The sequence below is a fragment of the Oncorhynchus masou genome, chromosome 17 (genome assembly GCF_036934945.1).
Source record: "Oncorhynchus masou masou isolate Uvic2021 chromosome 17, UVic_Omas_1.1, whole genome shotgun sequence".
In the NCBI taxonomy this organism is placed as follows: domain Eukaryota; kingdom Metazoa; phylum Chordata; class Actinopteri; order Salmoniformes; family Salmonidae; genus Oncorhynchus; species Oncorhynchus masou.
The window spans coordinates 34,674,821-34,746,909 of record NC_088228.1 but is presented as its reverse complement, the minus strand read 5'-3'; the positions used below and the strand labels follow the sequence as shown (position 1 = coordinate 34,746,909).

At 42.6% G+C, this 72,089-nt stretch overlaps 1 protein-coding gene and 1 pseudogene across 1 annotated transcript; one reads left to right on the top strand and one right to left on the bottom strand.

Moving 5' to 3' along the window:
* Positions 1-8,350: 8,350 nt before the first annotated feature.
* Positions 8,351-12,758, bottom strand: LOC135558922 (splicing factor 3A subunit 2-like; annotated as a pseudogene).
* Positions 12,759-29,835: 17,077 nt separating this feature from the next.
* LOC135558921 (fizzy-related protein homolog) lies at positions 29,836-64,988 on the top strand. The gene is made up of 13 exons (XM_064993149.1): positions 29,836-29,974; positions 34,076-34,146; positions 46,206-46,334; positions 46,454-46,517; positions 46,617-46,747; positions 46,909-46,991; positions 47,150-47,333; positions 51,836-51,901; positions 53,727-53,829; positions 54,073-54,257; positions 54,595-54,828; positions 61,954-62,151; positions 62,341-64,988. Exons 2-13 carry the CDS (start codon positions 34,078-34,080, stop codon positions 62,380-62,382), a joined length of 1,488 nt encoding a protein of 495 aa, XP_064849221.1. The 5' UTR covers positions 29,836-29,974; positions 34,076-34,077; the 3' UTR covers positions 62,383-64,988.
* The last annotated feature ends 7,101 nt before the right edge of the window (positions 64,989-72,089 follow it).

The following is a 72,089-nucleotide window of genomic DNA, read 5'->3' as shown; positions in this document are numbered from 1 at the left end:
GGAACAGACCATGCCTTCTCAACAGGAACCTCCAATCTTGCAGCAGCAAGTCCCCAAGATAATGCCCAGAGAACCCAGTGTCCCTGGCAGAAGCAGTGAGCCCACCTCTCTCTCTTCTCTGTCTCTCTCTGCCCTTCATATCTCTCTCTCTCTATCTCTCGTTCTCTGTCTCTCTCTCGCTCTCTCTGTCTGTCTCCCACAATAACATGACAAAGTCACCTGATTTATCAGTGGTGGAAAGAGTACCCAATTGTCATACATGAGTAAAAGTAAAGATACCTTTATAGAAAGTTACTCAAGTAAAAGTGAAAGTTATGCCGTACAATACTACTTGAGTAAAAGTCTAAAAGTATTTGGTTCTAAATATACACCGCCTGCCCTAAGGAGAAGGATGCAGTGAACATCAGCCAATTCCGCCCAATCTCCTTACTGAATGTTGAGGGTAAAATCTTCATTGCCCAGAGGATGGCCAAGTACCTGCAAAGGAATGCATACGTCGATACATCTGTACAGAAGGCAGGAATATCAGGGTTCTCTGGCTGCTTGGAACATTCCAGCATGATCTGGCACCAGATCAAAATGGCCAAGGTGGAGAAAAGGGACCTCCGTGTAGTCTTCCTCGACCTCGCCAATGCATTTGGCCTGATGTACCATTTCTCCGTTGGCATTCATAATGGCAATGGAGGTTATCATCAGATCCTCAAAATGGGTTGCTGGTGGACAGCGAGTCGACTCTGGTTTCCGCCTCCCTCCACTCAGAGCTTACATGGACGATATTACAACATTGACCACCACTGTCCCATGCACCAGGAGACTGCTCAGAAAACTCGAGGAGAACATCAGCTGGGCCCGTATGAAGATTAAACCATCCAAGTCACGCAGCATCTCGATTGTGAAGGGAGTACTCTCTGACCTGAAGTTCTTCATACCGAGATGACCAAATCCCAACAGTGTCTGAGCAGCCGGTAAAAAGCCTTGGAAGGTGGTATGATGCAAGCCTGAAGGACAAAGACCAGGTGCAACAGCTGCGTAAAGACATCAGTCCATCGACAACACCCAGCTACCTGGAAAGTTAAAGGCCCGGTGTCTGCAATTTGGTTTCCTACCCCAGGTGTTGTGGCCCCTAGCAGTGTATGAGGTTCCAATCTCAACAGTGGAGAAGTTTGAAAGAGGAGTCACAGGCTACTTAAAGAAGTGGCTCGGAGTTCCACGATGCCTTACCACCATAGGCCTCTATGGAGATGGTGTCCTCAAGCTGCCCCTCACCAGTCAAACAGAGGAATTCAAGTGTGCAAAAACCAGGCCCCAGATGACACTGAATGAATCTCGAGATCCAGTGGTGAGCAACAACGCGCCGACCTTGGCAACTGGGCGCAAATGGAGGCCAGGAAAAGCAGTCCAGGAGGCAACAGCAGCCCTCAGACATGCTGACATTGTGGGTCATGTTCAGAAAGGGAGAGGAGGCCTTGGGCTAACTAGCCATGCTGCTTGGAGTAAGGCCACTGCACCAGAGCGGCGGAAGATGGTAGTGCAAGAAGTACGCCATCAGGAGGAGGCTGCAAGGTGTGCCAAGGCAGTCTCTCTTGCCAAACAGGGACAGTGGACTAGATAGGACAGTGTGGAGAAGAGGAAGATCAGCTGGAAGGATCTGTGGGCCATGGAAGCGAGGCGGTTGAGCTTTTCCATCAGAGCAACATATGACGTCCTTCCAACACCAGTTAATCTTCACCAATGGTATGGTGAAGACCCGGACTGTGTCCTCTGTTCCATACCAGCCAACCTCAGGCACATTCTCACAGGGTGTAAAACGAGCCTCACCCAAGGACGCTACACTTGGCGTCACAACCAAGTCCTTAAAAACCTTGCGTCCACCCTGGAGGACAAGCGAGCTGCCACCAACTCCCTACCACCCTCAGCAGCATCACACCCCTTACGGACGACCTTTGTCCGCGAAGGGGCTAAACCACCGAAGAGCGGCTCTACACCATTAGAGCGAGACCAGCTGCGCTTGGCCCGAGACTGGAAAATGCTAGCTGACATTGGCCGGAAACTTGTGTTTCCTCCGGAGATCGCAACCACCACCCTAAGACCTGCCATGGTGCTCTGGTCCCGTTCGCTCAAGAAGGTCTTCATCATTGAGCTCACAGTACCCTGGGAGGATTCAGTAGATGAAGCTTATGAGCGAAAACATCTGAGCTATGCCGATCTAGCTGCCGAAGCACGGCATCATGGCTGGAACACAGAAGTCCGACCAGTGGAGGTGGGCTGCAGAGGTTTTGTGCCAACATCTACAACCAGACTGCTTAGAGACCTGGGAATTAAGGGCCAGAGCCAGCATTCGGCAATCAAAGCTGTATCGGAGACGGCAGAAGGCAGCAGTCAGTGGCTCTGGATGAAGAGGAAAGACCCCAGCTGGGCCCAGAAGTGAGAGGGCCAGGAGGTATGCGGTTAACAATGCTTGCCTCAGGGAGGAGGACGCCCCTGCCATGCATAGTCCCATGGGATGTTGGCTATCAACAACAAGGCAACTCCTATGACTAATTGGGAATGGGACGCAAGCGTAGGATTGATCACCCTGTCGCTGGGCGCCTTTGGGGAGGGTGTATAGTGTGAAAGGCCGAAACACCGTAGGAACCAAAGGTACACTACTGGTGATGCGCTCCACCAGGCTCACTGTTCATGAACTCTTGGAAGTGCTTGCACAAAGGATAGTAACATCTCATCCTGTGTTCCTGGAATCAAAGTACCTAAAGTATAAATCATTTAAAATTCCTTATATTAAGCAAAGCAGACAGCACCATTTTCTTGTTTTTAAAATGTATGGATAGACAGGGGCACACTCCAACACTTTAGAAACAATGCATTTGTGTTTAGTGATTCCTCCAGATCAGAGGCAGTAGGGATGATATGTTCGTGAATTGGACAATTTTCCTATCGTGCTTAGCATTTAAAATGTAATGAGTACTTTTGGGTGTCAAGGTAAATGTAGGGAGTAAAAAGTACATTATTTTCTTTCGGAATGTAGTGAAGTAAAAGTAAATAATGTAAATATTAGTCGGCCTCCTGAGTGGTGCTGCGGTCTTAGGCACTGCATAGCAGTTCTTGAGGCGTCACTACAGACCCAGGTTCGATCCAGGGCTGTGTCGCAGACGCATGAGGCAGCGCACAATTGGCCCAGCGTCGTCCAGGTTAGGGGAGGGTTTGGCCTAACGGGATCTCCATGTCCCATCACGATCTAGCAACACCTGTGGCAGGCCGGGCGCATGAACGCTGAAATGGTTGCCAGTTGTACGGTTTTTCCTCAGACACATTGGTGTGACTGGCTTCCTGATTAAGCGAGCATTGTGTCAAGAAGCAGTGTGGCTTGGAAGGGTCATGTTTCGGAGGACGCATGGCTCTCGACTTTCGCCTCTGCCAAGCCCGTACGGGAGTTGCAGCGATGGGACAAGACTGTAACTACCAATTGGATGTCATGAAATTTGGGATAAAAAAGGGGTAAAATATATATATAGTAGTACCAGTCAAAGGTTTGGGCACACCTACTCATTCTTAAGTTTTTACTATTTTATACATTGTAGAAAACTATGAAATAACAACAATAGAATCATGGAGTAACCAAAAAAGTGTTAAACAAATCAAAATATAATTTTGATTTTAGATTCTTCAAAGTAGCTACCCGTTGCCTTGATGATAGCTTTGCACACTCTTGGCATTCTTTCAACCAGCTTTGTGAGTAATGCTTTTCCAAAAGTCTTGAAGGAGTTCCCACATATGCTGAGCACTTGATGGCTGCTTTCCTTTCGCTCTGCGGTCCAACTCATCCCAAACCATCTCAATTGGGTTGATGTTGGGTGATTGTGGAGGCCAGGTCATCTGATGCAGCGCTCCATCACTCTCCTTCTTGGTCAAATAGCCCTTACACAGCTTGGAGGTGTGTTGGGTCAATGTCCTGTTCAAAAAACAGATGATAGTCCCACTAAGCGCAAACCAAATGGGACTAAGCGCAAACCAAATCGCTGTAGAATGCTGTGGTAACCATGATAGATAAGTGTTCCTTGAATTCTAAATAAATCCCAGACAGTGTCATCAGCAAAGCACCCCCACACCATCATACCTCCTCCTCCATGCTTCACGGTGGGAACCACACATGCAGAGATCATCTGTTTGCACCGACTGTGCGTCACAAAGACACGGCGGTTGGAACAAAAAAAAGTACAGATTTCCACTGGTCTAATGTCTATTACTTGTGTTTCTTGGCCCATGCACGTCTTTTTGTAGTGGTTTCTTTGCAGCATTTTGACCATGAAGGCCTGATGCACGCAGTCTCCTCTGAAAAGCTGATGTTGAGATGTATATGGTACTTGAACTCTGTGAAGCGTGTATTTGGGCTGCAATCTGAGGTGCAGTTAACTCTAATGAACTTATCCTCTGCACCAGAGGTAACTCTGGGTCTTCCTTTCCTGTGGCGGTCCTCATGAGAGCCAGTTTCATCATAGCACTTGATGGTTTTTGCGATTGCACTTCAAGAAACTTTAAAATTCTTGACATTTTCCGGATTAACTGACCGTCGTCTTAAAGTAATGATAGATGTTTGTTTCTCTATGCTTATTTGAGCTGTTCTTGCCATAATATGGACTTGGTCTTTTACCAAATCTTCTGTATACCTACCCTTCCTTGTCACAACACAACTGATTGGCTCAAACGCATTAAGGAAAGAAATTCCACAAAAAAAAACGTGTTCATTAAAATGCATTCCAGGTGACTACCTCATGAAGTTGGTTGACATATTAACACTTTTTTGGTTACTACATGATTCCATATGTGCTATTTCTTCACTATTATTCTACAATGTAGAAAATACTAAAAATAAATTAAAACCCTTGAATGAGTAGGTGTGTCCAAATCTTTGACTGGTACTGTATATATAAATAGTAAAGTAAAGTAGAAATACTCCAAAAAACTACTTAAGCAGTACTTCAAAGTACTTTACGCACTTTACTTTACGACACTGCGATTTATGCTGTTATAACCCGTGTCTTTCCCTCTGTCTCTGCATTCGTCAGTGTCTCTGTGTTAGGCTATATCCCCCCAGAACCTGAGCCAGATAGAGACAACCTGGGAAGGGGTCACACTTAACCGCTGTCTGCTCATAGCTATCACAATCCTGCTGCTCAGCTCCGGCTTTCAGAAACTACATGGCATGTACACTAGTGTGGACCACAGTCCACTACACTTACTATACACAATTATGTTGAGTTGTTAAAGCACAATTAATATTAATTTAAGGGGGTAAACTTTAACTCAAACCAGTCAGTGACAATGACACATACAGACACACATTTTTGTTGTAGGTTTCCATCCATAATGTGAGCGCCCTGTCATCCTATAGAAACCATTAAAGGTTGACGGCCTGTGGAGGAAGAAGAGTATGCTGATGTGCTGACTGTGAGGCACTCTGCATTGAGACACGAAGTCCAATCACAGGAGGTAGTGGCACAGAAACAAAATACTCACCTGTCTCTCCGGGCTCAGAATCCTCATTCCCAACATGGTATGAATTACAGGAGATTTGCTACAAAGTGCCACTCCTAAGGGCTGCAGTGTGTGCTGGTTTTCATTTGCACTTTGCAAATCAGCCACTGCTGCACTGACGGTTAGCTGGAGCATCCAATCAAATGGCTGGCTTCTCAAGGACGTTTAGGTGACACCGGGTGTGTATGGAATCATACTTCTATAATATTTAGTAGGTATGAGTATATGTGAACATTTATTAGGTAGTATACACATTCAGTTAATGCATACATATTCAGTGACATTTAGTGAAATAATGTGTATGTGACTTCGAAATTCCTCAAAAACATTTGTATTATACCCCTGAATCAGAGGAGGCTGGTGGGCGGAGCTATGGGAGGAGGGGTTCAATGTAATGGCTGTAATTAAATAAATGGAACGGTATCAAACATAGTGTAACCATGTTTGACTCGGTTCTATTTATTGATTCCAGCCATTACAATGTGCCCGCACTCATATGGCTCCTCTCACCAGCCTCCTCTGCCCTGAATGCATTGAGGGCTGAGACCTCTGTGTCTCGTCGATGAGTGATTGTATGCTGAAGTTTGCAAACAAACTATATAATATACGGAACACAAAAATAAATGCAACATGTAACGTGTTTGTCCCATGTTTCATGAGTTGAAGTAAAAGATCCCAGAAATGTTCTATATGCACAACAAGCTTATTTCTCTAAAACTTTGTGCACAAATGTGTTTAAGATCCCTGTTAGTGAGCCTTTCTCCTTTGCCAAGATAATCTATCCACCTGACAGATGTAGCATATCAAAAAGCTGATTAAACAGCATGACCACCTTGCACTGGAGACAATAAAAGGCCACTCTAAAATGTGTAGTTTTGTCACACAACACAATGCCACATATGTCTACAGGTTCTGGGGGGCCGTGCAATTGGCATGTGATTGGCATGCATTTCTTTACCATAAGCCACCTCCAATGTCATTTTGGAGAATTTGGCAGTACGTCTACCTTGCCTCACAACCGCAGACCACGTGTAACCATGCCAGCCCAGGACCTCCACATCCGCTTCTGCACCTGCGGGATCGTCTGAGACCAGCCACCTGGACAGCTGATGAAACTGTGTAGTTTGCGCAACCGAAGAATTTCTTCAGAAACCGTCTCAAGGAAGCTCATCTGCGTGCTCGTCGTCCTTACCAGGGTCTTGACCTGACCGCAGTTTGACATTGTAACTGACTTCAGTGGGCAAATGCTCACCAAATGCTCACCTTTGATGGCCGCTGGCATGCTGGAGAAGTGTGCTCTTCACGGATTAATCCAAGTTTCAACTGTACCGGGCAGATGGCAGACAGCGTGTATGGCGAACATTTTGTAGGCGAGCGTTTTGCTGACGTGAACATTGTGAACAGTGTGCCATGGTGGCGGTGGGGTTATGGTATGGGCAGACTGGATTGACCAGCGTGTTCCAGTTCCCGCCAATAATCAACAGCTTTGAAGAGCCATTGAAGAGGGAGTGGGACAACATTCCACAGGCCACAATCAACAGCCTGATCAACTCTATGCGGTGGTCACAACAGATATGGACTGGTTTTCTGATCCACGCTCCTACCTTTTTTTTAAAGGTATCTGTGACCAACATATTTAAATCTGTATTCTCAGTCAAGTGTAATCCATAGATTAGGGCCTAATCTGACTGAAATTAAATTGACTGATTTCCTTATATGAACTGTAACTCAGTAAAATCTTGGAAAATGTAGCATTTTTATGTAAGGTAGTAATGACCATTTCCTGTTTCCTGCAGCCTGAGACCTCTTTGTATGAGGTGTTGTTCTGGTGGTTACCTGACTTTAATGACGAAGATGATGATGGGGAAACCAAACAAGGTCAATTGAAGTAGGGGGTCAGAGAGAGGTCCCTGAAGGGCCTGAGAAGCAGGGGAACACCAGAGAGAATACTTTCCAAAGGCAGAGAAGGGGAGGAAAAGAGGGGGAGGGAAGAAGAAACGAAGCTGAAGAAAAAGGGAAAACAGGTCAAGCTGAGAGGGGAGCAAAAATAAGTGGAGGAAAATGGAGGAAGTTAAACCCATGATACAAAACGTTAAGAAATGGAAAAACCAGCAAATCAAAGGGGGGGAATTAAGTAAAGGAATACAACAGTAGTTCTACATAATAGTAAAATAAGGTAACGTGGATGGGCATCATTGTGAACACATTATGGGTTCTCTGCATAAATGAATGTTCCAACTATAATTGCTGCTGGCTCCTTGGCAGCCATTGCAAGTGCCAGTCAGAAGAAAAGCATGACTGATTTCCCAGTCTGCCATGTCTTTGTTGCTTAGAATATTGTTCAGTGATGCCGTTTTGAAAATGTTGGTTTGTATTATAAAGTTGAGCAAGACGTCTCATTTGAGTAATTGTCTGGGTGCTATTGTAAACCAACATGTCCTCTATGCTTATTGTCATTTTTCAATCTAGTGTTATTTGGACCCTTGATTGTTGTTACTGTTGTTCCATTGACAGTATTATTATTTTAATTGTTAATGTTGTAAATCTCCAGAGTAAGCTTTGGCAATATGCACATTGTTACATCATGCCAATAAAGCAAATGTAATTGATTTATTGGGGACTCTTTGTAGGGACTATGGGAATGTTTCAGATTGCCTATCATTGCTCGGCAACTGTTAGAAAAAAAATTAAAATGCATTAATCTGAAATCCTTTTTTTGCTACCCTAATTGTCAATAAAGCTTTCCCTGTTATGTATCATATCTTTGCCTCTAAACACATTTTATTTTCAGCCAAGCACACAGAGAAAGATCATGATACACTTTTCCACATGTTTTATTATAAAAAAGAACCTTAAAATATGTTGTTTCATACACAGGACTCAACATTTACAATACAGCAGGATCCTATTAATATTGGTGCCATCACAAAGTACCTAAAACAATGGATATCTTCCTATAGCCACACTAGCATAACACTTAAAGCTTGCACATTATATTGCCTCATTCTAAAAATGATATGATAGTGTGGATATTAGACGAGCATGATAAATACAATGCCTTGGCAACTGTGTACAAAACCTGAATATAGCCCATTTTGCATCTGTAGAATACATGTAGGTATTCAAAGTTTCTTTCAGAGTTTAGAAAAAGTACATCGCACAATGAAACAGTACACTTGACATAGTCCTAAAATGGGGCACTGTTATAGCAACCAAATGATAGGCAAACAATCTAACAGAATGATGATGTGCTGGTTGGAGATCAGTTGTTTTGATGGGGCATTCCTTCATGGCTGTCAGAGGGGAGTGGGGGTCTCATCAAGGGTGGCATACCCATTCCGGGGCCACTGTGCTGCATTTGATGGTGGTGGTGCATCTGGGGAGGGCCGGGGCGCCAGGGGGTAAAGGGGGCATATTCATCCCCCCTGGAAGTGGAGGGGGCATGGGCTCACTGGGGGGTCGAGGCCCCATCCCACTCATCAGGGGAGGTGGGCGCTTTATACCCATGGGGGGTACGGGTCCGCTGGGTGGGGCGAGGGCTTTCTCCATCTTGAAGTGGAACTGTAGGAAGAACTGGAGAGGGATGGTACATGTAGTTGGATTCCATTAATACCTAAATATACTCCAAAAACCAAGTCAGATAAGACCAACCATGGGACTGTCAACACCAAATGTACTTTACCTGTTTTGTATCTTTGTTCCAGTGGGTCCAGAAGCGACTCTCGCCCTTATCAATCTCTCTGCTTGGCACCTGCATAAATATAGAAGATACCAAAAGGTATGAGTTGTCATTCATAGGAAAACTGAACAAAGCAAAGACAAATGAGAGTGATTGGGGATTTTCTTAGGTTCAAATGAAGACACACACACACCTTGAAAGCGATCGTCTCGTAGGGCTCTGCAGCCAGTAGAAGGTACTGCCAACGACGGTCTGGGGGCTCGATGCGCTGCTCGTATGCAGACATGAATCGATGCCTGGGTCCTATGCCCTCTGCTATCTCTGGGTAATCAATCTGATAAGGTAGGAAGAGAAAGTAGCCAGTGTCTCAGAAAATGCAGCCCAAAGTGCCAACAGTAACGTTTGGTGGAGGAGGTGGAGGAGGAATAATGGTTTCGGCTAGACCATACAACATTTTGTTGTATTAAATCATGATATAGTCTTTAAATTGTGCATTTAGGCTGTGACATACTTAGAATGAAATACAAATTAAACAGTGCCTTTGAATTCATTTTTAGAATTCATGCAAACGACACCATTCTGTTGGAGGCCACGGACCCTTCTTTGGACACTGTTAACAAACCTCCAAACGAACTTCAACATCATACAACACTCCTTCCATGGCCTCCAACTCCTCTTAAATGCTAGTAACACGAAATGCATGCTTTTTAACCGATTGCTGACCTCACCCGACCAGCATCACTACTCTGCATGGTTCTGACATAGAATGTGGACAACTATAAATACCTAGGTGTCTGGCTAGACTGTAAACTCTCCTTCCAGACTCACATTAAGCATCTCCAATCCAAAGTTAAATCTAGAACTGGTTTCCTATTTTGAAAACAAAGCCTCCTTCACTCATGCTGCCAAACATACCCTTGTAAAACTGACTATCCTACCGATCCTTGACTTCGGCAATGTCATTTACAAAATAGCTTCCGATACTCTTCTTAACAAATTGGATGCAGTCTATCACAGTGCCATCCGTTTTGTCACCAAAGCCCCATATACTACCCACCACTGAAACCTGTATTCTCTTGCTGGCTGGTCCTCGCTACATATTTGTCGCCAAACCCACCGGCTCCAGGTCATCTATAAGTCTTTGCTAGGTAAAGATCCGCCTTATCTCAGCTCACTGGTCACCATAGCAACACCCACCCGTGGATATTTCACTGGTCATCCCCAAAGTCAACACTTCCTTTGGCCGCCTTTCCTTCCAGTTCTCTGCTGCCAATGACTGGAATGAATTGCAAAAATCACTTAAGTTGGAGACATATCTCCCTCACTAACTTTAAGTGTCAGCTGTCAGAGCAGCTTACCGATCTCTGCAGCTGTACACAGCCCATCTGTAAATAGCCCATCCAACCAACTACCTACTTCATCCCTATATTTGTTTTTGTTTTCTGCTCTTTTGCAGACCAGTATTTCTACCTGCACATCCTCATCTGCACATATCACTCCAGTGTAAATTGCAAAATTGTAATTACTTCACCATTGGCCTATTTATTGCCTTACCTCCTTACTTAATTTGCACAAACTGTATACATATTTTTTTATTGTGTTATTGACTGTACGATTGTTTATCCCATGTGTAACTGTGTTGTTTTTGTTGCACTGCTTTGCTTTATCTTGGCCAGGCCGCAGTTGTAAATGAGAACTTGTTCTCAACTGGCCTACCTGGTTAAATAAAGGTGAAATTAAAATGTAAAAAAAGAAGAATTTGAGTTAATTTTTAGAAACACGAGTTTGACCAGTCTGTGGCTTCAGGCTTTTGGGATAAATGTATTTTAGATTCCACAATGATTCTTTAGTTGTGCACTCCCTCTTGGACCTCATCTTTGTAAGTCACCTTGATTTAGCACCTGTGTGTTTAATCAGTTTCTTTATGAAAATATTTAACAAACTCCATGACATTAGCAAGGGGCTATTTGCAGCACACAAGTAGACTACAAATGCATGCTGGGGCAGGCATGCCCTGAGCTTGTGATGTGAGTGCTACTGGAGCGAAATTGCGGCAAGCGAGAATGCCAACGCTCCAGCCTTTGGGAATCTCACTCCACTCTCTAGTCAAATTGGGCACTCTCCACTCCTTGCCAGCTCAGCTCACATACTCTGATTCAGACTCACCTGGAAAAGTAAAGACTGTTGCCCGCTCTCTGGATCTCTCTGTTTTGTTACTGTTGAGAAGGGAAATAATATCAATACATTACATTAGATTGTTCTAGAGTCATCAAATCCTTTGAGAGCCTGATGATGACTAACAAAACACATATTAACCTACCTTTGTACCCCGGTCGACCAATTTTCACAAATTTCTTGACCTCAACCTTCACCTTTTCGGGGGCTGGCTGTGCGGGAGCTTCTTTTGCTTCTTTGGCTGCTCTTCTCGCTCTGCATTCAACAAAATAGAGAAGTGAGCACAACCAAATATACACAGTACTAAAATGACACAAAAGTATTAGTAATCCATATGTACTTACAAATTTGTTTGATGCTTCTTTCCCTGTGTATGGGCCAGGTAGCTGCCCTGTAAAGAGAAAACAACAATGGTTAAAATCTGTAATTCCAATGACAATTGATCATCATATAAAGAGTTATGTTAAAATGAGCACTTCCTTACCTCATTGTTGTGGAGTGTCAGACACAGTTTACACTCATAAGAGCCCAGATGGTTCTTCATGAAATAGGGGTCCTTGTTGATGTCAATGGTCTCCAGGGCCAGCTGGCGGAGCCGCTCTCGCCGGTCCCGGTTGCTCTCCGAGGAGGACGCAACCCCACCACTCCCAGTCTTGCCCCCAGCTCTGTGTTGGAAATCCATTTTGCAGGGCAATGGATTCACTCACAGTCAAAACACTCAACTCCACCTCCTGGACAACTGGTCAAATACTCAAGGTAGACGTCTTCACTCTGGAGAAACATATTGGGGGGAAAAAGTTTAACATAATTTAAAAAGGTACGTTTTTTCACTTGTGCATTTGGGGAGCATCCTTGGAAAATGAAATGATGACTTGAAATTGTACCAAATTAAATAACATTTGTTCAGCTTAGCTAACTAGTAACATTCGCAGACCATGCAATTAGGGTGCAACTAGCCAACTAACTAAAGCTACTATTCAAACGTAGTTTGTTACATACATTTCTACACCAAAAGCAAGAGGCCTAACAATGCACGTAATTACACTATTATAAGACAACTACTATAGGCTATAGTATAGCTATCTTATACACTGGGTTTTGGTGCAGAGGGTGGATTAGCTAGCTATGCTAATATTAGCTTGTGTTAGCTTTGTTGAGGTAACCGGCAAAGCAGCTACGACTTTAACGAACAAAACGGGACTTCTTTTCATATCTGTTGCTGTGGTAAATGTAGGTGAATCTAATAAAGTTAATGGAATATCTTTAATATCTCATTTACCACAGAATTACTCGTTTTTAAACTCACCAATTCCTCAACGTTTGCGTCACGCCGTTCACAACGTAAACACTAATGCGCATAGGCAAACTTCCGTTTCGTACATGTGTATAACTTTATTGACAAAACTACACAACACATAGTTCAAACAATGTATGTATATATATATATATATTTTACGAGATAGTTCAGCAGAAACGTGAATATTTGAAGTTAAGCCTCTAAAATGCAAGACGTCCGTTTGTCTATAATGTATAGCCTACAATGTTCAAATGCGTATTTTGTATTTATTTATTTAACTAGGCAAGTCAGTTAACAGTTAACAGGAGCAGTGGGTTAACTGCCTTTAAAAAATATATATATATATATATATATATATATATATATATATATATATATATATATATATATATATATATTTGTTTTATTACCCATGTAGAAAAAGTCTGTATACATACAATAAGTACATAAATAGACAATAATAACATATGCTAGGGGGTACAACAAATTACAGATTAAACAAAGACCTTAAAAGAAACACACATATTGATTGTTTTAACAGCTTTCTTATTAGAAGAATGGTCCTAATGTACTGCTCAAATTCCTTATAGAAAACACGGAAGAGTGTTTTTTTATTAGTGAATTTACATTTATGAATGTGAAATTTGGCATTAGCAAAATTAGATTTATGAGGTATAATTGTTTTCCTTTATCGTTATTATGGTAAAGGAAACCGAGCAGCACATTCTCCCATAACAAACAAAAGTCATCAAGAAAATTAACAATTATAAAACTGTGAATATCTTTCCATAATTGTTTTACATGTAGACAATGCCAAAATAAATGTGAAACTGTTTCTGGATGCTCAACACAAAAAGTACAATCAACATTAGTGTATTTTTGGAGTCTCTTCAGGCAATGATTCGCAGGGTAATACTTATGGATCATTCTTAAAGAGACCTCTTTGGCCTTGTTAACAAGCAAGTATTTGTGTGGTAATAACCAGACTTTTTCCCAACATATATTAGTGACCAATGTATTCCAGTAACTTGTGACATAAGGATTGGATACAATCTCCCTCTGAAATAAAGCATGTATACATCTGTTGTTCTGAGGGAGCAAGGAGAAACATATTTTCCCTATTGGAGAGTCAACTGGATTTAAGCGAAGGTAGGTCAAGAAGGTGAGGTCTGGCTACACCTCTAAATAACATGAGAGTTCCAGAAGGAATTACAGTTAACTGCCTTGTTCAGGGGCAGAATAACAGATTTGTCCTTGTCAGCCCGGGGATTCGATCTTGCAATCTTTTGGTTAGTCCAACTCTCCAACCACTAGGCTACCCTGCCGCCTATCTTTTTCTTTCTTTGTTTTTTTATTTGTTGCTTCACACGAACATTGTACATAATAATAGACATATATCACAAATAACAAAAGCCCAAAGAAAAGTAAATAAGAAATAAACCAGACAGACACAAAAAAAAGTATATTACACTATATAGTTACATTCTGACAAAATACTGTAGACATTTCTTTGATCATTTTCTATTTATACCTTTCAGGGATGTTATATAATATTCTAAATCAATTAGAAAAATATTGAAACTTTCTTTTAAACCCTTGAACGTAATTTAATGGATGAAACATTTTCCCTATAAAATTAACAAGTTAATGTAGTCACTTTGGCATTCACTGTGCGTGTATGTAAACATTCAAAATAATACAACATTTGGTAATGCTTACATGTTTACCCATCTTACCTATCTTATCACTAATATATATTTTCATGTTATATTAACGATCACATATTTGTTCAAATGCTTATCATTCCTACCCAATTGTCAGCGATTGGGTGCAGAGATGTAGCAGAGTCAGGCGCAGGACACAGGTTTGAGCAACACAACAGAGTTTACTCAAAAAAGTTAAGCAAAAATTCCAAATAGGAACATACATACACACTAGCACATACAACAACCACTTAAGACACCAACAATCACGTACAGAACAGAAATGTATGCCAGAGGGTTAAATAAGAAACATGATATGGGAATTGAAACCAGGTGTGTGTAATACAGACAAAACAAAACGAAACTGAAACGTGGATCGGTGGTGACTAGAAAGCCGGTGACGTCGACCGCTGAACACCACCCGAACAAGGAGAAGGGCCGTCTTCGGCAGAAGTCGTGACAGAACCACCCCCCCACCCCCACCCCCCACCCCCCCGGCACCAGCCTCGGGGACGACCCGGAGGACGGGATGCATGGCGATCCGGGTGGACACTGTGAAACTCCTGTAGCAGTCAAGGATCTAGGATGTCCTCCACCGGTACCCAGCATCTCTCCTCCGGGCCGAACCCCTCCCACTCCACAAGGTACTTAGGCCCCTCGCCCGACGCCTTGAGTCCATGATGGCTCGTACGGTATACGCCGGCACCCCCTCGATGTCCAGAGGGGGCAGAGGAACCTCCCGCACCTCGGACTGCTGGAGCGGACCAGCCACCACCGGCCCGAGGAGAGACACATGGAATGAGGGGTTAATGTGATAATCAGGGGGAAGTTGTAACCTATAGCAAACCTCGTTCAGTCTCCTCAGGACTTTAAATGGCCCCACAAACCACGGACCCAGCTTCCGGCAGGGCAGGTGAAGGGGCAGGTTTCGGGTCGAGAGCCAGACCCGGCGCATACACCGGGGCCTCACTGCGGTGGCGGTCGGCACTCGCCTTTTGCCTCCTGACGGTCCATTGTAGCCGCACATGGGCAGCGTTCCATGTCTCCTCTGAGTGCCGAAACCATTCATCCACCGCAGGAGCTTCAATCTGGCTCTGATGCCATGGTGCCAGGACCGGCTGATAACCCAGCACACACTGAAACGGTGATAAGTTGGTAGAGGAGTGGCGGAGGGAGGTTGGTAGAGGAGTGGCGGAGGGAGTCTTGGGCCATCTCCACCCAGGGGATTTAAACCACCCACTCCCCCGGCAGGTCCTGGCAATAGGACCGCAGAAACCTACCCACATCCTGGTTGACTCTTTCCACCTGCCCGTTACTCTCGGGGTGGAAACCTGAGGTAAGGCTGACCGAGACCCCCAGGCATTCCATAAACTCGCTCCAGACTCTAGACGTGAATTGGGGACCCCGATCAGAAACTATATCCTCAGGTACCCCGTAGTGCCGGAGTACGTGGGTGAACAGGACTTCCACAGTTTGTAGAGCCGTAGGGAGACCGGGAGACGGCAGGACAGAAAACCAATCTACAACGACCAGGATCGTGGTGTTACCCCGCGACGGGGAAGATCCGTCACGAAATCCACCGATAGGTGTGACCACGGTTGTTGTGGAACGGGAAGGGGTTGTAATTTCCCTCTGGCCAGATGTCTAGGTGCCTTGCACTGTGCGCATACCGAACAGGAGGAAACATAAACCCTCACGTCCTTAGCTAAAGTGGGCCACCAGTACTTCCCAGCAAGGCTGGTCATTCGATGCCAGGATGACCAGAGCAGGGTCACATGTGAGCCCAACAGATCAAACGATCGCGGACATCGAACGGAACGTACAGACGCCCAGCTGGACACTCAGTGGGAGTGTGCCCTGCACGTGACGCCTGCTCGATGTCCGCGTCCTCCTCCCATACCAAAGGTGCCACCAGGCGAGAAGCTGGAATTGTGGGAGTGGGATCCGTGGACCGCTCCTCTGTATCTTACAGCCGGGACAGTGCGTCTTCCTTAACGATCTGGGAAACTGGTTTGTAGGAAAGGGTGAAAACAAAACGGGTGAAAAACATGGCCCACCTTGCCTGGCGAGGGTTCAGTCTCCTTGCTGCTCGAATGTACTCCAGAATGCGGTGGTCAGTCCAAATGAGAAAAGGGTGTCTAGCCCCCCCCCCCCCAGCCAATGTCTCCATGCTTTCAGAGCCTTGACAACAGCCAACAACTCCCGGTCCCCCACATCATAGTTTCGCTCCGCCGGGCTGAGCTTCTTCGAAAAGAATGCACAGGGGCGGAGCTTTAGTGGCGTACCCGAGCGGTGAGACAGCACAGCCCCTATCCCTGCCTCAGACGCGTCCACCTCAACTATGAACGCTAAGGAGGGATCAGGATGAGCCAGCACGGTAGCCGAGGTAAACAGAGCCTTCAGGTGACCAAAAGCCCTGTCCGCCCCAGCTGATCACTGCAGTCGCACTGGTCCCCCCGTCAACAGTGAGGTAATGGGACCCGCTACCTGACCAAAGCCCCGGATAAATCTCTGGTAGTAGTTGGCAGACCCTAAAAACCGCGGCTGAAATGCGGTCAATCTCCATCTCTTCCCCTGACGCTGAAAAGCGATACCCTAGGAAGGAGATTTCTTGATGTACAGGTCATGTTCCAACAGTCGACCAAGCACCCTGCATGCCAGGGACACATGCTCGGCGCGTGTAGCGGAGTATATTAGAATGTCATCTATATACACCCCTACACCCTGCCTGTGCAGGTCCCTGAAAATCTCATCTACAAAGGATTGGAGGACTGATGGATCATTCATTAACCCGTACGGCATGACGAGGTACTCATAATGCCCAGAAGTGGTGCAAAATGTTGTCTTCCACTTCCACATACGCACCAGCTGTAAGCTCTCCTGAGGTCCAATTTTGTGAAGAAGCTCGCCCCATGTAATGACTCGGTCATACTGGCTATGAGCAGTAGCGATAAACTGTATTTTACCGTGATCTTATTTAAACCTCGATAATAAATTCACGGGCGCAAACCTCCATCCTTCTTCTTCACAAAAAAGAAACTTCGAGGAGACAGGTGAGATGGAAGGCTGAATGTATCTCTGTCCCAGAGATTCGGTGACATATGTCTCCATAGCCACCGTCTCCTCCTGTGACAGAGGATACACGTGACTCCTGGGAAGTGCAACTTCTACCAAGAGATCTATCGCACAATCCCCCTGTTGATGGGGTGTTAATTGAGTCGCCTTCTTTTTACAGAAGGCAAGTGCCAAATCGGCATATCCGGGGGAAATGTGCATGGTGGAAACCTGGTTTGGACTTTCCACTGTAGTGGTACCTAAGGAAACACCTACACACCTCCCTGAACACTGACAGGACCATCCCTTGAGAGCCCTCTGTTGCCACGAAAGAATAGGATCATGAAAGGCCAACCAGGGAAGGCCCAACACAACAGGAAACGCAGGAGAGTCGATCAGGAAGAGACTAATTCTCTCCTCGTGACCCCCCTGCATTCTCATATCAATGGGCGCTGTGACCTCCCCAATTAGCCCTGACCCCAAAGGACGACTATCTAAGGCATGTACAGGAAAGGCAACATCAACAGGGATCCCTATAATCTATGTGCCAAGGTGCGGTCAATAAAGTTCCCAGCTGCGCCTGAATCTACTAGCGCCTTATGCTGGGAATGCGGGGAAAACTCAGGAAATTTTATAGGTAACCACATGTGTGCAAATAACTTAATCTAGAGGAAATTTAGGAAATTCTTAAAAGTCTTCTAAGAAAATATTCATCCAGTCAGATTATAGTTGGTGGGGATTTTAATATGGTTAATTAAAATATGGTTAATTAAAATGAGAAAATAGATTACCCCTTAGGCCAAACATTGGTGTGAACAGATTGGTGAATTTCTGGATTGAAGTGACATATGGAGAGTTAAAAACCCTGGAGATTAACGTACACATGGAGTAATATAGATCGTTCACTACAATCAATAATTGACTTGTGGGTGATAACCTCATGCCTTGATCCCAACACTGTAAAGGTAAAAATACTGCCTTCCGTCCTGACGGATCATAAAGTCATATGACTGTGCAGTAATAATGGTCAGAACCGGGAAAAAAGAACTTGAGAAAAAGGAAGCCGTGAAAGTATGCTGGTAAGACTTGACAAGACAAGATGAACTGGCAACAGAAAAACAGAGAACACAGGTATAAATACACCGGGGATAATGGGAAGATGGGAAGATGGGAAGATGGGCGACACCTTGCGGGGGGTGGAGGCATGCACTAAGACATGTGAAAAAAGATCAGGGTGTGACAGAAATAGAGGTTGAGGATAGAGGAAGGACAGTAATAAAAACAAAAAAAATATACCAATTTTAAAATAGACTGTGTCCATAAAATGTATATAGTATGTATAAGCCGTAAGTAGAGGCCTGTTGTTGTTGTTCACTAGTTTACTCCAATTAGGAGAGGGTTAGAAAATAATAAAGGAAAATGTATTATAAAAAGATATGCATATATATATATATATATATATATATATATATATATATATATATACTGTATGTTTTGTTCTGTAAAGTTCATATTTATATCCCAAAATCGTATTTTACATTGCCGTGTCATGTTCAGTAGTTCCACAACATGCAGTGATATTGCAGAGAGCTACATGAATTCACAGAAATACTCATTGTAAATGTTGGTGAAAATTCAAGTGTTATGCATGGAACTTTAGACACACTTCTCCTTAATTTAATGCAACCACTGTGTCAGATTTCAAAAACACTTTACAGAAAAAGCATAATCTGAGAACGGTTCTCAGAGCCCAAACCAGCCAGAGAAATATCCGCCATGTTGGGTAGTCAACATTAGTCATAAATAGCATTATAAATATTCACTTACCTTTGATGATCTTCATCAGAATGCACTCCCAGGAATCGCAGTTCCACAATAAATGCTTGTTTTGTTCGATAATGTCCATAATTTATGTCCATTTATGTCCAAATAGCTTCTTTTGTTAGGGTGTTTGGTAAACAAATCCAAAAGTAGGACGAAAAGTTCAAAAAGTTGCGTTACAAGTCGAAGATACTTGTCAAACTAAGTATAGAAGCAATCTTTAGGATGTTTTTATCATAAATGTTCAATTTTTATTTTTTTACCTTTATTTTACTAGGCAAGTCAGTTAAGAACAAATTCTTATTTTCAATGACGGCCTAGGAACAGTGGGTTAACTGCCTGTTCAGGGGCAGATCGACAGATTTTGTACCTTGTCAGCTCGGGGATTTGAACTTGCAACCTTTCGGTTACTATGCTCTAACCACTAGGCTACACAATTATCCAACTGGATAATTCCATTGTCTGTAGAAAAGCAATGGAACGAGAGATACCTCTCGTGAAATGTGTGTGACTGAGAACGAGGCTGCTGGCAGACACCATAGTCAAACAGCTCTCATCCGGCCCCCCTTTACAGGAGCAGCCTGAAACAATGTTCTAAAGACAGTTGACATCTAGTGGAAGGCTTAGGAAGTGATAAATAACCCATATCACACTGTGTATTCGATAGGGGTAACTACAAACATCAGATTTCCCACTTCCTGTTTGGATTTTTCTCAGGTTTTTGCCTGCCATATGAGTTCTGTTATACTCACAGACATCATTCAAACAGTTTTAGAAGCATCAGAGTGTTTTCTATCCAATGCTAATAATAATATGCATATATTAGCTTCTGGGACTGAGTAGAAGGCAGTTTACTACTATTCATCCAAAAGTGAAAATGCTGTCCCCTATCCCAAAGAAGTTATTAATTGGGTATTGATTAGGTTTTGAATGTGACTTGTAAACTGAAGGATCTTTAAAACTGACTGGTTGATTTGAGTAAGTTTTAGTATGTTAATAACTACTGTATATGAGTGAAGCAATTAATTTAATCTGAATTGGTTTTGATTGTTGTTATGCTGACATGTGTACTAAAGATGTTGACACTATTCTCAGCATGCCCTGGTGAGTGGAAAGGGTGAACTCTGATCCTGAGAATGAAACTGATCTTAATCTATTTGACCTATACCTGTTACCAAATTACATTTTTTATGGTACATGATAAATACTCAGGAACTATAGCAGGTTTATGCTAATGGACATAGATGCCATAGGCATTGCCTTATAAATAGTGGGATCATGATGCTTGTCCTGGGTCATGTTCACTAGGCACTAAACAGAATACATTTTACGCAGAGTATAACGACACAGGGCGAGACACAGATGCAGACACCGGAGGCAGATGGTTCGAGTCTCTGATATTTATTGAAAAACAAGGGGCAGGCAAGAGGCAGGTCGAGGACATGCAGAAATTCATAAACCAGGTCAGAGTCCAGAAGGTACATGGCGGCAGGCAGGCTTGAGGGCAGGCTGAATGGTCAGGCAGGCGGGTACAGTGTCAGGGCAGGCAAAGGATCAGAACCAGGAGGACTAGAAAAACAGGAGCATGGAAAAACACACTGCTTGGCTTGGCTTGCCTTAATAACAAGACAAACTGGCAATAGACAGATAGGACACTGGTATAAATACACAGGGAATAACGGGAACAAATGGGAGACACCTGGTGGGGGGTGGAGACAAGCACAAGATAGTTGAAACAGATCAGGGTGTGACACCGACAGTCAATAACTGGATTTGTCCAACAAAATATGCAAATTTGTGTTCCTACAGTTGGTGCTATAGGGATGGAAATAGTTATATTGATCAATGGGAGTATGCTGATCAATGGGAGTATGCTCAGTATCAACATTATGAAAAATGTACTCTGACTTGATATTGATATTTTTAATGTCTTTTGAAACTTTGTAATTTTTCTTTTAAATTGAGAGAAATCTGAAAATGGGGGAATGTGAGAGAAATTACATATTTACCAGATGTTTTATATTAATAGTTAACAATTAATAATTAACAAATAGTAAGACATTACTGTTCTACTAATGCTGTGTTTTTATGGTCTCCATACTAGCTCCCTGCAGCTAATCTGGGCGTATGGTCAAGGACATGGGTTTTACTAGAGATAGTTTAGGAGTAGAACAATCCCTCATTGTTTCTAATCATTCTTCTATTTGGGAAACTAAGCCGGGTTGGGGGTTAAAACAACACCAGGTGCACAAGATGAACCCAAAAAATGGCGTATGATGCCCCCCGACCTGCATGGGAGGGGTGCAACCAGCCATGACAAAACATTTTAGTGTCAGCTACAGTGGGGCAAAAAAGTATTTAGTCAGCCACCAATTGTGCATGTTCTCCCACTGTAAGAGGACTGTAATTTTCATCATAGGTACATTTCAACTATGACAGACAAAATGAGAAAAAAAATCCAGAAAATCACATTGTAGGATTTTTAATGAATTTATTTGCAAATTATGGTGGAAAATAAGTATTTGGTCACCTACAAACAAGCAAGATTTCTGTCTCTCACATACCTGTAACTTCTTCTTTAAGAGGCTCCTCTGTCCTCCACTCATTACCTGTATTAATGGCACCTGTTTGAACTTGTTATCAGTATAAAAGACACCTGGCCACAACCTCAAACAGTCACACTCCAAATGCCACTATGGGTAAGACCAAAGAGCTGGCAAAGGACACCAGAACAATATTGTAGACCTGCACCAGGCTGGGAAGACTGAATCTGCAATAGGTAAGCAGCTTGGTTTGAAGAAATCAACTGTGGGAGCAATTATTAGGAAATGGAAGACATGGAAGACATACAAGACCACTGATAATCATCTTCAATCTGGGGCTTCACGCAAGATCTCACCCCATGGGGTCAAAATGATCACAAGAACAGTGAGTAAAAATCCCAGAACCACACGGGGGGACCTAGTGAATGACCTGCAGAGAGCTGGGACCAAAGTAACAAAGCCTACCATCAGTAACACACTACGCCCCATGGACTCAAATCCTGCAGTGCCAGACGTGTCCCCCTGCTTAAGCCAGTACATGTCCAGGCCCGTCTGAAGTTTGCTCGAGAGCATTTGGATGATCCAGAAGAAGATTGGGAGAATGTCATATGGTGAGATGAAACCAAGATATAACTTTTTGGTAAAAACTCAACTCGTCGTGTTTGGAGGACAAAGAATTCTGAGTTGCATCCAAAGAACACCATACCTACTGTGAAGCATGGGGGTGGAAACATCATGCTTTGGGGCTGTTTTCTGCAAAGGGACACATGGAATCATGTAGTAATTGAAAAGGTGTTAAACAAATCAAAATACATTTTTGATTTTAGATTCTTCAAAGTAGCCACCCTTTGCTTTGAGGACAGGTTTGCAAACTCATGGCATTTACTCAAACAGCTTCATTAGGAATGCTTTTCCAACAGTCTTGAAGGAGTTCCCACATATGCTGAGCACTTGTTGACTGCTTTTCCTTCACTCTGCGGTCCAATTCATACCAAACCATCTCAATTAGGTTGAGGTCGGATGATTGAGGAGGCCAGGTCATCTGATGCAGCACTCTATCACTCTCCTTCTTGGTCAAATAGCCCTTACACAGAATGGAAGTGTGTTCTGGGTCATTGTCCTGTAGAAAAACAAATGATAGTCCCACTAAGAGCAAAACAGATGGGTTGGCGTATCACTGCAGAAAGCTGTGGTAGCCACACTGGTTAAGTGTGCCTTGAATTCTAAATAAATCACAGACAGTGTCACCAGCAAAGCACCCACACACCATCACACCTTCTCCTCCATGCTTCACTGTGGGAACCACACATGCGGAGATCCGTTCACCTACTCTGCGTCTCACAAACACATGGCGGTTGGAACCATAAATCACAAATTTTGACTGATCAGATTTCGACCAATCTAATGTCCATTGCTTGTGTTTCTTATCCCAAGCAAGTCTCTTCTTATTATTGGTGTCCTTTAGTAGTGGTTTCTTTGCAGCATTTCGACCATGAAGGCCTGATTCACACAGTCTCCTCTGAACAGTTGATGTTGAGATGTGTCTGAACTTGAACTCTGTGAAGCATTTATTTGGGCTGCAATCTGAGGTGAAATTAACTTTAATTAGCAGAGGTAGCTCTGCGTCTTCCTTTCCTGTGGTGGTCCTCATGAGAGCCAGTTTCATCATAGCTCTTGATGGTTTTTGCAACTGCACTTGAAGAAACTTTCAAAGTTCTTGAAATTTTCCGACTTGACTGACCCTCATATCTTAAAGTAATGATGGACTGTCGTTTCTCTTTGCTTATTTGAGCTGTTCTTGCCATACTATGGACATGGTCTTTTACCAATTATGGCAATTATATATTCTGTATACCACCCCTACCTTGTCACAACACAACTGATTGGCTCAAACGTATTAAAAAGGAAATTAATTCCACAAATGAACTTTTTGTTGAATAATATGTACATATAGGAGGTATTAAAGTGACTATGCATAGATAATAACAGAGAGTAGCACCAGTGTAAAAGGGGGGGGGGAATCAAATAGTTTGGGTAGCCATTTGATTAGATGTTCAGGAGTCTTATGGCTTGGGGTGGAAGCTGTTAAGAAGCCTCTTGGACCTAGACTTGGCACTTCAGTACCGCTTTCCGTGTGGGAGAAGACAGAACAGTCTATGACTAGGGTGGCTTGAGTCTTTAACAATTCTTATGGCCTTCCTCTGACACATCCTGGTATAGAGGTCTTGAATGGTAGGAAGCTTGGCCCCAGTGATGTACTGGGGCGTAAGCACTTACCCTTTGTAGTGCCTTGCGGTCAGAGGCCGGGCAGTTGCCAAACCAGGCAGTGAAGCAACCTGTCAAGATGCTCTCGATGGTGCAGCTGTAGAACCTTTTGAGGATCTGAGGACCCATGTCAAATTTTTCAGTCTCCTGATGGGGAATAGGTTTTGTTGTGCCCTCTTTACGAACACTGGTCACTTTAAAAATATTTAAATCACCAGACTCAAGCTTTTGGAGCTGTAGCCCCAAATGATTTTCTTTCAGCCCTGAGTCTTTTGACCTGCTGGGATGGTGTAAAACAAGCTACTGTAAGCTACACTGAATTACACACTGCAACGAATACTCCAGACATGAGCCCTGGCCTGCCCTGCCTTTTTAGTGCTGCCTAAAATCAGCATTTCTGTGTACGGTGGAGCAAAATACAGATAGATCCTTAACTTCTCTAGGATTGGGGGCAGCATTCGGAATTTTGGATGAAAAGTGTGCCCACATTTAACTGCCTGCTACTCATGCCGAGAAGCTAAAATATGTATATTATTAGTAAATTTGGATGGAAAACACACTGAAGTTTAGAAAACAGTGTGAATCATGTCTGTGACTATAACATAACTTATTTGGCAGGCGAAACCCTAAGGACAAACCATTCAGATTTTTTTTGTTTGTTGAGGTCACTCTCTTTTCAATGGTTTTCATTGGGAATCCAGATTTCGAAAGGACCTTCTTGCAGTTCCTATCGCTTCCACTGGATGTCAACAGTCTTTAGAAATTGGTTGAGGTTTTTCCTTTGAGAAATGAAAAAGTAGCCATGTTCAAAACATATAAGTCAAAATATATAGGTCATCAATGAACAACAAATGAACAATGGGAAAAGAATTGTGTCTCTAGTCAGCTTTGGATGTTTGGTAAGAAAAGGCAGTTTGCCTTGAGCAAAGGGTGCATCGATTGTACAATAGGCCTACAGCCAGAGAGAAAGTCAATCTGTCAGACAGGGCAGGAGCTCTTCATCAGGGTCCCTCTCTTTCTCTGACATTCTCAGTTCCTCCATAGCCACTCCTCCATAGGTAGCTGATTCATGCTACATGTGAGCTACATGCGAGAACTAATTTTCCATTTTCACAACCAGTTCAGGTAGCACAGAAGAAACATGCTGTACACCCGAACAAAGGTCAACTAATCCAACTGGCATTTGAGGGGGATCTCATAAGAAGATTTCGGGAGAATGGAACGATAGATTACTCAGGAAGTTTCACAGAGCATGAAGGAAGCTGCAACTCATTTGGAAAGTTAAGATTGAAACAATCTAGCTGGTTGTTTTTTAAAATCAAAATCTTGCTTTAGTGTGTCCATTGTGCTGATAGAGCGCTGCGAGATTTCGTGCCACTCAACCTGTCACTTCTTGGTCTAAAGCATTTTTTGAACTCGTATGTTTACTGTGGTGATATAAGCAGAATTCAATATAATTCCAATGCAAGAACCCAAATGATGCCCCTGGGTATGAATACATTTCGGTATGCTACATTCTATTATGGTTTTCTTGATAAGCCTATAGTTTTTTTATTACTGTAAATGGAACAGTATGTATTGGAAAAGTGTTTATGGTATACTGGCATTGCGAAATTGATTATGTGGGTCGAATTTGATTGACAGAAATGTATTGTGCCATACAGGGTTGGAAGAGTAACGAATTACATGTAAGTGATTGCAAAAACTGTAATCAGTTACATTACCAGCAAACAATATTATAATCAGATTAGATACTTTTGAAACATGTGATTATTACTTTGAGGATTACTTTTAAATTCAGAAAGGATGCTTGTGAAAAAACATATTTGACACTTCTCTGTTTTCTCAATCACATTCAAACAGCTTTGAAAAATAGAGCAAGTTTAAATTTGTTCAACGTGAGCGAGTCTGACATTAAGTCAGAGACCACAATGATGACATACCAAATGTGTTTGATGGATCTAGGGAAAAGTGCAGGAATAGGCTTTTGCTACGGTCCAAACTATGTCTTCCAATGGTGCGACTGCTGGTGGCATCCAAAGATTATCCAACTTGAATAAACGCTTGGAGGTAAGGATGACAGCAGTGGTGTAGTCAATGGCGATCATTATTGATATCTACTTAGCGCATTGATAGGAAAAGGGTTAGGCTTAGCTACAATTAATAGAAGGTTAGGATAAATAACTTGGCAGGTTAGAAGAATTAAAGATAATTCATTTAAGATTAGGAAAGGGGTTGGGTTTAGGTTTAGGTAGAATGGGCAGCAGGTTAGGAAAATGAGGCTAGGAAAAGTGTTGGGGTTAGGCTTAACTAAAAGCAAAACTGTCTTGAGTGGCAACAAATCTGCCCAATTAGCTGATTCCCTTTCAATTCAATTCAATTCAATTCAAGGGGCTTTATTGGCATGGGAAACATGTGTTAACATTGCCAAAGCAAGTAAGGTAAACAATAAAAATTAACAGTAGACATCACACATACAGAAGTTTCAAAACAATAAAGACATTACAAATGTCATATTATATATATATATATATATATATATATATATATATATATATATATATATATATATATATATATATATATATACAGTGTTTTTACAATGTACAAATGGTAAAGGACACAAGATAAAATAAATAAGCATAGGTTGTATTTACAATGGTGTTTGTTCTTCACTGGTTGCCCTTTTCTCGTGGCAACAGGTCACAAATCTTGCTGCTCTGATGGCACACTGTGGAATTTCACCCAGTAGATATGGGAGTTTTTCAAAATTGGATTTGTTTTCGAATTCTTTGTGGATCTGTGTAATCTGAGGGAAATATGTCTCTCTAATATGGTCATACATTGGGCAGGAGGTTAGGACGTGCAGCTCAGTTTCCACCTCATTTTGTGGGCAGTGAGCACATAGCCTGTCTTCTCTTGAGAGCCATGTCTGCCTACGGCGGCCTTTCTCAATAGCAAGGCTATGCTCGCTGAGTCTGTACATAGTCAAAGCTTTCCTTAATTTTGGTTCAGTCACAGTGGTCAGGTATTCTGCCGCTGTGTACTCTCTGTGTAGGGCCAAATAGCATTCTAGTTTGCTCTGGTTTTTTGTTAATTCTTTCCAATGTGTCAAGTAATTATCTTTTGTTTTCTCATGATTTGGTTGGGTCTAATTGTGCTGCTGTCATGGGGCTCTGTAGGGTGTGTTTGTGAACAGAGCCCCAGGACCAGCTTGCTTAGGGGACTCTTCTCCAGGTTCATCTCTCTGTAGGTGATGGCTTTGTTGTGGAAGGTTTGGGAATCGCTTCCTTTTAGGTGGTTATAGAATTTAATAGCTCTTTTCTGGATTTTGATAATTAGTGGGTATCGGCCTAATTCTGCTCTGCATGCATTATTTGGTGTTCTACGTTGTACACGGAGGATATTTTTGCAGAATTCTGCGTGCAGAGTCTCAATTTGGTGTTTGTCCCATTTTGTAAAGTCTTGGTTGGTGAGCGGACCCCAGACCTCACAACCATAAAGGGCAATGGGCTCTATGACTGATTCAAATATTTTTAGCCAAATCCTAATTGGTATGTTGAAATTTATGTTCCTTTTGATGGCATAGAATGCCCTTCTTGCCTTGTCTCTCAGATTGTTCACAGCTTTGTGGAAGTTACCTGTGGCGCTGATGTTTAGGCCAAGGTATGTATAGTTTTTTGTGTGCTCTAGGGCAACAGTGTCGAGATGGAATTTGTATTTGTGGTCCTGGTGACTGGACCTTTTTTGGAACACCATTATTTTGGTCTTACTGAGATTTACTGTCAGGGCCCAAGTCTGACAGAATCTGTGCATAAGATCTAGGTGCTGCTGTAGGCCCTCCTTGGTTGGTGACAGAAGCACCAGATCATCAGCAAACAGCAGACATTTGACTTCAGATTCTAGTAGGGTGAGGCCGGGTGCTGCAGACTTTTCTAGTGCCCGCGCCAGTTCGTTGATATATATGTTGAAGAGGGTGGGGCTTAAGCTGCATCCCTGTCTAACCCCACGACCCTGTGTGAAGAAATTTGTGTGTTTCTTGCCAATTTTAACCGCACACTTGTTGTTTGTGTACATGGATTTTATGATGTCGTATGTTTTACCCCCAACACCACTTTCCATCAGTTTGTATAGCAGACCCTCATGCCAAATTGAGTCGAAGGCTTTTTTGAAATCAACAGAGCATGAGAAGACTTTGCCTTTGTTTTGGTTTGTTTGGTTGTCAATTAGGGTGTGCAGGGTGAATACATGGTTTGTTGTACGGTAATTTGGTAAAAAACCAATTTGACATTTGCTCAGTACATTGTTTTCATTGAGGAAGTGTACGAGTCTGCTGTTAATGATAATGCAGAGGATTTTCCCAAGGTTACTGTTGACGCATATTCCACGGTAGTTATTGGGGTCAAATTTGTCTCCATTTTTGTGGATTGGGGTGATCAGTCCTTGGTTCCAAATATTGGGGAAGATGCCAGAGCTAAGGATGATGTTAAAGAGTTTTAGTATAGCCAATTGGAATTTGTTGTCTGTATATTTGATCATTTCATTGAGGATACCATCAACACCACAGGCCTTTTTGGGTTGGAGGGTTTTTATTTTGTCCTGTAACTCATTCAATGTAATTGGAGAATCCAGTGGGTTCTGGTAGTCTTTAATAGTTGATTCTAAGATCTGTATTTGATCATGTATATGTTTTTGCTCTTTATTCTTTGTTATAGAGCCAAAAAGATTGGAGAAGTGGTTTACCCATACATCTCCATTTTGGATAGATAATTCTTTGTGTTGTTGTTTGTTTAGTGTTTTCCAATTTTCCCAGAAGTGGTTAGAGTCTATGGATTCTTCAATTACATTGAGCTGATTTCTGACATGCTGTTCCTTCTTTTTCCGTAGTGTATTTCTGTATTGTTTTAGTGATTCACCATAGTGAAGGCGTAGACTCAGGTTTTCCGGGTCTCTATGTTTTTGGTTGGACAGGTTTCTCAATTTCTTTCTTAGATTTTTGCATTCTTCATCAAACCATTTGTCATTGTTGTTCATTTTCTTCGGTTTTCTATTTGAGATTTTTAAATTTGATAGGGAAGCTGTAGAGGTCAAATATACTGTTAAGATTTTCTACTGCCAAGTTTACACCTTCACTATTACAGTGGAATGTTTTACCCAGGAAATTGTCTAAAAGGGATTGAATTTGTTGTTGCCTAATTGTTTTTTGGTAGGTTTCCAAACTGCATTCCTTCCATCTATAGCATTTCTTAATGTTACTCAGTTCCTTTGGCTTTGATGCCTCATGATTGAGTATTGCTCTGTTTAGGTAGACTGTGATTTTGCTGTGGTCTGATAGGGGTGTCAGTGGGCTGACTGTGAACGCTCTGAGAGACTCTGGGTTGAGGTCAGTGATAAAGTAGTCTACAGTACTACTGCCAAGAGATGAGCTATAGGTGTACCTACCATAGGAGTCCCCTCGAAGCCTACCATTGACTATGTACATACCCAGCGTGCGACAGAGCTGCAGGAGTTGTGACCCGTTTTTGTTGGTTATGTTGTCATAGTTGTGCCTAGTTGTGCATAGTTGTGCCTTTCTTTACACCTACTTATGTTGATCCTCCCACTTCTGTTGACACACCCACTTTCAGACACACCCAATTATGTATGCAGTTTACCCATGACTCGTCAGAATCACTTCTGCATGTCTGTTCCCTTGACAACGCAAAATGTGTGATTCGAAAAAAGTGACGTCACCGCGTTTTTCCCATGTACCTTTGCGAATCCCGGTCAAGTGTTTGTTGGTGAAAACATTCCTCTCTTTCTGGGCTGGAGAATAAAGAATATGTATTTTTTCTCCACATAAATCTCGCCAGACAAACAATAATCTCCGATTCAGTGCATAACTGAGAGTCTTTCACGCTGCACGGTAGGTCCATTTGAAAAAATGTTGTGTGAGAAACAAGTTCGAACGTTTGGAGATTGATAGGTTGCTAACGTTAGCGCGGTACTAACGTTACTGGTCAGCGAATGGAACAGTTGTGATTTATGATTGCATGGCTTTATTGTGGTAATTGTAGTTAGCTTTCTACAATCAGTGGCTTTAGTGTCGTCGAATAATTGTATTTTTGGACGGTGTTTGAAAGTGGCTTTCATATTGGTTCAAGTCGAGAACTAGAATATGGCGAGCTAGTTCAATCATTCTTGAACTAGAGATCTAACATTTAGTTTTCTGCCAATTAAAATTGTAACATAGACCATCGGGCTTAGTTTAGAGAGAACAACATCAGTAAGCTATGCCAACAGTTTTCTGATTATGTACGACAGAAGGAGTTGCATATAGCTCTATGATGAAACTGGCTCTCGTGAGGACCACCACAGGAAAGGAAGACCTAAAGTTACCCCTGCTGCAGAGGATAAATTAATTTACAGCCAGCAAGATTAGTGCGCCAGCTATTCAAGTCTCCACACAAAACAACCCGAATAGCTAGGTACAATTTACAGAAAACCAAACAGTGCTTTGGAACTAAAGTATTGAATTATTCTACATCATTAAGGCAAAGCCCAGTATCACATAGGAGATGTGGAATATGCAGCTGACAAGTGCACTATATATACAAAAGTATGTGGACACGCCTTCAAATTAGAGTATTTGGCTATTTCTCCCTCACCTGTTGCTGACAGGTGTATACAATCGAGCACACCGTCATGCAATCGCCATGGACAAACATTGGCAGAAGAATGGCCTTACTGAATATATTTGACTTTCAACGTGGCACCTTTCCAACAAGTCCGTTTGTCAAATTTCTGCCCTGCTAGAGCTGTTCCGTTCAACTGTACGTGCTGTTGTGAAGTGGAAAGGTCTAGGAGCAACAACGGACAGCCGTGAAGTGGTAGGCCACACAAGCTCACAGAACAGGACTGCCCAGGGCTGTAGCGTTTAAAAATCATCTGTCCTTGGTTTCAACACTCACTACCGAGTTCCAAAACTGCCTCTGGAAGAAGAACTGTTTGTTGGGAGCTTCATGATGTGGGTTTCCATGGTAGAACATCTGCACACTAGCCTAAGATCACCATGCGCAATGCCAAGTGTCGGCTGGAGTGGTGATGTATGGCCCTATGAAATCCGTTTAATTTTTTTCCAAAGTCCATTTTTCTCCGTACATTTTTCAAAATTCTGTGTTTTACGGTTTACTCTAATTTCATCATCAGAAAGTCTACACTCCTGCAAAATTGTAATTATTCGCCTACCTCCTCATGCCTTTTGCACACAATGTATATACTCTTCTTTTGTGTTTTTTTTGTGTATTATTGACTTGTTAATTGTTTACTCCATGTGTAACTCTGTGCTGTCTGTTCACACTGCTATGCTTTATCTTGGCCAGGTCGCAGTTGCAAATGAGAACTTAACTAGCCTACCTGGTTAAATAAAAACATTTAAAAAATATTAATGTGAATGAATAAAAGGTCAACAATTTAATCAGATATAACAGTACATTTGTAATGCAACACATCACACAATTGAAAAAAAATCAAGGCAAGTGCTTCAAAACTGAGTTCTACTAAGTGTTTCATTATAAATGAAAAAAAGTAATGCAAGAATCTAGGCAACAATGCAGCAACCTTCTCCTGTTTCCAGCTGGAGAATGTTTGTGACTGCCTGGGATGATGACTTTTGTGCCAACAAAAACTCTGTACAGGTGAACATGCTCTGCATGGTACTTCACTGCCTCAAACCAGCTATTCCATCTGGAGCTCTCTGCTTCAGGAGCCTTGGCCAACACAAACTCCTTCATAATGAGGAAGCTCACCCTTCTTCTCTTTCTGGCAGGCTTCTTGAAGAAGACAGCTCTCATCCATGTCACAAGTGATGCAACTTCAGAGAACTATTTGTAGTGCTGCCAAGTCTCACCCACCAGATTGATGACATGGCAGAGACAGGTAACATGGACACTGTTGGGCATCACTCCTTTCAGAACCTCCTTGTATGCCTTCAGGCAGTAGGAGGCATTATCTGTGACCACTGCCCAGCCATCGTTCAGGTTCAGATCGTTGCTGTGGAGGGAGGCTAGTATAGCTTGGGAAAACGTTGAGTAGTTGCATCTTTCCATGAAAATGTCATCCACCAGAAAGTACTGGTTTTCAACACCTGGAATGAAGGATAAGGAAAAACTAGAATTATGTTTGAACCTAAAATAATAATGTGACAACAACCTTTCTCTCAACGTGATCAAGACAAAGGAGAGGATTGTGGACCACAGGAAAAGGAGGACCGAGCACGCCCCCATTATCATCGACAGGGCTGTAGTGGAGCAGGTTGAGAGCTTCAAGTTTCTTGGCGCCCACATCACTAACAGACTAACATGGTCCAAGCACACCAAGACAGTCGTGAAGAGGGCGCAACAAAACCTTTTCCCCCTCAAGAGACTAAAAAGATTTGGTATGGTTCCTAAGATCCTCAAAAGGTTTTACAGCTGCACCATGGAGGCCACTGGTTGCATCACTGCCTGGTATGGCAACTGCTCGGCCTCCAACCGCATGTCACTACAGAGTTTAAGCTTCCTGCCATCCATGACCTCTATACCAGATGGTGTCAGCAGAAGGCCCTCAATTGTCAGACTCCAGCCACCCTTGGCGTGGAATGTCCTCTCTGCTACTGTACGGCAAGCGGTACCGGAGTTTCAAGTCTAGGTCCCAGAGGCTTCTTAACAGCTTTTACCCCCAAGCCATAAGACTCCTGAACAGCTAGTCAAATTGCTACCCAGACAACCCTCTTCTACGCTGCTGCTACTCTGTTATTATCTATGCACAGCCACTTTAATTACTCTGTGTATATATGTGTGTGGTATGTATGTATGTATGTATATGTATTAATGTATATATATGTGTGTATATGTGTGTGTGTGTGTGTGTGTGTATGTGTGTGTATCTATGTATGTGTGTATATATGTATGTGTGTATATATGTATGTGTGTATATATGTGTATGTGTGTATATATGTATATGTGTGTATATGTGTATGTGTGTGTGTGTGTATATGTATGTGTGTATATGTATGTGTATATATGTGTGTGTGTATATATGTATATGTGTATATGTATGTGTGTGTATATATGTATGTATGTATATATATGTATGTATGTATATATATGTGTATGTATGTATATATATGTGTATGTATGTATATATATATATGTGTATATATATATGTATATGTATATATATGTGTATGTATGTATATATATATATGTGTATATATATGTATATGTATATATATGTATGTGTGTGTGTGTGTGTGTGTGTGTGTGTGTGTGTGTATATGTATTTTCTTAGCTGCATTGTTGGTTAAGGGCTTGTAAGTAAGCATTTCACTTGTTGTGTTCGCATCTGACAAAGAGAATTTGATTTTAAGCTCTTAGCTGTTGGACTCTGGAGTGATGCATCGCGCTTCACCATCTGGCAGTCCAACTCACGAGTCTGGATTTGGAGGATGCCTGGAGAACGCTACCTGCCTCGATGCATAGTGCCAACTGTTAAGTTTGGCGGAGGAGGAATACTGGTCTGGGGCTGTTTTTCATGGTTCGGGCTAGGCCTCTTAGTTCCAGTGAAGGGAAATCTTAACGATACAGTATACAATGAAATTATAGACTATTTTCTGCTTTGAACTTTGTGGCCCTTTCCTGTTTCAACAAGACAATGGCCCCATGCACAAAGCGAGGTCCATACAGAAATGGTGTGGAAGAGCTTGACAGGCCTGCACAGAACCCTGACCTCAACCCCATCAAACACCTTTGGGATGAATTGGAATGCTCTTGTGGCTGATTGGAAGCAAGTACCTGCAGCAATGTTCCAATATCTAGTGGCAAGCCTTCCCAGAAGAGTGGTAGCTGTTGTAACAGCAAAGGGGTTGCCAACTCCATGATTTTGGAATGAGGTGTTCAAGCAGGTGTCCACATACCTTTGGTCAGTAGTGTAGCTATTATATTTTTGAATGTAAATCAATGCTATATCATTTCCTATTCCTTTACAGCTATGGACCAGGACTATGAGTGTCGGCTGCTCAGGCAGATCAACATTCAGAACGAGAATGACAGCCCTATTGTAAGTGGATTGACTTTTTAAAAGGTATTGTCTGTACTGTTTATTATTCTGTATTGGCTTGTGTTGTCCAATATCATTCTGTATTGAGATGGTATAATGTTCCCTTGTTTACATCTTGCAAATATCTTAGAATTCAAACCTCAAGATGGTGTCTAAATGTATTCATGTATGAATTGCTTGGCACACACTTAGCTGACCACAGAATGTTCAGGGATTTGGAGAGTGAGTTTTAGTTCAATTGATGGGACATGGGGTGAAGGTAATCTATCCAGAGATACTGGTGATGTTAACGCTTCAGTGTACAGGTTCATTTGCATAATTTGGTGGAATTAAATTGGCGCGTGTGTGTATTTTCGTTAGTTGTCATGTATCTCATTTATCACACAGCCTAGTTTGTGGAGCAGAATAGCCTATCACCTGTCAAACAGAGAGAGAGCAGCTCATCAGAAATGTGCTACTGGAGTGAAACGTGCTTTTGTAAGCCCAGTCATTGCGCCACCAATAATTCTAAATGCAAATATTTTGATGGCCACGATTTAAAGAGCTATTTTTATGGACTTGTAATTAAATCGCGCCTCCTATTCGAGTGCATAGGCTTTACCAACGGTAGACAGGCTATCAGCGTGTAACTAGAGGGTATAACTGCATTCAAAATAACACCGTCGACTGCAGTTAATGCACTTTTACTGCAGTTTCATAACTGCTATCTTTTTTTGTAAGGGTAGCCAAAATCCAATGATAGAAATGTGGAGGAAATTATTTTATAAAGGCCGTTATACAGAATTTTTCTCCTTCTGTTTTATTGGTTTTCATGAACTTTATTTAGTTGTCCAGAAGCCGAAGGTACAATCCTACTCATATTAGCAACCCATGTTAGTTTTTGCTGTTAGATTCCCCCTCTTCTCTAAGTTTCTAACACAGATTTTCATGGAACTGCTCGCCATCAGTTGCGCTGTTTAGAACTGTCTTTTCCAACTAATTGCATTTTGGATAATGTTAAATGATGATTTAATTGGCTGTGTCATTTACAGGAGTTGCGTGTTCAATAATAGGTTATACAGTGGGGCAAAAAAGTATTTAGGCAGCCACCAATTGAGCAAGTTCTCCCACTTAAAGATGAGAGGCCTGTAATTTTCATCATAGGGACACAACTATGACAGACAAAAGGAGGGGAAAAAATCCAGAAAATCACATTTGTATGATTTTTAATGAATTTATTTGCAAATTATGGTGGAAAATAAGTATTTGGTCAATAACAAAAGTTTATCTCAATACTGTCTTTGTTTTATACCCTTTGTTGGCAATTACAGAGGTCAAATGTTTTCTGTAAGTCTTCACAAGGTTTTCACACACTGTTGCTGGTATTTTGGCCCATTCCTCCATGCAGATCTCCTCTAGAGCAGTGATGTTTTGGGGCTGTTGCTGGGCAACACGGACTTTCAACTCCCTCCAAAGATTTTCTATGGGGTTGAGATCTGGAGACTGGCTAGGCCACTCCAGGACCTTGAAATGCTTCTTACGAAGCCACTCCTTCGTTGCCCGGGCAGTGTGTTTGGGATCATTGTCATGCTGAAATACCCAGCCACGTTTCACATTCAATGCCCTTGCTGATGGAAGGAGGTTTTCACTCAAAATCTCACGATACATGGCCCCATTCATTCTTTCCTTTACACGAATCAGTCGTCCTGGTCCCTTTGCAGAAAAACAGCCCCAAAGCATGATGTTTCCACCTCCATGCTTCACAGTAAGTATTGTGTTCTTTGGATGCAACTCAGCATTCTTTGTCCTCCAAACACGACGAGTTGAGTTTTTACCAAAAAGTCATATTTTGGTTTCATCTGACCTTATGACATTCTCCCAATCTTCTTCTGGATCAACCAAATGCTCTCGAGCAAACTTCAGACGGGCCTGGACATGTACTGGCTTAAGCAGGGGGACACGTCTGGCACTGCAGGATTTGAGTCCCTTGCGGCGTAGTGTGTTATTGATGGTAGGCTTTGTTACTTTGTTCCCAGCTCTCTGCAGGTCATTCACTAGGTCCCCCCGTGTGGTTCTGGGATTTTTGCTCACCGTTCTTGTGATCATGATCATTTTGACCCCACGGGGTCAGATCTTGCGTGGTCTTGTATGTCTTCCATTACCTAATAATTGCTCCCACCGTTGATTTCTTCAAACCAAGCTGCTTACCTATTGCAGATTCAGTCTTCCCAGCCTGGTGCAGGTCTACAATTTTGTTTCTGGTGTCCTTTGACAGCTCTTTGGTCTTGGCCATAGTGGAGTTTGGAGTGTGACTATTTGAGGTGGACAGATGTCTTTTATACTGATAACAAGTTCAAACAGGTGCCATTAATACAGGTAACGAGTGGAGGACAGAGGAGCCTCTTAAAGAAGTTACAGGTCTGTGAGAGCCAGCAATCTTGCTTGTTTGTAGGTGACTAAATACTTATTTTCCACCATAATTTGCAAATAAATTCATAAAAAATCCTACAATGTTATTTTCTGGATTTTTTTTCTCCTAATTTTGTCTTGTCATCGTTGAAGTGTACCTATGATGAAAATTACAGGCCTCGCTCGTCTTTTTAAGTGGGAGAACATGCACAATTGGTGGCTGACTAAATACTTTTTTGCCCCACTGTATATATTAGAGGTCGACCAATTAATCGGAATGGCCGATTTCAAGTTTATTTTTGGACACCATTTTTTTTATTACACCTTTATTTAACTAAGCAAGTCAGTTAAGAACACATTCTTATTTTCAATGACTGCCAAGGAACAGTGTGTTAACTGCCTTGTTCTGGGGCAGAACGACAGATCTTTACCTTGTCAGCTCCGGGATTCAATCTTGCAACCTTACAGTTAACTAACGTTAGTCCAACGCTCTAACCACCTGCCTCTCATTGCACTCCACGAGGAGCCTACCTGTTACGCGAATGCAGTAAGAAGCCAGGGTAAGTTGCTAGCTAGCATTAAACTTATCTTATAAAAAAACAATCAATCATAATCACTAGTTAACTACACATGGTTGATGATATTACTAGTTTATCTAGCATGTCCTGCGTTGCATATAATTGATGTGGTGCGCATTCGCGGAAAAAGGACTGTCGTTGCTCCAACGTGTACCTGACCATAAACATCAATGCCTTTCTTAAAATCAATACACAGAAGTATATCTTTTTAAACCTGCATATTTAGCTATAAGAAATCCAGGTCAGCAGGCAATATTAACCAGGTGGCATTGTGTCACTTCTCTTGCCTTCATTGCACGCAGAGTCAGGGTATATGCGATAATAATAAATGTTTTGTTTTCGAAATTATAGTTTCCGGATTCGACCATATTAATGACCTAAGGCTCGTATTTCTGTGTTATTATAGTTAAGTCTATGATTTGATAGAGCAGTCTGACTGAGCGGTGGTAGGCAGCAGCAGGCTCGTAAGCATTCATTCAAACAGCACTTTTGTGCGTTTTGCCAGCAACTCTTCACTCTGCTTCAAGCATTGCGCTGTTTATGACTTCAAGCCTATCAACTCCCGAGATTAGGCTGGTGTAACGATGTGATGTGAAATGGCTAGCTAGTTAGCAGGGTGCGCGCTAATAGCGTTTCAAACGTCACTCGCTCCGAGACTTGGAGTAGTTGTTCCCCTTGTTCTGCAAGGGTAACGCTGCATCGAGGGTGGCTGTTGTCGATGTGTTCCTGGTTCGAGCCCAGGTAGGAGCGAGGAGAGGGACGGAAGCTATACTGTTACACTGGCAATACTTAGTCCCTATAAGAATGGAATTCAAATGGTATAGAGAGAAATAGTCCTATAAATAAATATTAACTACAACATAAAACCTCTTACCTTGGAATATTGAAGTCTCGTGTTAAAAAGAACCACCAGCTGTCATATGTTCTCATGTTCTGGGCAAGGAACTTGCACTTTTACTTCTCCAACACTTTGTTTTTGCATTATTTAAACCAAATTGAACATGTTTCATTATTTATTTGAGGCTAAATTGATTTTTATTGATGTATTAAGTTAAGTGTTCATTCAGTATTGTTGGAATTGTCATTATTACAATTTTTTTTTTTTAATTGTCCGATTAATCGGTATTGGCTTTATTTGGTCCTCCAATAATCGATATCGGGGTTGAAAAATCATAATCGGTCGACCTCTAATATATATAGTACTTTAAGATAATAGGTTTGCTATTGTTGCATGTTTCCATTAAGCTGTTAATGAAAAATGTATGCATGCAATGTGGTTTCTGTTGGCCACGTCATTTTTGTGTTTTGAAAAAATGTAACCTGGTTAACTTCTTGCGTCGAGCAATCCGGGATCCTATTTATAGCCTCAAGCTCATTAGCATAACGCAACGTTAACTATTCATGAAAATCGCAAATGAAATGAAATAAATATATTTGCTCTCAAGCTTAGACTTTTGTTAACAACACTGTCATCTCAGATTTTCAAAATATGCTTTTCAACCATAGCTAAACAAGCATTTGTGTAAGAGTGTTGATAGCTAGCATAGCCTAGAACATTTTCACAAAAACAAGAAAATCATTCAAATAAAATCATTTACCTTTGAAGAACTTCAGATGTTTTCAATGAGGAGACTCAGTTACATAGCAAATGTTCAGTTTTTCCTGAAAGATTCTTTGTGTAGGAGAAATCGCTCCGTTTTGTACATCACGTTTGGGTACCAAAAAAAACGAAAATTCAGTCATCAAAACGTCGAACTGTTTTCCAAATTACCTCCATAATATCGACTGAAACACGGCAAACGCTGTTTAGAATCAATCCTCAAGGTGTTTTTCACATATCTCTTCGTTTATATCGTTCGTGGATGTCTACTTTCTCCTGTGAATCGCTTGGAAAAAGACGTGCAGTTGAAGATGACGCACCAATTTCGACGGAGGACACCGGGCGGACACCTGGCAAATGTAGTCTCTTATGGTCAATCTTCCAATGATATGCCTACAAATACACGTCACAATGCTGCAGACACCTTGGGGAAACGATAGATCGGGCAGGCTCATTCCTTGCGCAATCACAGCCATATAAGAAGACAATGAAAAACAGAGCCTCAAAAATCCTGCTCATTTCCCGTTTGAAGTTTCATCTTGGTTTCGCCTGTAGCATCAGTTCTGGGGCACTCACAGACAATATCTTTGCAGTTTTGGAAACCCCTCCCCTCTTCCTGTGGAAACCCATTAGAAAATGGGCCTTAGGCTACATGTTTCTTTCAATCGTATTTCTATTGAACATTTCATCTGCAGGAATTTTTCTGCCATTGAATTCCTTATGCAGGCCACCCAAGCTTTGTTTTGGGCCACCGACAGTACCAGTCAAAAACTTAGAGATACCTACTCATTCAAGGATTTTTCTTTATTTTCACTATTTTGTACATTGTAGAATAATAGTGAAGACATCAGAACTATGAAATAACACATGAAATCATGTTCTAACCAAAAAAGTGTGTTCTTCAAAGTAGCCACCCTTTGCCTTGATGTTACCTTTGCGCATTCTTGGAATTCTCTCAACCAGCTTCAGCTGGAATGCTTTTCCAACAGTCTTGAAGGAGTTCCCACATATGCTGAGCACTTGTTGGCTGCTTTTGCTTTACCCTGTGGTCCAACTCATCCCAAACCATCTCAGTTGGGTTGAGGACGAGGGATTGTGGAGGCCAGGTCATCTGATGCAGCACTCCATCACTCTCCTTCTTGGTCAAATAGCCCTTACACAGGCTGGAGGTCTGTTGGGTCATTGTCCTGTTGAAAAACAAATGATAGTCCCACTAAGCACAAACCAGATGGGATGGCGTATCGCTGCAGAATCCTGTGGTAGTCATGCTGGTTAAGTGTGCCTTGAATTCTAAATAAATCACAGATGGGGTCACCTGCAAAGCACCCCCACACCTCCACCATGCTTCATGGTAGGAACCACAAATGCAGCGATTATCTGTTCACCTACTCTGCATCGCACAAAGACATGGCGGTTTGAACCAAACATCTCAAATTTGGACTCATCAGACCAAAGGACAGCTGTTCTCCGGTCTATTGATCATGTTTCTTGGCCCAAGCAAGTCTCTTCTTATTGGTGTCCTGTAGTAGAGGCTTCTTGCAGCAATCCAACCATGAAGGCCTGATTCACACAGTCTCTTCTGAAAAGTTGATGTTGAGATGTCTGTTATTTGTCTGTTATTTATTTGGGCTGCAATTTCTTAGGCTGTTAACTCTGCTGCAGAGGATATGTTCATAGAGGTAACCCTTGGTCTTCCTTTCCTGTGGCGGTCCTCATGAGAGCCAGTTTCGTCATAGCTCTTGATTGTTTTTGCGACCGTATTTGAAGAACATTTCTAAGTTCTTAATTTTCTGCATAGATTGACTTTCAAGTCTTAATGTAATGTTGGACTGTCGTTTATTTTTGGTTGTTTGTGCTGTTCTTGCCATAATATGGATTTAGCCCTATTTGGTAAAAGACCGTCTTCTGTATACTACCACTACCTTGTCACAACACAACTTATTGGTTCAAATGCATTAAGAAGGAAATCAATTCCACAAATGAACTTTTAACAAGGCACACCTGTTAATTGAAATGATTCCAGGTGGCTACCTCATGAATCTGGTTGAGAGACTGCCAAGAGTGTGCAAAGCTGTCATCAAGGCAAAAGGTGGCTACTTTGAAGAATCTAAAATATATTTAGATATTTCTTTTCAAGACATGATTCCATATGTGCTATTTCATAGTTTTGATGTCTTCACTATTGTTCTACAATTAGAAATCAGTAACAATTAAGGAAAAACCCATTAACGAGTAGGTGTGTGCTGACCATGCATGTCAGAGCAAAACTAAGCCATGATGTCAAAGGAATTGAGTGCTCCAAGACAGGATTGTGTCGGCACAGCACAAAAACATCCTGTGGCGGACTTCACTATTGTTCTACAATTAGAAATCAGAGCACCTCCTCCCAGTGCCCACTGCAATTACACGGTCACCACGGAAAACCCATTAACATTAGCCTTCTTCCTGGCTACTCCAACCTCTGCCAACAGCTCCCCCCCCCCGCAGCTACTCGCCCAGGCCTCTCCAGGTTCTCCTTTACCCAAATCCAGATGGCGACACCCTGGACCCAAACTGTTACAGACCTATATCCATCCTGCCTTGCCTATCTAAGGTCTTCGAAAGCCAAGTCAACAAACAGGTCACTGACCATCTCAAATCCCACAGTACCTTCTCCGCTGTGCAATCTGGTTTCCGAGCCGGTCACGGGAGCACCTCAGTCACGCTCAAGGTACTAAACGATATCATAACCGCCATCGATAAAAGATAGTACTGTGCAGCCGTCTTCATCGACCTTGCCAAGGCTTTCGACTCTGTCAATCACCATATTCTTAACGGCAGACTCAGTAGCCTCTGTTTTTCTGATGACTGCCTTGCCTGGTTCACCAACTACTTTGCAGACAGAGTTCAGTGTGTCAAATCAGAGGGCATGCTGTCCAGTCCTCTGGCAGTCTCTATGGGGGTGCCACAGAGTTAAATTCTCAGGCAGACTCTTTTCTCTGTATATATCAATTATGTTGCTCTTGCTGCGGGCGATTCCTTGATCCACCTCTACGCAGACGACACCATTCAATATGCAGACGACACCATTCAATATACTTCCGGCCCGTCCTTGGACACTGTGCTATCTAACTTCCAAACGAGCTTCAATGCCATACAACACTCCTTCCGTGGCCTCCAACTGCTCTTAATCGTTAGTGAAACCAAATGCATGCTTTTCAACCATTCGCTGCCTGCACCCGCACGCCCGACTAGCATCACCACCCTGGATGGTTCCGACCTAGAATATGTGGACATCTATAAGTACCTAGGTGTCTGGCTAGACTGTAAACTCTCCTTCCAGATTAATATCAAACATCTCCAATCTAAAATCAAATCTAGTGTCGGCTTTCTATTCCGCAACAAAGCCTCCTTCACTCATGCCGCCAAACTTACCCTAGTAAAACTGACTATCCTACCGATCCTCGACTTCGGCGACGTCATCTACAAAATAGCTTCCAACACTACTCAGCAAACTGGATGCAGTTTATCACAGTGCCATCCGTTTTGTTACTAAAGCACCTTATACCACCCACCACTGCGACCTGTATGCTCTAGTCGGCTGGCCCTCGCTACATATTTGTCGCCAGACCCACTGGCTCCAGGTCATCTACAAGTCCATGCTCGGTAAAGCTCCGCCTTATCTCAGTTCACTGGTCATGATGGCAACACCCACCCTTAGCACGCGTTCCAGCAGGTGTATGTCACTGATCATCCCTAAAGCCAACACCTCATTTGGCCGCCTTTCGTTCCAGTTCTCTGCTGCCTGTGACTGGAACGAATTGCAAAAATCACTGAAGTTGGAGACTTTTATCTCCCTCACCAATTTCAAACATCTGCTATCTGAGCAGCTAACTGATCGCTGCAGCTGTACATAGTCTATCGGTAATTAGCCCACCCAATTTTACCTACCTCATCCCCATACTGTTTTTATTTATTTACTTTTCTGCTCTTTTCCACACCAATATCTACCTGTACATGACCATCTGATCATTTCACTCCAGTGTTAATCTGCAAAATTGTAATTATTCGCCTACCTCCTCATGCCTTTTGCACACAATGTATAGACTTTTTTTTCTACAGTGCTATTGACTTGTTAATTGTTTACTCCATGTGTTGCCTGTTCACACTGCTATGCTTTATCTTGGCCAGGTCGCAGTTGCAAATGAGAACTTGTTCTCAACTAGCCTACCTGGTTAAATAAAGGTAAAATAAAACATCTAGGGAAGGTTCCCAAAAAATGTCTGCAGCATTGAAGGTCCCCAAGAACATAGTGGCCTCCATTTTTAAATGGAAGAAGTTTGGAATCACCAAGACTCTTTCCGAGAGCTGGCCGCCCGGCCAAACTGAACAATCTGGGGAGAAGGGCCTTGGTCAGGGAGGTGACCAAGAACCCGATGGTCACTCTGACAGAGCTCTAGAGTTCCTCTGTGGAGATGGGAGAACCTTTTAGAAGGACAACCATCTCTGCAGCATCTCACTAATCAGGCCTTTATGGTAGAGTGACCAGACAGAAGCCACACCTCAGTAAAAGGCTCATGACAGCCCGCTTGGAGTTTGCCAAAAAGCACCTATAGAACAAGATTCTTTAGTCTGATGAACCCAAGATTGAACTCTGGCCTGAATACCAAGTGTCACTTCTAAAGGAAATCTGGCACCATCTCTACAGTGAAGCATGGTGGTGGCAGCATCATGCTGTGGGGATGTTTTTCAGATGCAGGTACTGGGACACTTGTCAGGATCGCTGGAAAGATGAACGGAGCAAAGTACAGAGATCCTTGATGAAAACCTGATCCAGAGTGCCTCAGACCTCAACGGTTCACCTTCCAACAGGACAACGTCCCTAAGCACACAGCCAAGACAACTTAGGAGTGGCTTCGGGAAAAGTCTCTGAATGTCCTTGAGTGACCCAGAGCCTGGACCTGAATCCTATCGAAGGTCTCTGGGGAGACCTTAAAATAGCTGTGTCAACAACGCTCCACATCCAACCTGACAGATTGTGAGAATCTGCAGGGAAGAATAAGAGAAACTCCCCAAATACAGGTGTGCCAAGCTTGTAGCGTCATACCCAAGACTTGAAGCTGTAATTGAGGCAAAGGTGCTTCAACAAAGTACTGAGTAAAGGTCTGATTACTTATGTAAATGAGATATTTCAGTTTATTTTTAATAAATTAGCAAAAAAGTCTACAGGTTTTTTTTGTCATTATGGGGTAATGTGTGGGGATAAAAAAATATATATTTTAGATTTAAGGCCTAACAATGTGGGATAATGTCAAGGGGGTATGTATGAATACTTTCCGAGGGCACTGTGTGTTTGTGTGTGCTCAGCAGAAAAAGAAACGTCCCTTTTTCAGGACCCTGTCTTTCAAACTTCACAGATCTTCATTGTAAAGGGTTTAGACTGTTTCCCATCCTTGTTCAATTAATGAACATGCACCTGTGGAATGGTCGTTAAGACACTAACAGCTTACTTAGGACACTTACTTACAGCTTAAACTTAGAACACTAAAGAGGCCTTTCTACTGATTCTGAAAAACGCCACAAGAAAGATGCCCAGGGTCCCTGCTCATCTGCGTGAACGTGCCTTAGGCATGCTACAAGGAGGCATGAGAACTACAGATGTGGCTAGGGAAATAAATTGCAGTGTCCGTACTGTGAAACGCCTAAGACAGTGCTACAGGGAGACAGGATGGACAGCTTATCGTCCTCGCAGTGGCAGACCACGTGTAACAACACCTGCACAGGATCGGTACATCACACCTGTGGGACGGGTACAAGATGGCAGCAACAACTGCCCGAGTTATACCAGGAATGCACAATCCCTCCATCAGTGCTCAGACTGTCTGCGAGAGGCTGCCCATCTCTGTGTGTTGTGTAAACCCCCACCGATATGGGTTTCACTGACTTATACAGTATCTGCTGATATTTTCATTATAGCTGGACCAAAAAAATATGAAATGATAGTGCTGTTTTAAGCACAAACAAAGATATTCAAAGCTGATTTCTTAAATTTGAGGAAAGAACATTAATGTAAGCACCACGTAAAATTTAGGAGCACCAGAAGACACATTTTTTTTTTTAAATAGAAAAACTGTTACTCTATTGAAGGGATAAACTGCACAGATTCCAGCAAATAATTATCTGGAGACTGAGCTGCCTCATACTAGCCAGCTGGAAAACAATGACATGGGACACATTTTCAGTGTATTGATACTTAGCTATATTTCCGTAAATTGTAGGGCTGTAGCCACTGAATTCTGGTAGTAATCACTAGAAAGGAAAAACAACAATCACAACATTTGCAGCTGGCATAGCGCTGCCTCTCGCCCAAGGCGTTGGCTCAGTGCGGGATCTTTGGGACATCCCTACCCAATTTGAAGTTTAACTTTTTTAAATGGTAAGGATTAAGGTTAGGTAAGGTTTATGATTAGGTTAGGGTTTAGCCTATGCTAAACGTCCCAAGGATTCCTGTTAACACTACCCCCAGTGAACGGTGTCCACTACTCTCACACTGCTGGCAAGATGGGAGTGACGAAACGTGAATTTGGACCAGTCCCTGACAAATGACAACCCATGCATCAAAAAGAAGCGCTATTTTGTAACCTGCTGTTTTTTTGTGTGTATGTCTATATAAACATTTGAATGACAGAGCTTGAGGAATTTTTTTTGCAAAGAGCAAATATAAAACACCAGATTTTGCCGGCTTCAATAAAGGGGTGCACTGTTAACATCAACCCCGGAGTTGAGCGTTCTCAGCACGGCACTTCTTAGCACCGCTTTACATTTGGGCATAGCATCAATTGTTTTTTACGACACCCAACACCATACCATGACACTTAATGTAACAGTATATGGCCAGTGTGCATTTCTGGGACTTTATTGAGCTGTTCTATCTACGCAGCACTCAACGTAGAAGCAGTAACAGTTAGTTCACAGTAATTCACTGTCCTCCCCGACAAGTGTAGTTGCGTTGGGTGATCGCGCGCCAAGGCAAGATGGGCTTATAGCCATGTAAAGAGTACCCTATTCATTATTTGTCCTGAAGTCTGTTTTCTCCTAATCTTATACCGGTCCTTTTTTCAGTGGATTAAATGGCGATACAAATACATTCATAAATGCACTTGCATTAAAGGATAACTACACCCAAAATGTTAAGTTTCTTTAGATTTTTTCCTAACGTGTTTGAAAGGGATTTTGGCTATCTATTTCCCTAGAGGCAGATGAGGTCGTGAATTTGTATGTCTGTCCAGTATGAAGGAAGTTGGTAGTTTTTGGATAGCATTAGCGCAATGACTGGAAGTCTGTGGTATCTACTCAAAATAAAACATGTATAGTGCCCTAGCTTTAAAACTGCAAACATTTTAGCTCAGCTCCATTGGAGAAATGTGTAGAATTGCAGAAAATTGGCTTAAAAAATGGTGTCCTCTGACGATTTCCCCGTCTTACACTATCCTTCGCTCTTCCCCCCTGTAAAGAAGGCCATAGATACAGTGCGAGCGCTGACACCCACCAACTCCCCTCTGTCGTCACCAAGCAAACATGGCGACCGCTTCATTCCCTCCCGCGCCGGCGCCAACTGGAGTATCAACTTCCACCGCATCAACGTGAGTCCCCTGCAATGCACCCTGGGATTTTGTCTTCTGCCCAAAGTTTTACATCTGTGTTGATTGTAAATCACTTTCTGGGTTTCAGCACATGTAATCACTGTGTTGATGTTGTGTAGGAGAATGAGAAGTCCCACAATCAGAACAGGAAGACAAAGGATGGCACAACAGACACTAGCAAAGGTAACCCTCTTGACTCCTTTAAAAGTCTCCTACGCACATAATCTGTGCTGCTCATGCATGTCTGCTCACCCCCTCTGTCCTCCACTATTTCTCCTTTAGCAGACGGCCTGGCGTACTCTGCCCTGCTAAAGAACGAGCTGCTGGGGGCAGGCATAGAGAAGGTCCAGGACCCCCAATCAGAGGATCGCCGCCTCCAGCCCTCAACCCCTGCCAAGAGGAGCCTCTTTAGTGTCCGTAGTAGGCCCTTGTACATTCTGGGGCAATGGCGTCTTTTTCAAAACTAGCAGGACTAGTGTGCTGTATGCTGGAGTTAGCCACTTTTAATATTTGTTAGTCGTACTACAACATGTCAACTTTTGATTCTCAATATGCCACTTGTGTGGGTTTACAGTATTCTGTCTGTGCCAAACGGTCTCTCCCTGAGGATGGCAAAACAGTCTCTCCATACTCCCTGTCTCCTGTTAGCAGCAACAGGTAACCACCACCTTCATACATTTTATATTATATGACCAACAGTGATGTTTTGTTTCTCCTCTCCCTCTCATTCCATTCTAATGATATTACTCTTGGTGAAGAAGAGTCTTCTGTTTCACATTGAATGAGCAATCCAGCCCTCCTTGTCTCCCTCCTAGTCAGAAGCTGTTACGGTCGCCTAGGAAACCCACACGTAAGATCTCTAAGATCCCCTTCAAGGTGCTCGATGCTCCGGAGCTGCAGGATGACTTCTACCTCAACCTGGTGGACTGGTCCTCCCTCAATGTCCTCAGTGTCGGCCTGGGAACCTGTGTCTACCTGTGGAGTGCCTGCACCAGCCAGGTGGGGGTGTGTGTGTGATTGTGTGTTAAAGGGTAACTCTCAACCCAAATTTCAGCTTTTGCCCAACCCCTTCAAAAAAAAAAATCATTCAGGTGAGAAGATGTGGGTGTGGGGAATTGCTCATGAATATTAATCTGATGAAATGAATGCGCATCGCAAGTAAATAGGGCTTTGGACAGTTGGCTCACCGTGGTAAGGTGGCGAATTCCTGACATCTATGGGGTGCAAAAATAATCTTTGAGATGTAAACTCCCATTTATTGCATATTGTGCTGGGAAGAAGTGCGATCATCACCTTGAAAATGAACATGAGGGGCTCAATTCAATCCATCCCGTATTGCATTATTACGCAGTAGCTCTTTTTCCAATGGCCAAATTAACTCATTGGTCTTGGGTACTGTAAAAATGTACAATTACTACCAGGGCGACAGCCTCTTACAGGTATGCTTTTACTTTTCAGAATTAGAAGTGTCTGGGTATGAGATGATTATTGTAAATAGATTTTTATCTCCAAATGCTTTATCTGCCCCATATGGGATTAGAACTCACATCCATTGTATTATGAGCCAACTGTCATAGTGGACTGAGCTACCAATCTGTCATAGCATTCAGGGGAAAAATACAACAAGTTGACATGACCACTAATGTCATCTATTTGTTCTTATGATGGATGTTAATTTAGTTTTTTAATACATATATTTTCACAAACTGGGCCTTTACTAGTATTAGCAGACTGATCTATACATATGTAGCTTGGGCAAAACATTTTTTCCAGCATCTCTGCTTGGGCCAAAAAGTTAGTTGTATAATTAACAGTATCTTACAGAATTCAATAGTTGGAATTGTAACAGTTGTTTCCATGTCCCTTTCTCTACGATTCTTATTCTAATGGTATACAGAAAGAACAAAACAACCTCAAACATTTACATCAAGGTGAAAAGTTGTGGCCAAAGACACAACATCCACATCAAATTAAATATGTTTCTTGATCAAATAGCATGGAAAACAACTTTTTGAGTAGTATTAACTTATCATCCATAAACAACTTAATGTACATTACTGTATTGTACATAGGCTGGTCATGTAGGTTTGTACCTGTAGACTTTCCATCACCATGAAGAAAAACAATGCACAACAGAATAATTGAGTACACAGAAATAAGTTCGCATTCGCAAAGTATTTCAAGAAACTGGAAAACATATCAAGCTAGTATTTATATATTCCTCAAGTATGTATTCCTTCAGATTAACTTTTTTGTACAAATAATTATTAGACTCTAGTTACAATTGCTGGTAAACACTCAAATACATTTTTAGTTAAACCTTTCCTATATTATCAAAAATCGAATTAAATTGTCACATACACATACACGTGTTTAGCAGATGTTAATGCGGGTGTAGTGAAATGCTTGTATTTTTAGCTCTAACAGTGCAGTACTATCTAACAGTAATATCTAATAATATACACAAATGTAAAGGAATGGAATAAAGAATATATAAATGTTTGGGCAAGCATTATCAGAGCGGCATAGACTAAGATACAGTATATACATATGAGATGAGTAATGCAAAATATGTCAACGTTATTAAAGTGGGTGGTGATCCATTTATTAAATTGGCCAGTGATTCCAAGTCTATGTACATAGGGCAGCAGCTTCTAATGTGCTAGTAATGGCTATTTAACAGTATTTCAAAGTCTGATGGCCATTAGATAGAAGCTGTTTTTCAGTTTCTCAATCCCAGCTTTGATGCACCTGTACTGACCTCGCCTTCTGGATGATAGCAGGTTGAACAGGTAGTGGCTCGGGTGGTGGTTGTCCTTGATGATATTTTTTGCCGTCCTGTGATATCGGGTGCTGTAGGTGTCCTGGAGGGCAGGTAGTTTGCCCACAGTGATGCGTTGGGCAGACCGCACGCTCTGGAGAGCACTGCACTTGCAGGCGGTGCAGTTTCCAGACCAGGCGGTGATGCAGCCCGACAGGATGCTCTCAATTGTGCATCTGTAAAAGTTTGTCAGGGTTTTCGGTGCCAAGTCAAATTTCTTCAGCCTCCTGAGGTTGAAGAGGCTCTGTTTTGCCTTCACCACACTGTCTGTGTGGGTGGACCATTTCATTTTGTCAGTGATGTGTACGCCGAGGAACTTGAAGCATTCCACCTTCTCCACTGCGGTCCCGTCGATGTGGATTGGGGGTGCTCCCTCTGTTATTTCCTGAAGTCCGTGATCAACTACTTTGTTATGTTGACGTTGGGTGAGAGGTTATTCTCCTGGCACCACACTCGCAGGGCCCTCACCTCCTGCCTGTAGGCTGTCTCGTCATCGTTGGTAATCAGGCCTACTACGGCTGTCGTCTGCAAACTTGATGATTTGAGTTGGAGGCGTGCATGGCAACGCAGTCATGGGTGAATAGGGGGTACAGTAGGGGGCTGAGCATGCATCCTTGTGGGGCCCCCTTGTGTTGAGTATCAGCAAAGTGGTCTTTTTTCCTACCTTCACCACCTGGGAGCAACCCGTCAGGAAGTCCAGGACCCAGTTGCACAGGGCGGGGTTCAGACCCAGGGCCTCAAGCTTAATGATGAGCTTGGAGGGTACTATGACGTTGAATGTAGAGCTATAGTCATTTAACAGCATTCTTACATAGGTGTACCTCTTGTCCAGATGGCATAGGGCAGTGTGCGATTGCATCGTCTGTGGATCTAATGGGGCGGTAAGCAAATTGAAATGGGTCAAGGGTGTCAGGTAGAGGTAATATGATTCTTGCCTAGTCTCTCAAAGCACATCATGATGACAGAAGTGAGTGCTACGGGGCAAGTGCGTGCTACGGGGCGGCAGGGTAGCCTAGTGGTTAGAGCATTGGACTAGTAACCGGAAGGTTGCGAGTTCAAACCCCCGAGCTGACAAGGTACAAATCTGTCGTTCTGCCCCTGAACAGGCAGTTAACCCACTGTTCTTAGGCCGTCATTGAAAATAAGAATTTGTTCTTAACTGACTTGCCTGGCAAAATTAAAAATAAAATTAAAAAATTGGAGATGTACCCATATGAAAACATAATCAGGGATGCACAATATATCGGTGAGCATTTCGGAATCGGCCGATATTAGCTAAAAATCCCAACATCGGCCTGATGTCTAGTTTAACGCCGACGCCAAATCCAATGTCAAAGCTGACATGCATACCTATATAACGTAAGTAGATGACGTAATGACTCCACGAAAAATACAGCGCTACACAGAACAAAAGCAGAGATTCTCAACGGACACTTCCAACAACTAAACAAGTTCAAGTCGAGCTGTCCTTTGAAAGAGTAAGAACATTTCAGCGAGACAACTCAAAGGCGAACTTCATTTAACGCCAAGATAATGGAATTCATTGCCCTTGACAATCAACCGTCCTCTGTGGATGATGTTGGCTTTCTCTGACTGTTCGAGCCCTCTCTAAACACTATTTTTCAGATGTTGCCCTACCAGAGTTACAGTATTGTTGAAATTCACATCCATGAGCATCACTGCTGTTAGCTTCACATTTGACATTTGGACCAGCGATGTCAGCCCCATGAGCATGGAGTCTGACAGCACAGTTGGTAAACGAGGATTTCATACTGACCTTTCTAGGGAGTTTTTCCTAGCCAACGTGCTTCAACACCTGCATTGCTTGCTGTTTGGGGTTTTAGACTGGGTTTCTGTACAGCACTTTGAGATATCAGCTGATGTACGAAGGGCTATATAAATACATTTGATTTGATTTGAAAGCCATATTTATTGCATGCTCAAGAATGTGCTGGTTCTCATACCGCTGCTGCCATTTTAATGGCATTTGAGAACATGTTTGAAACTTGGAAACATGAACACACTCCTAGCACCATTCGAACAACGGACTAAAGAAATAAGCTCAATTGCACCTGCAGCAGATGTGATACCCTCTGTCATGTCATTGAAACGCCTGCTCAACAAAACTGCCGACACAGACTGTGGGGTTAACTTACAAAAGTACTTGAGGCTGTGAACAAGCGATTTGGTGGCACCATGCTAGATGATAGGTACAAGGACCGCTACTTCGATGCAGACATGAAACAGGTTATACGTGAAATGTTAGACACACCTGGACAAGATGGAAACGGTCACAGTGACAGTGCGCACCGTGGAAGAGAGGCCACGGACAGACAAAGCTGGAACTGCCCTGGAACTGCACACATGTATGATGAAATCCTGGCTAGATTTACTATTAAAAGACCATAATGTGTCACTTTTGCAACAAACTGTCAAAATGAAGACCAGAATTGACGTTTCACTATAACTAAGCCGGAACATCTGGTTTTCAGCAACAATAAAAATAAAAATAAATCATGAAAGTTACTCTTTGATACACTGAAATCAGTGTCCACCTTCTCACCGCGAGAAACGGCCTACTATTTGATGTTTCCATTTATCTCAAAGGCCTTTTGTAAGCTCTTTCATGTGATATGAGTTGGTAATTGACAATATATCAATTATGTCTTTTGGTCTCCAGGTGACGCGTCTGTGTGACCTGTCAGTGGAGGGGGACTCTGTCACGTCAGTGGGCTGGTCAGAGAGGGTGGGTCTGTCAACTTTGCTTCCGATATGTTCTCATGTATACCCCTTATCAAAGCCATGTACTGTATTTATAGAGTTGGGACATTGAGACTTTGCATTATGATGCATTTTCAGTGCATTCAGAAAGTATTCAGACCTTTTTATTTTGTTACACCCATATTCTAAAATTGATTATATAGTTTTTTCCCCTCATCAATCTACACGTACCCCATAATGACAAAGCAAAAACAGGTTTGCAAATCAGTAAAAAAAAATAAAAAAAATGTATCACATTTCGCATAAGTATTCACACCCTTTACTCAGTACTTTGTTGACGTGCCTTTGGCAGCGATTACAGCCTCAATTCTTCTTTGGTATGACGCTACTTGGCACACCTGTATTTGGGGAGTTTCTCCCATTCTTCTCTGCAGATCCTCTCAAGCTCTGTCAGGTTGGATGAGGAGCGTTGCGGCACAACTATTTTCAGGTCTCTCTAGAGATGTTTGATCGGGTTCAAGTCTGGGCTATGGCTGGGTCACTGAAGGACATTCAGAGACTTGTCCCGAAGCCAGTCCTGCAGTGTCTTGGCTGTGTGCTTAGGGTCATTGTCCTGTTGGAAGGTGAACCATCGCCCCAGGCTGAGGTCCTAAGCACCCTTGATCAGGTTTTCATCAAGGATCTCTCTGTACTTTGCTCTGTTCATCTTTGCCTTGATCCTGACTAGTCTCCCAGTCCCTGCCACTGAAAAATATCCCCACAGCATGACGCTGCAACCACCGGTAGGCATGATGCCAGGTTTCTTCCAGATGTGACACTTGCCATTCAGACCAGATAATCTTGTTTCTCATGGTCTGAGTGTCTTTAGGTGCCTTTTGGCAACTCCAAGTGACCTGCCATGTGCCTTTTACTGAGGAGTGGCTTCCGTCTGGACACTACCATAAAGGCCTGCTTGATGGAGTGCTGCAGAGATGGTTGTCCTTCTGGAAGGTTCTCCCATCTCCACAGAGGAACTCTGGAGCTCTGTCAGAGTGGCCATTGGGTTCTTTGTCACCTCCCTGACCAAGTCTCTTCTCCCACGATTTGCTCAGTTTGACCGGGCGGCCAGCTCTAGGAAGTGTCTTGGTGTTCCAAACTTCTTCCATTTAAGAATGATGGAGGCCACTGTGTTCGCGGGGGCCTTCAATACGGCAGAAATTTGTTGTGTGTGCCTCGACACAATCCTGTCTCGGAGCTCTACGGACAATTCCTTCAACTTTATGGCTAGATTTTTGCTCTGACATGCACTGTCAACTCTGGGACTCCAGTTAAGTTGTAGAAACATCTCAAGGATAATTAATGCAAACAGGATGCACCTGAGATCAATTTCGAGTCTCATAGCAAAGGGTCTGAATACTGATGATGATAAGTTATTTGTTTTATTTTTAATACACAAAAATGTCTAAACCTGTTTTCACTTTTTCCTTATGTGCTCTTGTGTGTAGATTGAGGAAACATTTGTTTAATCCATTTTAGAATAAGGCTGTAACGTAACAACATGTCGGAAAAGTAAGGGGATCTCAATACTTTCCGAATGCACTGTACAGGACACTACAACATTCTATGGCAGCCATTGTTTGCACCCTATTACCATTACATGAGTAATGTCTAAACAATGCTATATAACTGAATGAAATAAATTCTGAAAGTTGGCTAAATATATGGCTCTGCCCCTTAGTCGACCCTATATCCCATTGTAGTCATGTGTTTCTAGAGATTTCAGGGGGTGTGGTGGATTTGCCCTGATACCATGTCTGGTTATTGTATTTGTGTGTGTGTGTGTGTGTGTGTGTGTGTGTGTGTGGTTTCAGGGGAACCTGGTAGCAGTGGGGACTCATAAGGGCTATGTACAGATCTGGGATGCGGCAGCAGGGAAGAAGCTGTCTGTACTGGAGGGACACACAGCCAGAGTGGGTGAGTGGGTGTAGACTGATGCTGCCCATCTTACAGAGAGAACAGGACAGCTTCTCCTTAGAGAGAGGAACAGTAGTGATGCACCATAGAAATAGATTGATACAGAGTACAATATCTATTAATTATATTGCTATGGCTTCATGTAAATATTTAGTGTTTAGTCAAAACAACTATGAAAATTGAGTGCATTTCAACTGTTTTGTATGATTTTGAATATAATTTATTTGCAAACTTTCTCTCTAGGTGCGTTGGCGTGGAATGCCGACCAGTTATCGTCGGGCAGTCGTGATAGGGCGATCCTGCAGAGGGACATCCGAGCCCCACCCCTCCAGTCAGAACGCCGTCTCCAGGGACACAGACAGGAAGTCTGTGGCCTCAAGTGGAGCACAGACCATCAGCTGCTGGCCTCGGGGGGAAACGACAACAAGGTACATGAACAGACAAGGCACCAGTCAATGCCATTTGAAATCTGGAAGTACATTGAAATTCTGATTCTCCAACATTTTTAAATAAGGAAAATTTAGAATTTGGTTTATATTCTAAATTGACTATAATTTTAAATGGAATTGACCTCAGCCCTGCACAGCACAGACCACCAACTACTGGTATCGGTGTCAAGACACACACAGAAACACAAACCTGCAGTCTGACCTATCCCATCTCACAATAGTTAAACCCTCTCTTGATTAACTACACGACTGCTTTTATCCTTATCCTATAGCATTATTTTCCTAGAAAACTAACAATCCTTCCCCCTCCCCATAGCTACTGGTATGGAACCACTCCAGTCTTCTCCCGGTGCAGCAGTACACAGAGCACCTGGCTGCGGTGAAGGCCATTGCTTGGTCCCCCCATCAGCACGGCCTGCTGGCATCTGGAGGGGGCACAGCCGACCGCTGTATCCGCTTCTGGAACACCTTGACGGGCCAGCCCCTGCAGTGCACCGACACCGGATCCCAGGTGTGCAACCTGGCCTGGTCCAAACACACCAATGAACTGGTACGTAGCTAGTGGGTGCTTTTTGAGTTCATTCTTTGGGAAACCTGAACAACAATGACTATGAAATGGGGCCTCCCGGGTGGCGCAATGGCCTAGGGCACTGCACTGCAGCGCTAGCTGTGCCACCAGAGACTCTGGGTTCGCGCCCAGGCTCTGTCGCAGCCGGCCATGACCGGGAGGCCTGTGGGGCAACGCACAATTGGCCTAGCGTCGTCCGGGTTATGGAGGGTTTGGCCGGTAGGGATATCCTTGTCTCATCGCACACAAGCGACTCCTGTGGCGGGCCGGGCACAGTGCACAACCAAGGTCGCCAGGTGCACAGTGGTGCGGCTGGCTTCCGGGTTGGCTGCGCGCTGTGTTAATAAGCAGTGCGGCTTGGTTGGGTTGTGTTTCCTAGGACACATGACCTTCGACCTTCGGGAGAGACTCCCGAGCCCGTACGGGAGTTGTAGCGATGAGACAAGATAGTTCCACGAAATTGGGGAAAGAAAGGGGGTGAAATTCCCCCCCCAAAAAAGAATCTGGAAGAGATCTAGACAGATTTTGTGTGCGGCTGCTTCGAGGCAGTTAGTATTGCAGGCTATTTTTACGTGCTTCAGCACTCGGCGTTCCCGTTCTTTGAGCCTACCACTTTGCGGTAGATGTTTTCTCTTCACAATAACAGCACTTAGTTGACCAGGGCAGCTTTAGCAGGGCAGAAATTGACGACCTGACCTATTGGAAAATTGCCATCCTATAACGGTGCCACGTTGAAAGTCACTGTAAAAAAAAAATTTTAAGTTTAAATATATATAGAATAAATTTTAAAGAAGTTCACATTTTATAGTCATTCTTTTATTAGTTTTTTTGTTGAATTTTACCCCCTTTTCGCCCCAATTTTGTGGTACTATCTTGTCTCATCTCTACAACTACCGCACGGGCTCGGGAGAGACGAAGGTCGAAAGTCATGCGTCCTCCGAAGCACAACCCAACCAAGCCGCACTGTTTCTGAACACAGCGCGCATCCAACCCGGAAGCCAGCTGCACCAATGTGTCGGAGGAAACACCGTGCACCTGGCGACCTTTGTTAGCGTGCGCCCGGCCCGCCACAGGAGTCGCTGGTGTGCGATGAGACAAGGATATCCCTACCGGCCAAACCCTAACCCAGGCGACGCTAGGCCAATTGTGCGTCGCCCCACAGACCTCCCGGTTGAAAGTCACTTCAATAAGGCCATTCTACTGCCATTGGTTTGTCTATGGACATTGCATGTCTGTGTGCTCGATTTTATAAACCTGTCAGCAACTTGTGTGGCAGAAATAGCTGAATCAACTCATTTGAAGGTGTGTCCACATACTTTTGTATATATAGTATACAGTGCACAGTTTTATACAGTTTTGGAAAGCATTCAGACCCGTTGCCTTTTTCCACATTTTATGTTACAGCCTTATTCTAAATTCTATTATTTCTCTCATCAATCTACACACAATACCCCATAATGACAAAGCGAAAACTGTTTTTTCGAAATGTTTCCAACTCTATTAAAGATCTTAAACAGAAATACCATTGTATCAAGGCACAATTTCTGCAGCATTGAAGGTCCCCAAGAACACAGTGGCATCCAGCATTCTTAAATGGAAGAAGTTTGGAACCACCAAGACACTTCCTAGAGCTGGCCAGCTTGCTAAACTGAGCAATCTGGGGAGAAGGGCCTTGGTCAGGGAGGTGTCCAAGAACCCGATGGTCACTGAAAGAGCTTCTCTGGAGATGGGAGAACCTTCCAGAAGGACAACCATCTCTGCAGCACTCCCAACAATCAGGCCTTTATGGTAGAATGACCAGATGGAAGCCACTCTTCAGTAAAAGGCACATGACATCCCGCTTGGAGTTTGCCAAAAGGCACCTAAAGGACTCTCCGATCTTGAGAAACAAGATTTTCTGGTGTGATGAAACCAAGATTGAACTCTTTGGCCTGAATACCAAGCGTCACGTCTGGAAAACACTGTAGGGATGCTGCCAGGTTAAGCATGGTGGCAGCATCCTGCTGTGGAGATGTTATTAAGCGGCCGGGACTGGGGAACTAGAGAGATCCTTGATGAAAACCTGCTCCATTGCGCACCGGACCTCAAGCTGGGGATAAGGTTCACCTTCAAACAGGAGAACGACCCTAAGCATGCAGCCAAGACAATGCAGGAGTGGCTTAGGGACAAGTGTCTGAATGTCCTAGACTGGCCCAGCCAGAGCCTGGACTTGAACCCGATCGAACATCTCTGGAGAGACCTGAAAATAACTGTGCAGCAACACTCCCCTTTCCAACCTGAAAAAAGCAGAAAAAAGCTTGGGAGGATCTGCAGAGAAGAATAGGAGAAACTCCCCGAATACAGGTGTGCCAAGCTTGTTGCGTCATACCCAAGAAGACTCGAGGATGTAATTGCTGCCAAAGGTGCTTCAACAAAGTAGTGTGTAAAGGGTCTGAATACTTATGTAAATGTGATATTTCAGTTTTTATATACAGTGCCTTGCGAAAGTATTCGGCCCCCTTGAACTTTGCGACCTTTTGCCACATTTCAGGCTTCAAACGTAAAGATATAAAACTGTATTTTTTTGTGAAGAATCAACAACAAGTGGGACACAATCATGAAGTGGAACGACATTTATTGGATATTTCAAACTTTTTTTAATAAATCAAAAACTGAAAAATTGGGCGTGCAAAATTATTCAGCCCCCTTAAGTTAATACTTTGTAGCGCCACCTTTTGCTGCGATTACAGCTGTAAGTCGCTTGGGGTATGTCTCTGAGTTTTGCACATCGAGAGACTGAATTCTTTTCCCATTCCTCCTTGCAAAACAGCTCGAGCTCAGTGAGGTTGGATGGAGAGCATTTGTGAACAGCAGTTTTCAGTTCTTTCCACAGATTCTCGATTGGATTCAGGTCTGGACTTTGACTTGGCCATTCTAACACCTGGATATGTTTAATTTTGAACCATTCCATTGTAGATTTTGCTTTATGTTTTGGATCATTGTCTTGTTGGAAGACAAATCTCTGTCCCAGTCTCAGGTCTTTTGCAGACTCCATCAGGTTTTCTTCCAGAATGGTCCTGTATTTGGCTCCATCCATCTTCCCATCAATTTTAACCATCTTCCCTGTCCCTGCTGAAGAAAAGCAGGCCCCAGGTCTTGGTAGATTTGCAGTGGTCTGATACTCCTTCCATTTCAATATTATCGCTTGCACAGCACTCCTTGGGATGTTTAAAGCTTGGGAAATCTTTTTGTATCCAAATCCGGCTTTAAACTTCTTCACAACAGTATCTCGGACCTGCCTGGTGTGTTCTTTGTTCTTCATGATGCTCTCTGCGCTTTTAACGGACCTCTGAGACTATCACAGTGCAGGTGCATTTATACGGAGACTTGATTACACACAGGTGGATTGTATTTATCATCATTAGTCATTTAGGTCAACATTGGATCATTCAGAGATCCTCACTGAACTTCTGGAGAGAGTTTGCTGCACTGAAAGTAAAGGGGCTGAATAATTTTGCACGGCCAATTTTTCAGTTTTTGATTTGTTAAAAAAGTTTGAAATATCCAATAAATGTCGTTCCACTTCATGATTGTGTCCCACTTGTTGTTGATTCTTCACAAAAAAATACAGTTTTATATCTTTATGTTTGAAGCCTGAAATGTGGCAAAATGGTCGCAAAGTTCAAGGGGGCCCGAATACTTTCGCAAGGCACTATATGTATATATATATGTGTGTATATATATATATATATATATATATATATATATATATATATATATATATATATATATATATATATATATTTTATTTTAGCAAAGTTTCTAAACCCGTTTTTGCTTTGTCATGGTGTATTGTGTGTGTATATTGAGAGGGATACACGTTTTTATTAATTTTAGAATAAGGCTGTAACCCATATACAGTGCCTTGGGAATGTATCCAGATCCGTTGACTTTTTCCACATTTTGTGGAAGTATTTTAGTACCTAAACTACTTCCATAGGTATTAAATGTGTCAAACAGTTTCCTGATCTTTGTTATATATCTTAGATATCAGCACTTTTTTTATTTTTTGGTTTGTTATTCAATGCTAATAGCAGTAAGGCCAAATTCAATACTTCGTTAAATATATTTTTTAAGCATTTTTGGGGATTCTTAAAGGCTGTTAAAATTCAAAATCAAATTGCTAGATTATCCTTGGTATGACCATCTTAAAGGGTCTGAGCCCCCCCCAATTTTCTCCTAAAATGACATACCCAACTCAAACTGCATGTAGTTCAGGGCCTGAAGCAAGGATATGTATATTCTTGATACCATTTCAATTTAAACACTTTGACATTTGTGGGAATGTGAAATTAATGTGGGAGAATAACGCATTAGATCTGGTAAAAGATAATACAAACAAAAAACATTATTTTTCATCAACTTTGAAATGCTCGACCAAGGCCATATTTTCAGATAGGAGTCGGTGTAATTTGGATCCTGTAAAGATCTACATTACTGCACAAATTTTGGGTCAAATCTGCCAGGAGTTTGCCCAAATCTGCCGAATGTACATGAAAATGTATAAATAACTATAGAGAACATACAAAAATGCTAAGGCATTAAAAAAACAAAGAAAATTAACATAGTCCCAAGAATGTCATACATGATGGATCATTAGTTTATATACTTTTACACATCTAGATGTCTGGGTGGGGTGGGTGTGGAGCCAGAGACAGCGGTGGGGTCGACCCCAGTTCCTACATTTGAACATAATAATGTATTTTATCAAACACAACTATGCTATATTTTTTTCTCTGGGACCCTCAGGATGACAAATCAGAGCAAGATTACTGAATGGAAGTCAATCTAGTCACATTAGCGCATGTTAGCAACAACCGTCCTGGTTTAGGGAGACCGATCCCGTAGAGGTTAAAACAATTCCATATGTTAGCTTAGTACCCCCTCCCCCCAATCCACTAATGGCTATGATTAAGTGTTAAATAACACTATTTTGTTAAAACAAGGTTAGTTTCAACATGAAATTCATTGTGGAAATCTGTTGCAGCTGAAGTCGTGTATAAAACCCACAATGCAATCTTAATTTGAAATTTCTTAACTGCCTTTTATTTCCGTAACCTCAAAGTTATTGGAAATGTTTTTTTTTTCTGTGCTTATTCCCCCCCCAAAAAAGTTAAATGGGATACTTGAAAATAATGTTCTAGGATTTCTTCTTGGAAATGTACTTAACTTTAGGACAGCTAAATGCGTGTCTTGTTGGAACCATTAATTAACCTTTTCTAGCGTCACAGACACAGTTGGCTACCGGACATTTACATTCAGCAAGAAAGATGAAGTGCGTTTAATTAGTTATCTAGCTAGCTAACAATATATTACCATATTTTAGAAGTGTTAAAAAGCTAGCGTTAGCTCGTCAAATGGCAAAGAAGAACTTGGCTAACTTAGCTAAGGTTAGCTATGTTGGCTATAATGTCGTTTTGCGTTAGCTAACGTAAACTCACTCACTTTTGCACATCGCCTTGGTCCGTACAATTGACCTTATTTTAGCGCACCAAAAACGTAATACTTCCAGATCAACACCATTGTAAAGCACACTTTTTCCCCTTTCCAACAAAATAAATGGCATGACCTAAACGCTGCCCGTTTCTGCATAATTCAAGCAGGCAATTGAGCCCCGTCGTTTTTTTTTTTTAAATGGCGGGTGAGGAAGCGAAACTAATGCTTGATAGTAAGAAGGAGAAGAGGTTGTGTGGGAAAATTGCTTTTTTTCCACTCGATCTGTCTACCTTATCGCCTCTAAAATGTAAATAAAACACTAAAGAGTTTATATAATGTGTGATTACATACCTATTTGAAGGTTTGTGTTAAATTTGAATCGGGTTTTTAGGACTGAGCTAAAAGTGATCTTCATAAGTAAACCGTTTTTTTGAGAGTCGTGATCGCTTGCAGTGACGATGCAAAATATACCCCCGTCACTGTCCATTTCTTGTTTTTAAACGATGAGAGAGATTGATGGAGGGTCCGATTGGTGGAGAGAGATTGACACGTCATGGCACGTCATAATGTAACGGAGGGTCCGTTTTTTTTTTACTTTTCTCCAATACTATAGAGCCATTACCATGTCGATCAACCCTTGAATAGAAACACAGTTCACACCCCAGATTTTGAAGTCAACACAGTCACTATACAGTCCCATTAGTTTTCTGTGTAGCCTCGTTTGAATGTCGCGGTTGCGCACATTTGTACGGAATGGGGGGAGTTTACGTTAGCTAACTTACCGGTCGTGTAGTCCCTCTACCACCATCTCTCTTATCATGGACAACACCTTCTCCTCCAGCTGGCCCCCATGAATGGTCTCTCAGCTTCTCCCTTCTTAGCAGCCGACTTGATGTCGGACCACTATTTTTTTTCTGGGTGGCGTCACTTGCCATACCCCGACGGCAGAGACTGACTCGCCCACTCTCGCCCATCTTATCTTTTTGGTCTCTACAGTTTAAGTCTCCCCAACAGCAACCTTTTCCTGCCTGCTATTTCCTCCACCATCACTTCAAACTCTTGTTTGCTGAACATTTTATTGCGCTTTCCTTGGTTATCAGTTTATTGATATAGCTAGTCTGATGGCTATAATGTGTGAAAAATGTTTTTTGTGCATCAAGGGTTCGCGAGCCAACAAAAAAAGAATAATTTCGAGACCCAAAGCAAAAAACAAATGGAATAAAATGGAAATATCAACACTTTATTATAGTGGGCCAAATCCTATCATCCCGGTCACAGGCTTGTTTATTGGGTTCAAGCACGTCACCAATGTCAATGCCACATAAGGTATTTACGAAGTTCCTAAGAATGAACTATCTTAGGAACTTGTATTTTTCCTTAAACTTCTTACTTTTTTTTCTTAATGTTTTGTGAATCCAGCCCCCAGGTAATTATGAAATGTGATGGGCCATAACCCGATCTCCAGTAACGAGAACCATGTAGCTATGACACGTTCCTACATGATTTCTTTATTTTAGACCGACCACTTAGAAGTTAAATCATGGGGGGGGGATTTTTTTTTACTGAACATAGTCTTTCACAAAATTGGGGGGATTATCCCCTTTAAGCATTTGTAACTATTTTTACTTCCAGGTGAGCACACACGGTTATTCCCAGAACCAGATCTTGGTGTGGAAGTACCCCTCCCTCACACAGGTGGCGAAACTCACAGGCCACTCCTACAGAGTGCTCTACCTGGCCATGTCCCCTGACGGAGAGGCCATCGTGACAGGCGCCGGAGACGAGACCCTGCGCTTCTGGAACGTCTTCAGCAAGATGAGGTCCACCAAGGTGACCCCGCACCTCATTGACTGGTGACATTGATTTTGTGCTGCCTGTGCCCCACTTAAAGTCTACCTGTTTTAAATTATTTTGTTACCAATACAACCCAATAAGCAAAATCAGTGTCTCATTTGGGAAACACTGGTATAGAGGATTCTAGTGTGTTAGAGAACTGACCCCTGCTCTCTTCCTCTGCAGGAGTCCGTATCTGTTCTGAACCTGTTTACCAGGATCCGGTAGCCAGAGGGAAGCTTGTGTCCAACAATGGAACAAGGGGGTGAACCAGCACACTGGATTTCATTCTAAAAAAACAACTCTCCTTTCTCTGCCCCCTTATGTCCTCCCTGGCCTCTGGTAGCCTATGGTCCTTTCAAATACCCAAGGCCAGGTCGTCAAGCCGATAGATGGGAGTCAATATTCCAGTGGAATATATCCTATCCTCACAACACCCATCACAACCAGTGTGACATTACAAGGCCACACCCCCATATAGTACCATTGGTAATTTTCCCTGGAAGAGGAGGATTCTGGGCTGTTGGCTTCCCCAAGTGATTCTGTTTTGTTTACAGACACTGTGCATACCTGCCAAATATGAAGTTTGTCCTTTTTAAAATGTTTTATTTATTGTTTATCACGTAACGTCACCAGTGTGCCAAAGCAGACTTTGTTTTGTTTCCTGTGTGAGTGAATGTTGAGTGTCGGACTCTTCAGCGAAGAGCCTGAAAGTTGTGTTTGTGCCTGCCTTATAAAGGGATAGTTTACATCTTAAAATGAAAGTATGTCAAATATTTTTTTGCCTCACGAGGTATGAAAATGTGTGACATGCTTTGACTTCAGGGTGAGCTGTCCTGTACCTATTTGTAATTATAATTTTTTTACATGTTGTAGACCAAGTTTTAAGGTAATTGTGTATTGCGTGTCAATGATGGTGGAAATCTTACATTTTTTAATTAGAAAACAAATCTGCAGTTGTCATTTTGAAATTTGAGTGGCCAAATACTAAACTACATAGAATCACTTACAGTTTTTCTCTGTAAATTGTGTTGTTTTGCCAGTTAATTGTCTTTTTTAATTTTTAACCAAAGTATCAGTACTCAGTAATCACTTGCATGGATATATGTAGGTTAACCTACATTTACAGAGACAAATTACCATTTTTGGTGTCTTGAGTTCTAAGAAAATGTCATTGCACTCAGTCTGATAACGAGCAAGTAGTATTTGGGAACATAGGTAAAAAACTAGGCATAAACATTGGAATTTATACTTATACAGGATAAAACCTGAAAAATATTAAAATTGTAATTTTTTTCCCTGGGTGTAGCAGTAACTGAAATGCGCTTTAAAGAAAAGGGAAAAACATTCATGGTCTCTTACCTCTTGATACTCCACGATCCCGGATCCGGGATGTGAATAAAGCCTCAGGCTCATTAGCATAACGCAACGTTAACGATTTCTGAAAATCGCAAATAAAATGAAAATAATGCGCCTGCTCTCAAGCTTAGCCTTTTCTTAACAACACTGTCATCTCAGATTTTCAAAATATGCTTTTGAACCATAGCAAATCACTAATTTGTGTAAGAGTATTGCAAGCTAGCTTAGCATTTTGAGTAGCATTTAGCACGCAACATTTTCACAAACCAGATAACCAAATAAATAAAATAATTTACCTTTGAAGAGCTTCGGATGTTTTCAATGAGGAGACTCTCAGTTACATAGCAAATGTTCAGTTTTTCCTGAAAGAATCTTTGTGTAGGAGAAATCGCTCCGTTTTGTACATCACATTTGGCTACCGAAACGAACCGAAAATTCAGTCACCAAAACGTCAAACTTTTTCCGAATTAACTCCATAATATCGACCGAAACATGGCAAACGTTGTTTAGAATCAATCCTCAAGGTGTTTTTTCACATATCTCTTCATTGATATGCAGTTCGTGGAAGCCTGCTTTCCCCTCAGAATCGCATGGAAAAATACCAGCAGCTGAAAAAGACGCACCAATTTCGACGGAGGACACCGGGCGGACACCTGGAAAATGTAGTCTCTTATGGTCAATATTCCAATGATATGCCTACAAATACGTCACAATGCTGCAGACACCTTGGGGAAACGACAGAAAGGGCAGGCTCATTCCTCTCGCATTCACAGCCATATAAGGAGACAATGGAAAACGGAGCCTCAAAAATCCTGCTGGTTGCCGTTTCATCTTGGTTTTGCCTGTAGCTCCCGTTCTAGGGCACCCACAGACTATCTTTGCAGTTCTGGAAAATTCAGTGTTTTCTTTCCAAAGCTATCAATTATATGCATAGTCGAGCATCTTTTTGTGACAAAATATCTTGTTTAAAACGGGAACGTTTTTCATCCAAAAATGAAATTGCGCCCCCAGAGTTTCAAGAGGTTAAAGGCCTTGATGGTTGCATTGTGCTATGTGTGTCTGTCTGCGGTATAAAGACATTTAATCCGGGGTATATTTTTTTTTCTCAGCATTTCTTTGTTTGATTCTTGTAGTGGTACCTTTTTTCATTTTCTCAGTTTGGATGTGGGTTTTGAGTGACCCTATGTGCCGTCTTTGAATGAGTGCTATTTATTTGAGCTGTGTAAAAGTGTCCAGTACACACAGCATGTGTATATTATTCTGAGAGTTGATTATTATCTGATATTTGAAAGATTGAATGCTGACCTGTACAGTGTATATACTAGCGCCAGTCCTAGCTAAGCGTTTGTACTTATTATTTTATGCCACAGAAACAAAACAAAGAATGCTGCCAAATTGAAATGTATAAAGAATGTTATGAAGGTCAAAAAAATATATTTCTGTACTGAGAAAAAATTAAAGTGATCACATCACTATTTTCGAGTGTATGCTATTATCTGTTTGCATTATAAAGTGTGTGTGTAGGAGAGGGAATGCAGAGTGTGTATGATTGGCGTAGTGTTGAATAGTCCCCTGAGAGAGACACCATTCTTGCTAAAGAGCTTTAACTGCTGTATGTGTTGATAACTATCATACCGTTAATCTCCCGTGAGCAGATTCTGCATGTAGACCGAGAGATTCTGCCAGGACTGAAAGGGATGTGTGAAATGGAGCAGCAGTAGTTCAGTTTTTTTGGTGGGTTTCATCACTGTTTTTCTGGTGGGTTTCATCACATGTTGTTATTGTACCAGAAACTGAAGTCCAGTGTGAGATGGCTCTTGTAAAGCTGTCCTAATACAAAGGAAGCACCAGAGGGCACCAGTCTTCTCTTCTACAGCAGCAGCAGCCTTTCATCCACACCTCTGTTCCATTTCCACACCAAGATCAGGCCAGTGGTGGACAACTCCAGTTCTGGAAGGCTGCAGTATGTGCAAACTTTTGATCCAGCCCAGTGCTATTTGATTGAACTAATGGTTGCATAAAAAAAGGAAGTGGATTCGTTGAATGTGCCTGCACACACACTGACCGTTCAGAGCCCTCTTGAGCTTGTGCCCTAGCTCCCACCCCTTCAGTGTTCACATGTGTGAAAGGACTGAGGAATTGTGAGAAATATGGAGCTTCTGCTTAAACTAGTCCTTCAAACACTTAAGATTTTCAACAATATTGTTTTTAGAGACGAGACAACCAAAGGGTCAGGAACTGGTAATGTTCCATATGGGCCCATATCACAGCTGCTTCTTAATAGTATTGAATTGCTTCCTTTTCTTCATGACCACTGAAGTGAAAGGAGAGGCCAATAAGGTGTCTCTTTACCCTCCACTGGTCATGGTGAGAGAGGGGATAGAAGCCCATTCTAAAAACATCTTACCAAGCCCCCTCCCCCCCTGTCTAACCTGGTTGCTTGTTTGCAAATCTGTTGTTTTCACCTATCCAGTCCCTTCAGTTCTGCAAACACCGAGGTTAGCAGATATGAGTTTGTTTTTCAACCAGATAGACAAATGGAAACTACTGAAGACTATTGGACCACAAAACAATGAAGGATCAAAGCGGTGTGCTCACCAGACAGATAATGGATTGTGTCTTCCATCTTCTTGTAGAAACCTTTTCTCCAGACCGATCATAATCCCATGCAAATTACACAGATATTCTATTGTGATGTAAGGATACACCAGGACACGCACAGCATTACATCTCTAGCAGCTCCAGCTTAGAACCTGTATCATTAAGCCTTGAGAGAAGGTTGGAGAATAGAGGTAGATGTCTTCATCTGGATAATCCTGCCTCCCGATGAGTCTATCAGGAGACAGCCCAGAGAGAGAGGTCTGTATGATCCATATCAAACCAAGTTGTAGTGCTAGTCACCACCAGGCTTCTTGGCTATCAAAGGAGTGGAGCTGAGTGTTGGCTACCCAGGCTCGTCCTGCTGACATTTCCTGAACAAAATGGAGCTGTAGTGGGTCATAGAGCTCTTTTGCAAATGGATTCTCATCCTGCCTGTCCCCCCAACCACCTGTTGGCTCAAAATGGAAGGATTTCTTCAGACCGATAGACAGGATAGACCTATATCTTGGGTTGGTTTGCAATACAACATTCTAAGGATATATGATTTGATGCCATATCCTATCAATAGGATATAATACCATGCATAGCCTATTTACTGGTATACATTAGGTTGTGCACTCGATAATAATAATAATAAATTATTTTAAAAAGCGCTTCACAAGCAAAAAAACAAAGAAGCAATACATCATGAGTAGCCCATATACACTGCTCAAAAAAATAAAGGGAACACTAAAATAACACATCCTAGATCTGAATGAATGAAATATTCTTATAAAATACTTTTTTCTTTACATAATTGAATGTGCTGACAACAAAATCACACAAAAATTATCAATGGAAATCGAATTTATCAACCCATGGAGGTCTGGGTTTGGAGTCACACTCAAAATTAAAGTGGGAAACCACACTACTGGCTGATCCAACTTTGATGTAATGTCCTTAAAACAAGTAGTCAAAATGAGGCTCAGTTGTGTGTGTGGCCTCCACGTGCCTGTATGACCTCCCTACAACGCCTGGGCATGCTCCTGAGGTGACGGATGGTCTCCTGAGGGATCTCCTCCCAGACCTGGACTAAAGCATCCGCCAACTCCTGGACAGTCTGTGGTGCAACATGGCATTGGTGGATGGAGCGAGACATGATGTCCCAGATGTGCTCAATTGGATTCAGGTCTGGGGAACGTGCTGGCCAGTCCATAGCATCAATGCCTTCCTCTTGCAGGAACTGCTGACACACTCCAGCCACATGAGGTCTAGCATTGTCTTGCATTAGGAGGAACCCAGGGCAAACCGCACCAGCATATGGTCTCACAAGAGGTCTGACGATCTCATCTCGGTACCTAATGGCAGTCAGGCTACCTCTGGCGAGCACATGGAGGGCAGTGCAGCACCCTAAGAAATGCCACCCCACACCATTACTGACCCACCGCCAAACCGGTCATGCTGGAGGATGTTGCAGGCAGCAGAACGTTCTCCACGGCCGTCTCCAGACTCTGTCACATCTGTCACATGTGCTCAGTGTGAACCTGCTTTCATCTATGAAGAGCACAGAATGCCAGTGGCGAATTTGCCAATCTTGGTGTTCTCTGGAAAATGCCAAACGTCCCGCACGGTGTTGGGCTGTAAGCACAACCCCCACCTGTGGACGTCGGGCCCTCATACCACCCTCATGGAGTCTGTTTCTGACCGTTTGAGCAGACACATGCACATTTGTGGCCTGCTGGAGGTCATTTTGCAGGGCTCTGGCAGTGCTCCTCCTGCTCCTCCTTGCACAAAGGCGGAGGTAGCGGTCCTGCTGCTGGGTTGTTGCCCTCCTACGGCCTCCTCCACGTCTCCTGATGTACTGGCCTGTCTCCTGGTAGCGCCTCCATGCTCTGGACACTACGCTGACAGACACAGCAAACCTTCTTGCCACAGCTCGCATTGATGTGCCATCCTGGATGAGCTCCACTACCTGAGCCACTTGTGTGGGTTGTAGACTCCGTCTCATGCTACCACTAGAGTGAAAGCACCGCCAGCATTCAAAGGTGACCAAAACATCAGCCAGGAAGCATAGGAACTGAGAAGTGATCTGTGGTCACCACCTGCAGAATCAACTCCTTTATTGGGGGCGTCTTGCTAATTGCCTATCATTTCCACCTGTTGTCTATTCCATTTGCACAACAGCATGTGAAATGTATTGTCAATCAGTGTTGCTTCCTAAGTGGACAGTTTGATTTCACAGAAGTGTGATTGACTTGGAGTTACATTGTGTTGTTTAAGTGTTCCCTTTATTTTTTGAGCAGTGTAGTTAGCTAGGTCAACCAAGAGTAAGTATTTGAGTGCATGATGCATCCTAAAAAGATGGAGAGAGACAGTTTATGGCTTGATCAATGAAAGGTGGTCAGGGAGATGGTTGATGAAGAGTCTGGCGACAATCTTGTAGAAGGCTACTCTGGGAACCATTGTGAGTCATGTAGCCACTGTACTTCTCCTTCATTATGTATAGCACACACTTGAATGATGCCTCAGCAGCTCTGGGTGCCAGAAAGCCCACCACACACAAATTTTGGTGATTTCTGGTATATTATCAAAATGTATCAATAACAGCACATTTTTGGACTCATTCAGCAGTTTTTTACCTGATTAAGTACAATACATTGGAAATTAATGTTGGAAGTTACATATTCCTTAAACTTAAGTTGAAAATGATGCTGTCGCTACCTCCTGTTGACAAGACTTGCAGTAATTATTTTTGTAAGTGGCCAAATCAATAACCAACATGCAAAATATAAAGTACTTGAGTAAAAAATAATTAAAAGTACACCCTTAGGATTTTTTTAAGGAAGCTTTTTAAGGTATCTATACTTGACTATTTATATCTTTGACAACTTTTACTTCACTACATTCCTCAAGAAAATAATGTACTTTTTACTCCATACAACTAAACCTAAAATGTATTATCTACACGTACAATGCCTTCATACCTTTTATTTGTGTTACGGCCTGAATTCAAAATAGATTAAATATATAGATTTTTCTACACACAATATCCCATAATGATCAAATGAAAACGTTTTTTAGACATTTTTGCTAATTTATTGAAAATTAAATACAGAAATATCTCATTTACATGAGTATTCACACCCCTGAGTCAATACTTTGTACAAGCACCTTTGGCAGTGATTACAGCTGTGAGTCTTTCTGGATAAGTCTCAGAGCTTTCCATACCTGGATTGTGCAACATTTGCCCCTTATTACTTTCGAAATTCTTCAAGCTCTGTCAAATTAGTTGTTGATCATTATGAGAGAACCATTTTCAGGTCTTGCCATAGATCTTCAAGTAGATTTGAGTCAAAACTGTAGCTCTGCCAGTCACAGGAAGATGCACTGCCTTATTGGTAAGCAACTCCAGTGTAGATTTGGCCTTGTGTTTTAGGTTATTGTTCTGCTGAAAGGTGAATAAATCTCCCAGTGTTTGGTGGAAAGCAGACTGAACCAGGTTTGTCACTAGGATTTTTCCTGTGCTCCTTCATTCTATTTATTTTTTATCCTGAAAAAAATCCCCATTCCTTTATGACTACAAGCATACCTATAACATGATGCAGCCACCACTATGCTTGAAAATATTGAGAGTGGTACTCACTTTGTATTCAGGACAAAAACCTTTTCACTCTGTCCATTAGGTTAGTATTGTGGAGTAACTACGATGTTGTTGATCCATCCTCAGTTTTCTCCTATCACAGCCATTAAACTCTGTAGCTGTTTTAAAGTCAACATTGGCCTCATGTTGAAATCCCTTCCTCTCCGGCAACTGAGTTAGGAAGTACACCTGTATCTTTGTAGTGACTGTGTGTATTGATACACCATCCAAAGTGTAATTAATAACTTCAGTGTGCTCAAGGGGAAATATAATATCTGCTTTTTACCCATCTACTCATTTTATTTTTACCCATTTCAGCCTAACTGCCCTTCAGTGCTGTGACCTTTTGGCCCAGACAGAGACATAGATCTCCCCAGAGAACACGGCTACTCCAGCTGCTCTCTCTTCCTTTGACACCATTTACTCTCATAGTCATAGCTACTTCTAACTTGAGAGTTTTTCTTTTCTCCCTCACTCACCTGTCCATCTACTCATTTGAATTCCATGGTGACACTGTCAGTTGTTCACTCATATTGTTGTTATCAAACACCCACCAGGGGCTCTTGGAGAATTCTGCAATGAGCTTGACACTTTGATAAGCTAATTTCCTGAAGATGGCTCACCGCTCTTCGTACTTGGCAACTTCAACCTCCCGACGTCTGCCTTCGATTAATTCCCCCCGGGTGTCCGATTCCTACATTGTGTCCTTTTCTGTCTCCCTTTCCTTCAACCCTGGCCACTCAGCCCCTACCCAGATGGCAATGTGCTGTCGTAATCTTCGCTTTCTCTCCCCCACTACTCTCTCCTCTTCTATCCTATCATCTCTCCTTTTTGATAAATTCTTCACCTCCTGTCCCCTAATTCTCCTCTCTTTCCGCATCATATGACTCGCACTGTCCCCTATCCTCCTGGCACCCCTCCGGCACTGTGGCTGAGTGACTTATCGTGAGCTTAAAGAACAGGGCTGCAGGCAGTTGAGCAAAAATGGATTAAAATTAACTTCCGGAGGACCTATCATCCTTTCACTCCCTCCGTTCTACCTTCTCTTCCTCTGTATCTGCTGCTAAAGCCACTTTCTATCACTCTAAATTTCAAGCTTCTGCCTCTAACTCTAGGAAACTCTTTTCCACCTTCTCCTCCCTCCTTAATCCTTTACCCCCTCCCTCCTCCTTCTCTGCGGACTAATTTGTCAACCACTTTGAAAAGAAGGTTGTTGACATCCACTCCTCATTTACTCAGCCTATTGAGTCCACTGGTCCCACTCACACAGAACTACATTACGCCTTGACCACTTCCTCCCCTCTCTCCAGATGAAATCTTGTGACTAGTGTGGCCTGGCCGCCTGACAACCTGCCGGCTCGACCCCATCCTCTCCTCCCTTCTTCAGACCATCTCTGGAGACCTTGGGCCATTCTTCACTTCCCTCATCAACTCATCCCTGACCACCTGCTGCGTCGCATTTCACTTCAAAATGTCCCAGGTCGCTCCCCTCCTTAAGAAACTAACACCCTGACATCAAAAACTACAGACCTGTGTCCCTTCTTTCTTTTCTTTCCAAAACACTTGAGCATGCTGTCTCTGATCAACTCTCTCATTATCTCTCTCAGAACGATCTTGACCCTAACCAGTCCGGCTTCAAGACCAGTCACTCAATCGAGACTGCTCTTCTCTGTGTCACGGAGGCTCTCCGCACTGCTAAAGCTGACTCTCTCTCCTCTGTTCTCATCCTCCTAGATCTGTCCGCTGCCTTCGACACGGTAAACCATCAGATCCTCCTCTCCACCCTCTCATGGCTGTGCCCCTCAGGCGCTGCACATTCTACCTGGCAGGCCGCTCCTACCAGGTGACATGGAGAGAATCTTTGTCTGCACCACATACTCTCACTATTGGTGTCCCCCAGAGCTTGCTTCTATGCCCTCTCCTCTTTTCTCTATACACCAAGTCACTTGGCTCCATCATAACTTCACATGGTATCGTCTATCATTGCTATGTGGATGACACTCAACTTCTTGGCTCATCGCACTCTAGCGTCTCCATGTGGTGGGCGAGGCGCTTGCAGGCTGACTTCAATCATCAGTTGAACGGTGTTTCCTCCGACACATTGGTGCAGCTAGCTTCTGGGTTAAGCGGGCAGGTTTTAAGAAGCGAGGTTTGGCGGGTCATGTTTCAGAGGACGCATGATGCAAATTGTGCCTCTCCCGAGCCCATTGAGGAGTTGAAGCGATTAGAGAAGATTGTAATGGGATTGTAATTGGATATCACAAAAAAATTGGGGATAATTTTTTTTTAAATAATTTCACAGCTCGACTGAGGTACCCTACAGATGTGTGGGGTAAAGAGATGAGTTAGTCATTTA

Bases quoted from the DNA above. Each gene is read 5' to 3' on its own strand.
- LOC135558921 (XM_064993149.1), top strand. From the start codon at position 34,078: ATGGACCAGGACTATGAGTGTCGGCTGCTCAGGCAGATCAACATTCAG. The intron at 46,992-47,149 runs GTAACCACCACC...TCTCCCTCCTAG, and splicing joins TCTCCTGTTAGCAGCAACAG to TCAGAAGCTGTTACGGTCGC. The intron at 62,152-62,340 runs GTGACCCCGCAC...CTTCCTCTGCAG, and splicing joins GCAAGATGAGGTCCACCAAG to GAGTCCGTATCTGTTCTGAA.